The sequence below is a fragment of the Staurois parvus genome, unplaced genomic scaffold, assembly GCF_062004578.1.
Source record: "Staurois parvus isolate SC_StPar_1 unplaced genomic scaffold, SC_StPar_1.0 ptg000687l, whole genome shotgun sequence".
Classification (NCBI taxonomy): Eukaryota; Metazoa; Chordata; class Amphibia; order Anura; family Ranidae; genus Staurois; species Staurois parvus.
Window position 1 is genome coordinate 144,911 of NW_028318483.1, and position 57,773 is coordinate 202,683.

General features: G+C 42.7%; 1 protein-coding gene across 2 annotated transcripts; it reads left to right on the plus strand.

The window, feature by feature from the left end:
* The first annotated feature begins 25,480 nt into the window (after window positions 1-25,480).
* On the plus strand, window positions 25,481-55,655 carry MACIR (macrophage immunometabolism regulator). 2 transcript variants are annotated; one of them, XM_089652600.1, is made up of 2 exons: window positions 25,481-25,640; window positions 52,619-55,655. In XM_089652600.1, exon 2 carries the CDS (start codon window positions 52,639-52,641, stop codon window positions 53,263-53,265), a length of 627 nt encoding a protein of 208 aa, XP_089508726.1. In that variant the 5' UTR covers window positions 25,481-25,640; window positions 52,619-52,638; the 3' UTR covers window positions 53,266-55,655. The 2 variants fall into 2 exon arrangements, with proteins under 2 accessions (XP_089508726.1, XP_089508727.1); XM_089652601.1 differs by lacking the exon at window positions 25,481-25,640 and adding an exon at window positions 25,739-25,824.
* Window positions 55,656-57,773: the final 2,118 nt, after the last annotated feature.

The following is a 57,773-nucleotide window of genomic DNA, read 5'->3' on the forward strand; positions in this document are numbered from 1 at the left end:
ACGTTCCTTTCTTTAATTATTTCTAAATCCAAAAATTGTATTGTATGTTTGCTAATCTCCCAATTTAATTTCATATATTTATTAAGATTCTCTAGGAATTCATATAGTAGTTCCTGTTCTCCTCCTTTTCACAATATGATTAAATCGTCTAATGAATCTCCTGTATAGAGTTAATTCCTTTTTAGTATTATTAAAGACTGTTTCCTCCTCCCATTTAGCAATATAGAGGCTTGCTATGCTGGGTGAAAACTTTGCATCCATAGCTACCCCAGCATGTGCAAATAGTACTCTCCTTGGTACCAGAAATAATTATGCTTTAGGCAGAAAGTCAGACATTTTATAATGAACTTTTTATGTCTAGTTGTAAGTGTTGGATTTTTATCAAATACCCTTTATGCTGTCTCAATAGCTCCTTCATGATCGATATTAGTATAGAGCAGGGTTATGGAACCCTTGGGTTCCTCCAGAGCTTGCTAGGGGTTCCTTGAGCAATGAGCAATGTCTGCCTGTCAGATAAGTTCCTCTTGACACCATTGATCTTTTTAGCTATCTGTAATGGAATAATTCTTCTCAGTGACCACAAGTGTAAGGAACATTTTTCCCAATGACCATCACATGAATGCATCATGAGTTTGTTATAGTAATTTTTAGCAGGGGTTCCCTGAGACTGGAATGTTATTTCAAGGGTTACTCTGTGCTGGAAAGGTTGAGAGAGGCTGGTATAGAGTGATGATACATCAACAGTTACCAAGGTGGTGTCATGTGCAACCTTATTATTTTGTAACAGCTGTATAATGTGCTTGGTGTCTTTGAGGTATGCTCTTGACCCCTGCACCAATGGCTGCAGGAAACAATCCACATACTCTTCCAATCTGGCTATAAGGGAATCTGTCCCATTGATAATGGGTCTCCCGGGTGGATGTTTGTTGTCTTTTGTGAATTTTCAGGACAATATATATTACTGATAGTCTGCATAAAGATGGGACTAAATACTTTTCCTCTGTTTTTATTTAATATACCTTTTTTTCCCTTCCATATATCACAATATTTTTTCTAATTCTATTTTATATGTGAAAGTAGGGTTTTTCTTCAGGATTTGATGGGTATTTCCATCCCCTATTATTTTCTCCATTTCTTGTTTGTACTGGTCCTTGGTATAACAATACACCCCCCCCACCCCCCTATCCGCTGTGTGAATAGCTATATCTTTTCTTTCTTACAGAGCTTTAATACCCTTCTTAATATCCCATGTTTCTTCCTGTATTTTTTTAATAGGTAATTTTTTTCAAATTCTCTATAACTAGTTTTTTGAACATGCCTATAATAACGATTGTCAGTAGCCACTGGGTTAAAAGTTGACTCAGTATAGTATGAAATTCCCCCTCTTGTGCCTCATCCTGCCTATGCATAACCACTGGATTCTGTGCATATTACTTTTTTCATAATAATGTTACGCACCAATTTTTGAATACTCCCATAAGTATCAAATTTATTGAGCCCCTTCTTGGGGGCAAACGTTAATCCTCTGTCCAAAACTTGTATATCTTCCTTTTGAGATTTACCCCCACTAAGGCTGAAGATCCCCTCCTCTAATACTCCCTTCTTTTTTTGTTGTACTCTTCTGCCTGCCTTACATCCTCTTTCTACCACTTCTCTTGAGTCCTCCCTTGTTGGTTGTATACTCCATTCTAAAAAAGGAGCTGTAGATCTGTGCTCCTGTTCTTCATACTGCAGGGGTGTATACCAGAGATTTGAAAAAGGTCTGAATGGAGGTTTTTTGTTTTTAGGTCTTTGTGGTTTGGAATATTGATACCCATACCCTTGATCATAATTTCGTGGGTGTGCATGATCATTGTTGTTTAACATAATGGGGTCTGTGTAGGTTACCTTTTTATATTGATTCCCCTGGGGTCTGTTTTCTCCATACTGTCTTGCATATTGTGGTGTCCTGTGAGGGGACCTCTGATATTCCCCTCCTTATATTTCTGGAAAATATATTTAATTGTTATGTACATTTTAATGTCAATCAAGATATTATTCACGTTTTTTTTTATATGATCTTGGCACAAGTGCCTCGGCCATTTTCTTGCCATATTATTGTTTGGTGCCTAACTATTTAATTGTATTTGGGAAAGAGTGTTAATTGCTTGTGTGAGTGCATGTGGCCTACAATCCCATGAGCTATTAAGGCAGCAAAATGTGCATTGGATGAAAATGCAACACTTACAACTAGACATAAAAAGTTAGTTATAAAATGTCTGACTTTCTGCCTAAAGCATAATTATTTCTGGTACCAAGGAGAGTACTATTTGCAGAAAGGCAGGGTAGCTATGGATGCAAAGTTTGCGCCCAGCATAGCAAACCTCCTATATGGCTAAATGGGAGAAGGAAACTGTCTTTAATACTAAAAAGGAAATCTATACAGGAGATTCATAGACTATATCATATTGTGGAAAGGAGAACAGGAACTACTATATGAATTCCTAGAGAATCTTAATAAAAATATGAAATTAAGTTGGGAGATTAGCAAACATTCAATACACTTTTTTTGGATTTAGAAATCATTAAAGAAAGGAACGTGATTTACACCAGAACATATGTTAAGAGTACAGACAGAAATTCTTACATCCCCATTAACAGCTGTCTTTTCAAACCATGGCTCATAAATATACCCAGAGGGCATCAAACGCAATTGCACTAAATATGAAGATTATGAGATGCAGAGTAAGAAAATTGCTGATGGATTTATACAAAAAGGATATCAGGAAGAATTTATAGAGGACAAAAGAAACAAAGAAAGATAGATTAATAGGAATGTACTCATTTAAGGATAAGCCTAAACATGATGAAAATGGATTACCGGTAGTGCTGGGCTATAATATAAGGTATAAGGTGGTGGAGCGCATTGTGTGCAAACACTGGCAGATATTGAAACAAGATGAACATCTTACCAGAACACAGGAATAGGCTTCCATTTGTGTGTGAGATGTTACAGTTGTAGGAGGGTCTCTAATAACCCGAGGAGGAATTAATCCTTTTGAGAATCCAGTAACAGGGAAGGAATATAAAAAAGGAATTCATATCGTGTTTTAAACTAAAAGGAGTAATCTATGCCCTAAAATGTCCCTGTAATCTGATTTATGTAGGGAGAACCAATTTATGGAGGGAGACTTAAACAAAGACTCTGATTTGACCTGCAATTACTGATCTATATGAGATCTACTAAAACTCACTAATGATCTACTGCTAAAACCAATGGCCACTACTCCGTACTCTTACTACTCGACCTCTCCGCTGCTTTTGATACTGTTGACCATCCCTTTCTCCTCAAAAAACTCCACTCTCTTGGCCTTCGAGACTCTGCTCTCTCCTGGTTCTCCTCCTACCTATCGCAGCGCTCCTTCATTGTTACCTATAACTCTGGCTCCTCCTCTCCACTCCCTCTTTCTGTAGGTGTCCCTCAAGGTTCTGTCCTTGGACCCCTACTCCATCTACACCTCCTTCCTTGGTCACTTGATAAACTCCCATGGCTTTAAGTACCATCTCTATGCTGATGACACACAAATCTATCTTTCTACTCCTCACCTCACCCCTTCAGTCTCTCGCATTACTAATCTACTAAGCAACATAACGGCATGGATGTCACTCCACTTTCTCAAACTCAATCTTTCCAAAACTGAGCTCTTAGTATTCCCTCCATCCCGTGCCTCCTCCCCTGACTTCTCCATCAAGATCAATAATACAGCCATCAGTTCCTCCCCTCATGCCAGGGTGCTAGGTGTAATCCTAGACTCCCATCTGTCTTGTGAGCTCAGCAATATAAAAAAGACAACAGTGGTGGATGATCGCAGGATCCTCTCTGTGGAGAAGAAAAACCCATTCACAACATCCAGACAAATGAAGGACACTCTCCAGGTGGTGGGCGCATCATTGTCAAGGTCTAAAATCAAGAGAAGACTTCACAAGAGCAAATACAGAGCCTGAAGAATAGAAAAACCAGATTAGACTTTGCTAAAAAACATCTAAAAAAGCCAGACCAGTTCTTGAAAAGCATTCTTTGGACAGATGAAACTAAGATTAATCTCTACCAGAATGATGGAAAGAAAAAAGTGTGGAGAAGGCTGGAACAGCTCATGAACCAAAGCACACAACATCATCTGTAAAACATGGTGGAGGCAGTGTGATGGCATGGGCATGCATGGCTTCCAGTGGCACTGGGTCATTGGTGTTTATTGATTATGTGACAGAAGACAGAAGCAGCCAAATGAATTCTGCAGTGTTTAGAGATATACTCTCAGCCCAGATTCAGCCAAATGCAGCAAAGTTGATTGGACAGCACTTCACAGTACAGATGGACAATGATCCAAAACACACTGCAAAAGCGACCCAGGAGCTTTTGAAGGACAAGAAGTGGAATATTCTGCAATGGCCGAGTCAATCACCTGATCTCGATCCAATTGAGCATGCATTTCATCAGAAAAGAGGAAACCCAGTCTTTGGTAATGTACATGGGACTTCAGGCAGTCATTGCCAGTAAAGGATTCTCAACAAAATATTAAAAATGAACTTATTTATGATTATATTAGTTTGTCCAATTGCTTTTGGTCCCTTGAAAAAGGGGGGATGGCTACTCTTAAGAGCTGTAATTCCTAAACCCTTCCTCCAATTTGGATGTACATACCCTGAAATTAAACCTTAGAGTGTGCACTTTCAGCCCATATCCATTATTTAACTATAGCTTGAATAAGTTTTGGTAAATACCTGCATACGTAAAACTAAAATTGTGTCTGTGTCCAAATATATATGGACCTAACTGTGTATATGTGCGTGTGTATATATACAGTTGCAAGAAAAAGTATGTGAACCCCTTGGGATTACGTGGAGTTTTGCATGAATTGGGCATAAAATGTGCTCTGAACGTCATCTAAGTCACAACAATAGAAGAACACAGTCTGCTGAACATAATACTACACAAACATTAGATGTTGCTGTGGTTTAATTGCACATAACATGTAAACATTCACAGTGCAGGGAGGAAAAAGTATGTGAGGCCCTAGCTTAATGACTTCTCCCAGAGCTAATTGGAGTCAGGAGTGAGCCAACCTTGACTCCAATCAGTGTGATGATATTGGATGTGTTGCTGACAGCTGTCCTGCCCTTAAAAAACACACACCTGTTTTGGGTTTACTGGTTTCAAGAAGCACTGTCTGATGTGAACCATGCCTCGCAGAAAAGAGCTCTCAGAAGACCTACGATCAAGAATTGTTGACTTGCATGAAGCTGGAAAGGGTTACAAAAGTATCTCCAAAAGCCTTGATGTTCATGTGTCCACGGTAAGACAGACTGTCTACAAATGGAGAAAGTTTAGCACTGTTGCTACTCTCCCTAGGCACGGTCGTCCTGTAAAAATGACTGCAAGAGCACAGCGCAGAATGCTGCATAAGGTAAAGAAGAATCCCAGAGTGTCAGCTAAAGACCTACAGAAATCTCTGGCACATGCTAACATTTTTGTTGACACATCTACAATAAGGAAAACATTAAACAAGAATGGAGTACATGGGAGGACACCACGGAGGAAGCCATTGCTGTCCGAAAAGAAGATTGCAGCACGTTTGAAGTTTACAAAAGAGCACCTGGATGTTCCACAGCACTACTGGCAAAATATACTGTGGACAGATGAAACCAAGATTGAGTTGTTTGGGAAGAACACACAACACTATGTGTGGAGAAAAAAAGGCACAGCACACCAACATCAAAACCTCATCCCCACTGTAAAACATGGCGCAGGGAGCATCATGGTTTGGGGCTGCTTTGCTGCCTCAGGGCCTGGACGGATTGTTGTCATTGATGGGAAAATGAATTCCAGAGTTTATCAAGACATTTTGCAGGAAAACATACGACTATCTGTCCACCAACTGAAGCTCCACAGAGGATGGGTGATGCAACAGGACAATGACCCAAAGCATACAAATAATTCAACAAAACAATGGCTGCAACAGCACAGAATACGCCTTCTGGAGTGGCCCAGTCAGAGTCCTGACCTCAACCCGATTGAAATGCTGTGGCATGACCTTAAGAGAGCGATTCACACCAGACATCCCAAGAATAGTGCTACGCTGAAACAGTTTTGTGAAGAGGAGTGGTCCAAAATTACTCCAGATCGTTGTGCAGGTCTGATCTGCAACTACAGGAAACGTTTGGTTGAGGTTATTGCTGCCAAAGGAGGGTCAACCAGTTATTAAGTCCAAAGGTTTGCATACTTTTTCCTCCCTGCACTGTGAATGTTTACATGTTATGTGCAATTAAACCACAGCAACATCTAATGTTTGTGTAGTATTATGTTCAGCAGACTGTGTTCTTCTATTGTTGTGACTTAGATGACGTTCAGAGCACATTTTATGCCCAATTCATGCAAAACTCCACGTAATCCCAAGGGGTTCACATACTTTTTCTTGCAACTGTATATATATATATATATATATATATATATATATATACTGTATATATACACAGTGGAGTCCCGAGGCAGGTGCGGGGGGGTTCGATCCGCTGTGACACCAGGGTGTGACACCGGAACCGCTCCACAAAAAGGTAAGTTTTAAAGCAAGCCGACGATTCCCGCAGGGGTGACACAAGTGTAGCGGCAAGATGTGTCTCCCATGTAGATATGTCCCCCCTGAAGCAACTGTGCATGTCCCGGTTTGAGACATAAGAAGCCAATCGCCGATCACTAAGTGACTTAGGCTGCACCGCTGATTATTTGGGAGCATAATGGATTGGAGAGAGGACAGTTACATGGGGGGGGGGGGGTGAGTGACATGGGGAGTACAGGCACATGTGGGGGGGGGGGTGACATCGGGAGGACAGTGACATGTGGGTGGGTCAGTGACATGGGGGGACTGTTGTAGCGGCAAGATGTGTCTCCCATGTAGATATGTCCCCCCTGAAGCAAATTAGCATGGAAGGGGTCACTGCACCAAAGGTACATGGTCGGATACAGTAGTTCTATCATCGATTGATCGTGCCTGAAACCGGGACATGTGCAGTTGCTTCAGGGGGGACATATCTACATGGGAGACACATCTTGCCGTTACACCGGACCTGCTCCAAAAAAAGGTAAGTTGTAAAGAAATCTGACGATCCCCGCAGGATAGATCAGATCTGCGGATTGAGCATAATGGATCGGAATCCTCTAGTGGGCCCTGTGCTCACTGCATGGCACCATAGTGCTCGATTGGTATTTGCCATTGAGCACCAGAATTGGCAGATCCACCACTGGAGCTCTGTGCTTTTTACAGATGAGAGTAGGTTCACCCTGAGCACATGTGGCAGACGTGAAAGGGTCTGGAGGAGCCGTGGAGAACATTTTGCTGCCTGTAACATTGTTCAGCATGACCGTTTTGGTGATGGGTCAGTGATGGTCTGGGGAGGCATATCCATGGAGGGACGCACAGACCTCTACAGGCTAGACAATGACACCCTGACTGCCATTAGGTATTGGGATGAAATCCTTGGACCCATTGTCAGAGCCTATGCTGGTGCAGTGGGTCCTGAGTTCCTCCTGGTGCACGACAATGCCTGGCCTCATGTGGTGAGAGTATGCAGGCAGGTCTTCGAGGATGAAGGAATTGATACCATTGAATAGCCCCCACGCTCGCCTGACCTAAATCCAATTGAACACCTCTGGGATATCATGTTTTGGTCCATCTGACGCCACCAGGTTACACCTCAGACTGTCCAGGAGCTCAGTGATGCCCTGGCCACCATCCATCTTCTCATTAGGAGAATGCCTCAACATTGCCAGACATGCATACAAGCACGTGGAGGCCATACAAACTAATGAGTACCATTTGGAGTTGCTGCAATGAAATGTGTGTGTATTCTCCTGCAAACACAAACAATGAAAAATACTGAGCCACCTGGCTCTTAGGCTCACTCAGCCTCAGTTGCAGTACCTCACTGTATGGGTCCACTCATGGCTTCCATATAGGGTTCTCTCACTTCTCAGGAACACAGTACTCTCTCCAGGCCCCCCTTGCTAGTCCTCAGCTTTCTTGGCCTCTCCAGACCTGCGTAGCTGTCCTGACTTTTCCAGTCCTTTTGGAAAGAAGTCCCCCCAACATGGGGTCTTGTCTCCTGAGAATGTCACCCCTCCTGGCTGGAGTACACTGCTATCCCCAGACTCTGGTGCTCTCTCCAAATGGCAGAAACTGCCATGAGCTATGCTCAGATCTGATTTATTACAATCCTGCACACATGTGCTTGCACACAGGCTGCCAGCAACTAGTAAAGCCCAGACATAGGAAAAAAGGCTTCTAAATTGTAGAACAGCCAAAGCAATTCTTCGCTCCGGCAGCTCTGTATTTTTTTTTTAAAAGTGTACAAAACATACTTAATTAACACTGCAATGTCGGGCAGTGCTGTATGATCTGGGCCCATGTGCTGCGATAAAGTGCAGCATTTCTGCATTTTACCGCAGCACACTGCAGTGCCGCGCTTGGCTGCGTTGCAGTGTGAATGGGATACTTAGGAAACATTAGTTTACTGTGTGTCCTTGCGGTGACAGACTTTTTTGACCATGTGGTAAAATGTCTGTCGCCGCATTCAATGTAAATTTGCTCTCAAGCTCCAGTCTCCAATCCGGAAGTACCAAATCCAGAGAAAACTTAAGACACAATTTTCTCTGCTCACAAAACACATGCTGGAACACTCACAGACTGACTCTGAGAGTCCTGTCATTTCTATCTTCATAACCTAAATTCACAAAGTGGCAGGGCCTCATACTGTCATATTATACACATATACATATATATATATATACATACAGTATAAGAATTTATTTTCTGACCTGCTACAATCTTAATTTTGGACACTGCTGATATTTGTCGTTTATGAAAAAGAAATTAAAGGCTACTCAAATTATGCTTTTAATCAAATTATTTATTTAAAAAAGGCAGAACTAATCCTGGACTCTGAACTATTCCCACATCCAATCAATTTCTAAAGCCTTCTGCCTCAACCTCCTCAACATCTACAAAATACACCCGTTCCTAAATAATACCACCACAAAGCTCCAAGTCCACTCCCTGGTCATTTCCCGCCTTGACTACTGCAACTCCCTCTTCATTGGCTTACCTTTACATAGACTATCCCCCCTTCAGTCCATCATGAATTCTGCTGCCAGACTCATTCACCTTACCAACAGTTCAGTGTCTGCTACACCTCTCTGCAATCCCTCCCACTGGCTTCCGCTTACCCAATAAAATAAATTCAAAATAGTCCCATCAACTTAAAAAACCATCCACAACCCTGCCCTCAGCTACATCACTAGCCTAGTTTCAAAATACCAACCAAATCATTCTTTTTGTTGCTCCGAAGACCTTCTGGTCTTTAGCTCACTTGTCACCTCCTCCAATGCTCGACTCCAGGACTTCTCCCAAGCCTCTTCTATCCTCTTGAACCCCCTACCCCAATCTGCCCAACTATCTCCTACCCTATCTACTTTTCGATGATCTCTGAAAACCCTTCTCTTCAGGAGATACCTACCCTGTCCCAACCTAACAACTGTACTTCTATTTTCTCCATCGGCTCATCTCCCATAGTTATTACTCTTTTGTATCTCTTGACCCTCCCTCTTAGATTGTAAGCTGTAACTAGCAGAGCCCTCTGATTCCTACTGTATTAAATGGTATTGTTGTATTATCTGTCCTTATGTTGTTAAGTGCTGCATAAACTGTTGGTGCTATATAAATCCTGTACAATAATAGTAGTGTAGCCTTCTTTTGGGGGGAGAGGTTATGAGAAATGACCTTCTCTAAACAGGATATTGGAATAAATCCATAGGCAAATAAGAGAAGCAGAACCTTTGTGGAAGAGTGGGTTTGATAATAAAGTTGGCTGTACCTCCACTCAGGACAGGGCCTCTGAACAGAGGGGGCTTACCTTCCTGGGAAATTAACCAGTAATCTAATCAAAGTAATTGGGAGCACAGGGACTACTGTTACCAGCATATAACATTGGCCATAAGTATATAGATGCACACCAGTACGGAAATAATACACACTTTATGTAAGAAGAGATTAATAATCGTTCATACATCCAATGTACAAATGGGTACTATAAGCAAAGTACCCAACAAGAATCATGGTGGATTTGTGCACATATACCCTGGTATATATTGTGATTATTAGAGCTACATCCAGATAAATGTTGCAGCAAAGTTCAGTTTTATATCTTGATGCAGCATTCATCTTTGTGCCAGAGATCTCAAGACAAGATCCGTACTGATGGGGAGTTTCTCCAGCTGTTGTCCAACCAGCATGGAATGCAAATTCTCACCAGCAGAAACCATGGGCACTGGAACTTGGAGTCAGCCTATCTCCTATGTGTCTTAGTCCCTAGTAGCTTTTAATTTTGTCATGCGCCAGGACTTCCAACTACCAGAAGTGGCTGCTGGATGCCTAAGCTATGCTGATTATAGAGCCCTGAGATAAAGCTAGCTATATAATCCCAGACCAGAAGTGACAGGGTTAATTAAAACCAGGAGCTGCATATAAACTGTATTGTATTAAAAAATTAACCTACTAATATACTGGAAGGTGACCACCACACACAGTAGCACAGACGTAGCTATCTGGCACTAATTGTCCAGAGTGAGCACACTTAAAGCTACAGAGCCTGGTGATCTTCTTTCCAAAACACTATCAGAGGCTTAGACTTGTCATGTAGTGAAGAGATGGACCTCCTGATCAAATGGCTTGGAAACAAATCAGCTGAACATGCCAGGCAAATCAGAACAAAAATATAAATTAACCAGACACTGGCTTTAGATTGATTGAAGCAATAGAAAGTGCACTATTCAAAAGACTTGATAGCTTTCCTAAGATACTTAACAAGGCCAATCAGAAACTCATGGAACTAAGTGACTTACTAATGGAACTTCAGGTATCCAGGTGGTCGTATTACTGACTAGGGTCCAACTACACCATATTGTGGGGGCCTACCACGCTCATGCACTGGGGTACCTTTGGCAGAGGTGCCTGCCATCATGTGAACATTCTAACATTAACACAGTCTCCCGACATAGAGATGAGCTGACACTGCATGTAGTAATAATGTGGAGTGTCTATATTAGGTGATGTCCCATAGCTTTAAACATTGTGACTTCTTGTTGCATTTGGGGTGGTGGGTAGAGCCACACCACCTCCACCAGTCAGCATACCTCTGTTACCTCACTCCCAGTAACAGAATGAGATCCCACCAGACACTTAGCACGGATCCCATGCATGTCCAGCATTAACCCTTTTTTGCCCATATCCTACATTTAGGCTGAGGACCTCCGTAACGCCAATCTGTTCCCGGTTACCATGGGAGATGGACTGCTAGGGAAGGAGCTAGATGTCAACCCCCTCGCTACTGGAGTATGCCTCACCTTACCCAGGTATCATGCCTCAACTGGTTGCTTTGTGTCTTGTGTACTCAGTTACCATTAGCAGCGACTTTGCTCTTTCTTGGCATACTGACTCGACACTGTAGTGTGGTAGTCTTCATGCCCCTCTAGTGCTATTACAGGCCCAGGTTCTTTTGTGCACACCAGCCTGATTATGCACCCATTTGAATAACTTCAGACCAGGCTTGAGAAAAAGTTAAGTCTTTCCTTTTCATCGGTAGCTCAAAACATGATAAAAAGTGCAACGGTTTCTTCAATAACCCTAATTAACTAATAGGTGACAGTTCATTGTGAAAAGAGTTCATAGATGGGGCATAGTCAATAGGTGGTATAGAAGGAACATGAGTTGGTCTGTCTTAGTCTTGGACTGTAATGGCAACAGTACAACAAACACACCAGAATGCTTGGGGTCTACAAACCTGGGATTCTCACTCCTGAACCTCAACCTTCCCCTAATTTTATATCACAGGTGGGCCAGCTGAAGCCCCAAAAAGCCAGTGCACCAGGAGAAGTGAGCTTAACTCTTTCCCAACCCAGCCTGGGCCAGTACCTACTGTAACTTTTTAAGCCGGTTACAACCTGCTTATAAGTAAGCAACGTATTGCCTCCCTAAACACCCTCTGGAGACCCATCCACCATGGACCACTCTTCAGAAGGCACCAAAAGTGTAAACAAGCCCTAAGGGTTAGTTTATTATCTGGTTATCCTGACAGTAAGTCTGTTGTTTTTCAGCTTCCTTTAACAACTTGCCCTCCTGAGGATTTACCCCCCTTCCTATACAGGATATTTTTTGCGTTATGGCACTGTGTTACTTTAATTGACAATTGCGTGGTCATGCAACGCTGCACCTAAATTAAATTTACGTCCCCCCCCCATGAATAGAGCTTTCTTTCAGTGGTATTTTATCGCCTGTGTGTTTGTTTATTTTTTGCACTATAAAAAAAAAAAACGACATGTTGACTTTTTTCCGGTAAATATGTCCAGTAAAAAAATCTAATTTCATCATAAAGTTAGGCCAAAATGTATTCTGCTACATGTCTTTGCTAAAAAAAAAATCCCACTGTATATACACCGCCATTTGTAATTTTATTTTTACTAGTAATGGTGGCAATCAGCGACTTATAGCGGCACTTGGGGAGCTGACCTGGTGTCACTGACATCCCCTGTGACACCAATAAAGTGATCAGTGCTAATAAAAAGCACTGACACTGTACTAATGGCACTGGGCAGGAAGGGGTTAACATGTGGGGCGATCAAAGGGTTAACTGTGTGTTTTACTGTGGGGCGGTTTGTTGTGTGCTTCACTGTAAGCACACTGCTTTGCATGGCTGTGCTATGCACAGCCATGCAAAGCAGTGTGCAGGAGCTGGCAGGGGAGAGAACTATTTTGTTTACAGTACTTCTGCTATAGGGTGGAAGGGAAGCGGTTAACAGGCCAACTTGCCAAGCAAAGGTGGGAGTTAGAGGGTCGAGACAAATGCTGGCAGGGTTGCTTACAATGGTTAGCTTTTACGCCTTTATGTAAAACCTTTATCCCAAAAGAAAATGTTTATTTAACTGCGTAAAAAGTATTTGGTGGAGTTAGACTTTCATTTATTAGTCACTTATTCAAAGTCAATCTAATTCTGCTAGTCCATCTAACTCTACCCTCTCAACTGATTGACAATGTTGCTGTCCAAGGGTGGCTGCTCCAAAGATACAGTGCAGGAGTGAATGTAGCCACCCTAATACAGGAAGTGTGTTACAGCCTGATTTCAAGGTGAAAATAAAGAAACAAAAGCTTGAAAAGAAAACTAATGCAGCCACCAGATCCATTGATTGGTAACGAACAATATATTACATTTTTGTTTTTGGGTTCAGTTACCACTGAAATTTATGGGTTTAATTGTGCTTTTAACTGTATTTACTGTTTTTTTTCCTTGCAAAAGCGACCTAGCCCTTTAAAGGTTCATATGCATCTGCACAGATTGGTGCAGGTGCAGGTGCAGATGCAGCTGCCAGACATTCAGGAGGTGATACTGCTGTCTCCTGAATAGGGATTAGCTCAGGTGTGTTCAGATCCTTGTCCAAACTCAATTTAGCTATCCCGCCAGGGAGCTGTCATGAAACAAAGCCCATTATAAATGGCCTAGGCATTTCCCACCCAATAGCCATAAGTATACAAGAGGTGTATATATGTGCAGCTGTGGGGTGCAGAATGCAGCAACACTTCCTTGTAGGGTAGCCTGAAACTAGGATCCAAACATGCCTGAGCTCCTCCCTACTCCTAAATACCTGATTTGTTTTTTGGCAGCTGAGTGGGCTGTTTGAATAGGAATATCACCACAACTGCAAACTTAGCGTTTGGCTTGCAGTTGTAGTACAGCCCCAATTACTTGAATATTCCACATTTGGCAGTGGAACTGCCCTCCGAACGTGACAGGGGAAAAATTTATGTGACACCATGAGGCAAAGCATCATAGCCGTGGCATGTGTACACCCCTTTTTGCAGTCTTTGCAGCTTAAAGAGGAACTCCCATCATTTTTAATAAAAACTAGCAGTTATACAGTGGGGCAAAAAGGTATTTAGTCAGCCACCAATTGTGCAAGTTCTCCCACATAAAAAGATGAGAGAGGCCTGTAATTGGCATCATAGGTAGACCTCAACTATGAGAGACAAAATGAGAAAAAAAATCCAGACAATCACATTGGCTGATTTCGAAAGAATTTATTTGCAAATTATGGTGGAAAATAAGTATTTGGTCAATATGAAAAGTTCATCTCAATACTTTGATATATATATCCTTTGTTGGCAATGACAGAGGTCAAACGTTTCCTGTAAGTCTTCACAAGGTTGGCACACACTGTTGCTGGTATGTTGGCCCATTCCTCCATGCAGATCTCCTCAAGAGCAGTGATGTTTTGGGGCTGTCGCTGGGCAACACGGACTTTCAACTCCCTCCAAAGGTTTTCTATGGGGTTGAGATCTGGAGACTGGCTAGGCCACTCCAGGACCTTGAAATGCTTCTTACGAAGCCACTCCTTCGTTGCCCGGGCGGTATGTTTGGGATCATTGTCATGTTGGAAGACCCAGCCACGTTTCATCTTCAATGTCCTTGCTGATGAAAGGAGGTTTGCACTCCAAATCTCACGATACATGGCCCCATTCATTCTGTCCTGTACATGGATCAGTCGTCCTGGTCCCTTTGCGGAGAAGCAGCCCCATAGCATGATATTGCCACCCCCATGCTTCACAGTAGGTATGGTGTTCTTTGGATGCAACTCAGCATTCTCTCTCCTCCAAACACGACGAGTTGCGTTTCTACCAAAGAGTTCTATTTTGGTTTCATCTGACCATATGACATTCTCCCAGTCCTCTTCTGGATCATCCAAATGCTCTCTAGCAAACTTCAGACGGGCCTGGGCATGTACTGGCTTAAGCAGGGGGACACGTCTGGCACTGCAGGATCTGAGTCCCTGGCGGCGTAGTGTGTTACTGATGGTAGCTTTTGTTACGTTGGTCCCAGCTACCTGCAGGTCATTCACTAGGTCCCCCCGTGTGGTCCTGGGATTTTTGCTCACTGTTCTTGTGATCATTTTGACCCCACGGGGTGAGATCTTGCGTGGAGCCCCAGATCAAGAAAAATTATCAGTGGTCTTGTATGTCTTCCATTTTCTAATTATTGCTCCCACAGTTGATTTGTTCACACCAAGCTGCTTGCCTATTGCAGATTCAGTCTTCCCAGCCTGGTGCAGGTCTACAATTTTGTTTCTGGTGTCCTTCGACAGCTTTGTGGTCTTCACCATAGTGGAGTTTGGAGTGTGACTGTTTGGGGTTGTGGACAGGTGTCTTTTATACTGATAACAAGTTCAAACAGGTGCCATTGATACAGGTAATGAGTGCAGGACAGAGGAGCCTCTTAAAGAAGAAGGTACAGGTCTGTTAGAGTCAGAAATCTTGCTTGTTTGTAGGTGACCAAATACTTATTTTCCACCATAATTTGCAAATAAATTCTTTCCAGATCAGCCAATGTGATTGTCTGGATTTTTTTTCTCATTTTGTCTCCCATAGTTGATGCCAATTACAGGCCTCTCTCATCTTTTTAAGTGGGAGAACTTGCACAATTGGTGGCTGACTAAATACTTTTTTGCCCCACTGTAAATACTGTAGCTGCACTCACCAGCCCAGGAGTGTAGCGCTGTCTTCACCGTGGCCAGTTCACTGGATCCCCAGTGCCGCCATCTTGGATGTAGGAGGTGGCTGTGATTTCCTGCTGTTTTACAGCCAGATCCCCAGTGTTCATGCACTCATTACGCTGTCAGATTGGTCTTGCAGCCTCCTGGAATATATCCAACGAGGTTGTGGGCTGGTGGGCGGTCCAAGCTTACATAATTCTCATCACGGCAAGAATTGTGGAAGTGGTAGCAGATATCTGTCAAAAAAAGGTACTCGTTCCCAGAAATAAAAACAAAATAAGTTGCAGGGTGGATGAGTGGTTCTTTAACTTTAATCTCTGCTGGAGGAAGGGGCAGTAAACTGCTGTGGTTCCAGCATGTATTGTTACCACCCCCCAGTGCAGTGCTAATCGAAGCCTCTGTGAACAAAAAAAATGCACCATGAAATCACAGCACACCAAAAAAGTGCACATAGAGCATGTCACAGTCGTGCATACAAGAGCCAGCCACGGCTCTCACTGTATTAAGAAATCTTCATGTATCCCCTCATTCCCCCTCCCTCAGGAATGCAATCAGCGTATGATGCTGAGCCCCTGCCTAACAATTCTTTGACAAATAAGGCTTGGCTTGTCCGTTGTGGGAAGAGACACCCAGTTGATTTTGTGTAGAAAAGAAGCTGTTATGTTTTGTGGGTAGTCAGAGAAGTGAGGACTTTCGGCGTTTTACCATCTAGCAGACCGAGAGCAAAGGAGAATAGCACTGTACCAACGAAACTGAGTGCGAGACCAGAAATCCCTTTTTAGCTCATCAGACTTGAAACTGCTTAACCCCAGGCATTTATTTGGCAAGTACTTATTTACCTAAACTTCTTTCTGTTATCTGTTTGCTGTGCTGTTGTGCTCTGTATATATATATATATATATATATATATATATTGGTTACATCTTCTTTCTGTAAATATTTTTACTGCACCCTTTCGACCTTTTGGTATTAAATCTTACTTCTAAAAGTGTTGAACTGTTCCTATAGCTCCTGAATGTAACTTACGAATCCCTGCCGCTGAAAAGCGCTACTATGAGTTTTTAACCCTCTGTATAACCGGTCTGTAGAGATAGCAGGATACTGACGGTTAACCAATCATCCTAGTGTATTGCTGAGCTTCCTCTTTCTCTGTTTAAAAAGGAGGTGGTGGCAGTGTGAAGGGTTAATTGCGTAATTAACCGGACCCAGTAACAATCGCATTCAGGCTGCCGGTACGTCGATTGTGGTCCAATTATCTGGAAAATCGGTGTGCAGGGTGCAGCTGGGTGTGGCATATTTACGCACGTGACATAGCGGTTTTAGATTGGCTAGTCCTTCGGTCACGAGTTTGGTGAGAAGGGCTGGGGTCTGACGCCGTGCCCGTCACATATTGGCTGGCAGCGTACGTGGGATGTTGCATTAAGAGCTTCAGTGCAGTGTTAGAAATTAGCTCTGCACTGAAGGATTGTAACCTTTGTGGAAACAGTCCTTAGAAACAAGCGGTGCATATTTTATATTTATATATAGAGAGAGAGACAGACACATATAGCAACAGCTCCTTCCTTTTTCTGCTTTCTATTCTATCTTTGCTTGCAATTATGCTTGGTGCAGCAGAGTATGAGAAAATAAGCAAAGGTGATTTGAGGGCGGAATGTGCCTCACGAGGAATGGACGTCGGTCGCAAAAATCGTGAAGATTTGATTCGGGACCTACTGGAGTATGATATCCGAGCAGTTCAGAACTCGGGGGAACTTGACCATGATGGGGTTCCCGCTACATCCGATCCCAGTGGCTCAGAGACGGCCTCGCAGGATGAGCATACAGAGACTGACACTGGAGGATCACCGAATGTTATCATACCACCGCCTGAGCGGGCCAGCAGCGGAGTGCCTGTAACCAGCAGAGACTCTCCTCAGATGCAGGAAGCCCTGAAACGCATCAAGGAGACAGATCCTGAGGCATACCTGCGGTTCATTGAACGCCAGGCTGACAGAGAGGCTGCGGAACGCCAGGATGACAGAGAGGCTGCGGAACGCCATGCTAACAGAGAGGTGGCAGAACGCCAAGCAGCGGCTGACAGAGAAGCTGCGGAACGCCGGGCTGAGAGAGAGGCAGTGCAGAGGGAAGCTGATCGTCAGCACGAGCTGGAGATGGCGAGGCTCCAGCCACAGCGACAGGTGCAGAACCCCGGGTCCCTAGAGCACAAGGACGCCACTCTGGCCGTGGGCACAGCCGCCAAGTTTCCAGTGATGGAAAAAGATAGTGACATTGACACGTATTTACTGTCATTTGAAAAAACGTGTCGTCAGAACCATGTGCCCCCAACTCAATTGGCTCGGTACCTGACACCAGGGCTATGAGGCAAAGCCCTGGACGCGTTTGTTGAATTGCCAGAGGGGCAGGATGGCGATTATGAAGCTTTAAAAGATGCCATCATCCGGAAGTACCAGATGACCCTGGAAGTGTACCGCAAGCGGTTCAGGCCCATGGCCCAGGGACCTGGGGACTCTTACAGGGATGTGGCAAGTCGCTTAGGCACCACATTCCGACAGTGGACTAAAGGACTGAAAGCTGACTCCTACGAGTCTTTAGAAGATCTTATGATACGAGATCAACTTCTGCATATCTGCCGGCAAATGTCAGGCAGTTTGTCTTAGAAAGAGAACCAGCCTCTGCTAAAGCTGCAGCCGATTTGGCAGATACCTTTGTCCACATGCGGGTGTCTGACCCTCGCAAGGCTCCTCCAAATGGTTGGAAAGGAGGGAAATCGCCCATAGCAAGCCCTCCTACACCGGTGAGTCAAGATTCCCCTCAACCAACACCTGCAGCACCTGGGGCCAAGCCATTCCTCACTGACAACCGCAGATGTTTCACCTGTGGGAAAGCCGGACATCTCAGGATGCCGTGTCCTGAGCAGAACCAGATGACATCATCTGGCCAGCCGGCCAGCAACTCTTCTTCCATGCTGTTTGTCCGCAGGAAGATGCGGATAACCCCCACCAACTTGCAGCCAGTCACTGTGAGCAACCGGTCTGTAACTGGTTTCTGGGACACCGGAGCAGAAGTCACCTTGATCCGGCCAGAGGTGATTAAGCCAAGGAACCTCATCCCAGGAAAGTTCTTTACCCTCACAGGAGTTGGGGGGACCCGTTCACGCATACCCTGTGCAAAGGTATTCATCGACTGGGGTGCGGGAAGGGGGATGAGGGAGGTGGGGGTCTCGGATTAAATTCCCACACCTGTTTTGTTGGGTGCTGATTTGGGTACTCTTGTGTCCTATTACGCCCCTGCCGAGAATACCCGGAAGGCCCCCCTGGAACTCTCTGGACATGCCAAGGTACTGTGTGCAGATGTTGGGGTAATGTCTGGGCAACCTGTGGATGGACAGAGGGAGGGGGCTGGGAATGGAGTGGGGTGGCAAGATTCTTCATTAGCTGGAGAACGAGAAGAAATCCCCTTGCAAGGGGAGATATCGAACTCATGTGTCACTGATATTATAAACGTGACTGTTGATAATGATAATGATGACGATGATGTTGATATTGGTAATGTCAATCACGTTGATGATAATGTTGGTAATGCTAATGATGATGATGGTCATGATGATAAAAATTATGCATTTTCATTGTTGGGGTCACCCACATTGCTGTGAAGGGGGCACAGGTACAATCTCTGGGGGCTGAGCAAAGGGATGGTCTGGATAGGCCTGTTCCTTGCCCAGGCCCCGAGGATTCTCCCTTGATATGCGCTCAGCCATTGTCCGGGCATGGTACTGGACAACTGGCTGGGACTTGTAGTTCCACGTGTAAGGCAGCACTGGAAAGCAATTCACACATGGACCTCAGCAGCCAGATAGCTGTGAGCTTCCCTGCTGAGAAGGGTAAACAAAGGCCTTACAGGGAGACTGAAAGCATGTCATATGATCTGACCTGTCCTGGTGTGTCACCAGGCAGAAAAACATGTGTCCTAGGCAGTGACAGCACACCTGGATTGGAAGTGCGAGGGGCCTCATTGGAGTTGATCAGCGGATCTCCGAGAGGGTGCTGCGGCCTTCAGCTCCAATCACCTCTCCTTTCCATTCAGGTACAGAAGCTGCTGGCAAGGCCTATGAGAGATGGTGTCAGAGTTCAGGAAAACCCGGGGAGAGCTCCCCGTGCTGTTCAAGAGTTGGACGGCAGGGTGTATCTTTCCCCCATGCCTTCAGCCAACCTCATCTCACAGGAGGTGCAGACTGAATGGGCCAAAGAGACAGAGGGAATGGTGCCATCAGGAATCCAGGGGTCAGCTAGAGTCTGGGCATCCCCAGTAGTCTCGGTCCCCAAACAGGATCAGATGACCAGACTTTGTGAGGACCTTGGGAAACTGAGCGCCATCCCTGTGGTTGTGGCCTACCCCATGCCCAGGAGCCATGAGGTAGTGAAGCATCCGGAAGGGGCCCGCTGTCTAACCATCATGGTCCTGAGCAGAGGGTCTGGGCCACCATCTCTAACCCAGGAGGCTCAGGACGAGTCAGCCTTCACCACCCCATGTGGCTTGCCTGATTTCCCTGGAAAGCTAATTGGGGTTGAGAATGCACCAACGACCTCCCAAGGGGTCAGGAATGGCCTACAATGTGGAATGGGACTGGGTTCAGTTGCCCACTTTAGGGGCCTTGCGGTGTTCGGCCCTGTCTGGGAAGAGCAACTCGGGCCCCTGTCACTAGTCAGGAGCGAACTGCCCGTGCCTAGTCTGACAGTTGAGAATGGTAACTGTCAGAGGGGCATGTCAGTGGTTCAGTTTTGGGAACCACCGGTAGGAAGAGACCCCCAGAGGTCTGGGAATGGGGAGACTGAGGCAGTTATGGCCTGGCCTACTCCCCAGGCCAAGAAGCATGTTACGTCAGTCTTGGATGCAGCTGGCTACGGTAAAACACCTGGGTGCAACTATCATAGCTCAGCTGGACCTGTGACTGACCTAGCAGACAGGAAACTGACGGAACTGGTGTCCTGGATGCTAGCAGGTAAAGAGGACTGTTCATCTTGGACGAAGGTACCTGTGGACCCATCCGGGCAGCGATTTCCAGAACTCGCCTGTCCGGTTTCCGGTACACACAGGTGCCACTACCTTCGGGTCAGATGTACTCCTGGTTCAGAGGAAGGAGATGGGAGAGGGAAAGCTCATTCTCTACCTCGACAAAAAGCTACATCTCAATATGTTAGCAGATGACACCCCTGAGCCGAAGTGTTTTGTGAACAGGTGGGCACCCCGGCAGTCGCCACGATATCCGGATAGTCACAGCCGACTGGTGCTCCCCCATGACCACTCACTTGGTCGGCACAACAGAAGGAGCCTGGTTCTTCCGCAGTGCAATGGTACCCTGTCAACCCAAGGTGAACCTCTGGGCAGAGGTTGGTTGCGTCAGGAGGGAAATTGTAGTTCCCTCCCATGCAACCACGGAAGGGCCTCTAACTCTGAACCCTGAGGCACAAGGCTCTTGCCAGGGGCAAAGTACTCAATTTAAATATAGATAAACAGCGCAAAATTAGATTCTTAATCACTCATCACTGGTCTTGATAACGCCCGATGGGAGGGGCGAAACGCGTTGACGCATTTCCGGTCCACACCCTGTACGTCATTTCCGGTGAGTGGAACGCACGCTGAGCGGTGCGTTCCAGCGGCCATCTTGGTTAATTGTGTTGGTCTATGAGGAGTCCTGGCTTTCTTCCACTGTGGATTTGAGATTCCTGGAAGAAAGAGTCTGTATACTTGCTGAATTGAAGCCTACTATATATAATAAACATGCCTTTATCAAGTGATTAACATGTGAGTGGCCTTAATCTCCGTTTTAAAAAGTTACTATTGTGTGACAATATTATACTATGTGAGTTTTTTCTTCTGGTTGAAAGGTGGAGTCTATTCGGATGGTGAAGATTTCCTCTAGTGTGGCACCAAGGAGGGTTTAGGATCCCTAAAATTCCTTAAAGGTTTTTTACTCACCAAGTTCTGGTGAGTGTATTTGATGTTGGTTTGTGCACGGGTGGAAGGTGGAAGTTCCTTTTTTACATCTAAAGAAATTTTGAAGAAAAGAAGTTTACACATTTATATTAATAATTTAATAATTTTTTAGCACATGGACTTTTGGGTGTTTTATTTATGAGTGAGGATAAGCACTATTAATTTATGCACGTATTTTATTAATTTTATGAGTGATTAAGAATCTAATTTTGTGCTGTTTATCTATATTTATATTGTTTGTGTTTTTCACAATTTGCACAGCAGCAGTTTAGATTGATATTTTGAAGGTTTGGCGCAGGAATACTTTTTTTATACCTAAAGTACTGAATTGTCTACCAAGGCCAAAGCTAGGTGGATCCCACTCCTTAGGGGCCAACCTAAGCCAGTCCACCAAGGACTTGGTGAGGTGCTTTCCTGAAGACAGACCCCCAGTTGGGGAGAGGTAAAACACCCATAGGCCACAGAACCTCTGCCCCCAACATTATGGAAGGCCCTGATAACCTGCACCCTCCATCTCTGTGCATATATATTCTTTTTATGAGGAGGTGAGCAAAACCTTGGACAGAGAGTTGGCAGTGGACGTGGTATACTTGGATTTTGCGAAAACGTATGACACAGTTCCCCACACATGGCTAAGGCTTGGAAAAATCTGTATGTAAATGATGGAAAATTGGCTAAAAGATCGTATTCAGAGAGTAGTGGTTAATGATTCATACTCTGGTCTAGGGCTGTCAGTGGTGTACCCCAAGGTTCAGTGTTGGGAGCCTTACTTTTTAATATTATTATAAACAATATAGGGTCTGGGATCAAAAATCCCATTTCATTCTTTGCAGACACCAAGCTGTACAGTGGAATAATGTCCTTTCAGGATGTCTTCCAACTTACAAGCCGACCTCAATGCACTGTTTAATTGGGCAACTATGTGGCAAATGAGGTTTAATGTTGATAAATGTAAAGTTATGCACTTGGGGGCTAAGAATATGCATGCATCATACATACTAGGGAGGGGGGAGTACAACTGGGGAAATCAATGGTGGAGAAGGATCTGAGAGTTCTGGTAGATCACAAGCTTAATAATGGCATGCAATGCCAAGCTGCGGTTTCCAAATCGAGCAAAATCCTCTCTTGTATTAAAAGAGGTATAGACTCCAGAGAGAGATATATCATATTACCCCTGTAAAATCATTAGTAAGACCCCAGCTGGAATATGCAGTTCAATTTTGGGCACCAATTCACAAAAAGAACATTGGGGAACTGGAGAAAGTACAGAGAAGGGCAACCAAACTGATAAGAGGCATGGAGGAGCTCAGCTATAAGGAAAGATTAGAGGAACTGAATCTATTCTCTCTTGAGAAGAGGAGATGAAGGTGGGGGGGGGGGGGGGGGTATGATCAGCATGTATAAATACATCAGTGGTTCATATAGAGAACTTGGTGTAGAGTTATTCACCCTGAGGTCATCACAGAGGACAAGGGAACACTCTTTACATTTTGAGGAAAAGAAATTTAATCTCCAAACACGGAAAGGTTTCTTCACAGTGAGAGCTGTGAAAATGTGGAATAGACTCCCTCAAGAGTTGGTTCTGGCCAGCTCAGTGGATTGCTTTAAAAAAGGCCTGGATTCTTTCCTAGATACACAGAATATAACTGGATACCAACATTTATAGGTAAAGTTAATCCAGGGAATATCGGATTGTCTCTCGGGGGATCAGTAAGGAATGTTTTCCCCTGCAGGAGCAAATTGTACAAATGCTTTGCTGGGTTTTTTTTGCCTTCCTCTGGATCAACTATGGGTATAGGATTATTCTTTTTTATGGCTGAACTGGATGGACTTTTGTCTTTTTTGTTTTCAGCCAAACTATGTAATATAAAGTATAATAACAACAAACACACATGCAGTGCAAAGTGCCCAAGGTACCTAGTAAAAATAAAGAAGTGCCATCTAGTGTACACACAGGTCTTCTCACTGGTATAAAAATTGCCTTAGCTAGCCAAAGGGTCCACTGAAGAGATGCTGTACAATTAAAACAGTGATGTGACCAAGTGCCAGTGAAAATGCTTTGGAGTCCCATACCCATAGTGATTTTTTTTTTCTGCCACTGCTAGGGGACATATCATCGGGAGCTCCTTGTGCCTCCCAGCCCTAAGCCTAAACAAGATGCAGCTCCATCCCTACTAGAAAGGCATTAGTACTTAGGGAGAGCTCTGCCTTCAACACTGGACAAGCTTGGTGAACCAGACCAGATTGTGAGAGCTGGGGGTTACTACTGAGTGGGGGATCAGCAGAGCTGGGGGTTACTATTGAGTGGGGGATCAGCAGAGCTGGGGGTTACTACTGAGTGGGGGATCAGCAGAGCTGGGGGTTACTACTGAGTGGGGGATCAGCAGAGCTGGGGGTTACTATTGAGTGGGGGATCAGCAGAGCTGGGGGTTACTACTGAGTGGGGGATCAGCAGAGCTGGGGGTTACTACTGAGTGGGGGATCAGCAGAGCTGGGGGTTACTATTGAGTGGGGGATCAGCAGAGCTGGGGTTACTACTGAGTGGAGGATCAGCACAGTTGGGGGTTACTATTGAGTGGGGGATTAGCAGAGCTGGGGGCTACTACTGAGTGGGGGATTAGCAGAGCTGGGGGCTACTACTGAGTGGGGGATCAGCAGAGCTGGGGGTTACTACTGAGCTGGGGATCAGCAGAGCTGAGAGGTTATTACTGAGTGGGGGATCAGCAAAGCTGGGGGTACTAAGCAGGGGATCTGCTGAACAAGTGTACTAATCTGGGGATTTGCTAAAATGAGGGTATCGATGCGTTGGGGATCTCCTGAACAGAAGTACTAATGAGCTGGGGATCTGCTGAGTGGGGGTACTACTGAGATGGGGTTCTACTGTGCCCCTATATAATGAATAGAAAATCAGCACACACAGGGCATTTGCCAAGCTTTAAAAAAGTATCACTGAAGCATCAAAAAGCATGTTAAAGTGGTAGGTGCTTTAACCACTTGCCTACTTGTGTCATTGGACACAGCTGATCACGTGGTAAAAAGCTGCTGTGGTTGGCCTCTTATCTAGCCATCTGATGAGCCGTGTCCGTAGAACACGGTGATCACTGACAGTGCCAGGTGTGCACTACTGGGGTCGCATTCTGGGAGAACATCATATGACCCTCCCAGAACTGGACAACTGCGCTGTAGTCATTCGGTTATAGCGTGGTTGTGAAGTGGTTAATGTGTGTTAAAGTCAATGTAAATGAGCCCTTAGAGGCACCTGGGTGGTTTTTCTGCCTCTAAACACCCCTCCATGTTAGCCTGTGTGAACACATACGTGTTTAGAACCGTTTCGTGGCAGAAAAAAGAAGCACTACTAGTGCATCCAGGAGTTGCAGGGTTTTGGCAGAAAAAAACGCTTGATGTGTGTAAACACACATTCATTCTAGGTGCGTCAATTAATTGCAATGGCATGAATAAATGATTACTCTGGGCAATGAGTTCACACCCAAGTGCTTGATGCGCTTAAATGCGTCTAGATGCGTTTACACGTGTCAACCATATTTTTCGGCCAAAATACTGTTGTCATTAAGAGAGAACTATGTGAATGAGGCCTTTGGACCATTTTACTTCGCCATGACTTTATTGTGAGGAAATAGTGATAAAGTGGTCAGCTGGCAGCTTCTGACAGAAATGGTTTTGGCGGGAGTAGTGTCCTGCAAGGTCCTCTCTGCCAGGGCAGGGCCATATAATACCCTCTCCAGTCACAGGAAACCCGACATTATGTCCCGGAATCCAATATCCGGAGGGTGATATTGGTAGGAATGTTGTCACAGGCCGGCAGTGTACGGATACAGAACGTCTCCTGAGTGCGGTGCCCTTCTCTGCCAGTTGATTTGAATGCGGGGAGTGCCTGTGGGCGGCTTCCTCCGGCCGCACTCCTCCTCTTCCCAGTGTGTCAGTGACTGGGAGCTCCTCGTCAAGCCTGCCGCTCCTCTCACCGGCTCCCGGGCAGCAGGAAGTGGAGGCGCCGGGTGAGAAGGTACGGGGACCGGGGGTCTGTCACCGGGGACATCACACAGCCGGCCAGGGCTGCCACCATTCGGGGAGGAGGGGAGCGGCTGCATGGGGGGGTGCATGCATGCTCAATTCTCCATGGATCCCATTGTGTACTGAATGGAGGTCTGGGGTGTATTATTGTACACACGTGTCCCTCTAATATTGAGGTAGGAATGGGGGTTCTATAGAGGGGGAGGGGAGCAAGCTGCCCTTGGGATGGAGGAGGAGGAGGGGGGATAAGGGCATCCCTGTCATTGCATGCATTGTGCACTGGGCCAGCACCACCTTCTCCATCATCATCATCATCATGATGTGGAACCTGTGGGATCAGCAGGGCACAGGATGACAATGTGATCTTCCTCCTCCTGGCTATAAATAGCCCAGTGATTTCATGATGTCTGCAGAGTATCTCCTGAATGGGCGATGCGATGTGATTACCTGGGTGGGGTTCCTCACAGTGGCCATGTCATTTTTACACTCCCTTCTAGCCATGTGCACATAATTTTATGACTCGATTGAATTGGTGACGATGCCCCCCCCCCCCCCATCATCCGATTCCCATCATAATACTGCACGGTGGTGTCATTGCTAGATCACATGCGTACGCTCATTCCAGAGCTCTGATTGCAGGATGCAGTGTTGCCCATGTGGCCGTGCCTTTTATTGTGTTTAGAAGATGCTGCGTTGGGAGATTTGTGTACGACAGGCTTTACAATCAATATCTGAACTTCTATTGCTGGTTCCCCGGATGCTGCCCAGCTCCGTGCACGCCATGATGCTGCAGAAAGTTGGATACATTCTATACCATCTGGTTAGCCATATTAAAGGAGAAGTATGGCCAAAGTGGGCTAAGGTCCGCTGTCAGGCTTTGAAAAGATCCCAGCCGTATGGTCAGGATCTACCCAGAAGCCAGGACCAGAGCTGGCTCAGCCTCTCAGCGATCTGTCAAGATCCTGAGCCAGAACTCCTGTCCCTTCCACAACTTGGCACTCCGGTGAGCACTGGAGGGGAAGAGCAGAGAGCCGAAGAATGACAGTTGCGACTCTCTACTCAGAGCAGAGGGGAGAACTGAGCGATCAGCAGTGTGTGATCACTCGGCTCTCACTGCAGAGCCAGCAGGGGACAGATGCAGGATCCGATCGATGTTGCATCGACCTAGGTGAGTGTAAATGTGTTTTTTTGTTTTTTTTTTTAAGACTAGGGTTACATCTGTGCGGGTGATTCCCACTTTGGGTGTGCACTTGTTACCACAGCTGCAACCACCCACACAGAAAAGCGTGGGATGCATGCAGGTGCCATTAATCCTAATGGCATGCCACACACACTGGAAAACGTACCCTCACTGGGGACCACGCTTCGCTTGCAGTTCCCTTGGGGACTGCAATTGGTAAAATGCTGCAGGGACTTTTTCCCTGCATTTCAGGAGGTACAGCAGCCCATTCAAATGAAAGGGCTTACAGTGCCGCAAGAGTGTGAACCTAGATAAAAGTCCATACTTCTCTTTTAGCCAGTTCCCGACCATGCTATAGCCAAATGATGGCTACAGCGCGGTTGGCTAGTTCTGGATGGGCATCCATGGATGTCCTCCCAGAACCGCATCCCACCTGGGGCGTGCACTGCGATCGCTGTGGCCTTAGGACACCGCTGATCACATGACTAAGGAATGGGCCAATCACAGCCGCTTTTACCATGTGACCAGCTGTGTCCAGTCACAGCTGATCACAGGGTAAATAGAACATGCCGGTTATCAGCAGTCCTCTCACGCTGACAGCACCTGAGGAGAGCCGGTTAGCAGCATTTTGCAGGGGGGCATCTACACTGATCAGGCCACTGATGATCAATATTTTAGTGATCGGTGTACCCCATCAGTGCAGCCAATAGTGCCCAACAGTGCTGCCTCATCAGTGCCCAACAGTGCTGCCTCATCAGTGCCCATCAGTGCAGCCTATCAGTGAAGGAGAAAAATTACTTATTTACAAAACTTTTTTTTGTTTGTTTTTCAAAATTTGTGGTCTTCTTTTAGTTTAGCAAAAAATAAAAACCCCAATGGTGATCAAATACCACCAGAAGAAAGCTCTATTTGTCTAAAAAAAAAAAAAAAAATTAAAAACAAATGATTTAGTTTGTGTACAGTGTTGCATGACTGCGCAATTGTCATTCATTCAAGGTATGAGAGTGCTGAAAGCTGAAAATTGGTCTGGGCAGGAAGGGGGTAAAAGTGCGTGGTAGGCAAGTGGTTAAAAGAGTATGGGAATTTTTTTTTCTTAATTATATGTACCTAGGTGGATGCAACATCTGTCCACCGCCAGCTCTAGGACTGAGAACTGAGTCTGCTCTGCCCTCTCCCTAGTGCTCACTGGAGCGGAGGGTGCGGGAGCAGTTGGCTCAGGCTCTCAGCAGCTAAGAGGCTGGGCTGGGGGATGGTCCAGGCTTCTGGGTGGATCCCAACCATATGGTTGTGATCTTTCCCCAGCTTCACCCGGCTTTGTGACGTCAGCCGACAGCGGATTTTAGCCCGCTATCAGCTGAAAATGGGTGACAGAAGTGCAGAACAAACTGCATCTCTTGTGAACCACGAGAGGTACAGCCACATGAGCTTTGGCTGTGTTTCTCTTTTTTAAATGAAGAGTGTAAAACTGGTAGTATAAGCAGGAGAGAAGTATGAAATGGTATTATTGGATGGGTATCATGTTTTCATGATCTTAGACATGATTCATCCCCTACAACTTGTTTGTGAGAAGTGTAAACTGATGCAGATGTACTAAGAAATATGGTCGTCCAGCAAATCTAGATATAGTGTAATTGATTTTTGTTTCACATGGTTGTGACCTTCGCAATATATGGTCCTTACTCCATAAACTGTAATCAGCTCTGCAGTTATTAGTACTTCCCCTTTTTTTTTTTATTTACACTTTTTATAGCTGGAAGTTGCCGTACAGTTTACATTGAGGTTGTTATGGCCCTTGGAAGTCAGAATTCAATATCGTTCTTCTTAGTAAGCAGAACAGAAGATATATGACCCGAGCCACCGCTGCCCTAGCAACCAGAAAGAGTCATTAGTATGTAAACTATGATATTAGATGTGTAGCCAAATATCTAACTACGCAGTGGTAATACACACAGAATGTCTGACCTGTCTGAAAATGTGTAATTCTGTTTAGGCAGTTTTCTAAACCACAAAGAAATTGTGTTGTATCCGTCATACACCTTACAGCAGGGTTTCTCAACCAGGGATCCATGGAACCCTAGAGTTTCTCCGAAGGTTGCTAGGGCTTCCTTGAACAAAGAGCAATTTCTGCCTCTCATATAAGTTCCCACTGACACCATAGATCTTTTTTAGCTATTTGTAAGGGGTAATTCTTCCCAATATCCACAATAAGGAGTACTCCTCCACTGTCCTTCACACTAAGGCTGGGTTTACACCTATGCTTTGCAGTGCGTTTTCCATTTTGTAGAAACACACTACAGCCCATTTAACATGATTTCCTATGGGTCATGTTCACATCTGTGCGTTTTCAACCAGTGCGTTTTTTGGAAAGGGGACTTTTCTGCCCACAGCAGGTTGCCTTTGTTCCATAGACTTCAGTGGAAGCACATAAAAAATGCAGTGCTTGTGTTTTTTTTTGAGGCATGTTTGCTGGCTTCCCGCACACGACATCAGACTCCTCCCAAAAATGCAAAACACATAAAAAATGCATTAAAACGTGTCAACAAAACCACAAAATGTATAAACTGCAATCTGCATAGGTAAGAACCTAGCTTAATGTAACATGAGTTGCAGCTACAGTCAGTTTCAGCTACAGTCAGTTTCAGCAGGGGTTCCCAAAGACTGGGATATTATTTCAAGAGTTCCTCTGTGTTGAAAAGGTGGAGAAAGGCTGCCATACAGGCTGGCCTAGATTTAATGTAAGATGCCGTAGTGAGCTGGTGAATGGTGCTACTATGCAATGGTATGAAAATAAGGATCGTCATCATCACACCTTGCTATAGTGATAGGCGTGTCCTTTATTTACATATAGTAATAGGCATCTTAAGCCAGGGCTCAACAAATCCCAGGTCGCCATGGCGACTGCAAATTGCATCTTGCACCTGGGCTACAACGTAGCAGTGGTCTGGATTCGGTCTCTCCATGTGGCATGGTGCACAAAGGTACAGCTCTCATTTGAGGGAATCAGCGCCCTCCTCTACTGGGCAGAGCTGTGATGAGCGTGGCGTGCCTCGCACTCTGACTGTGGGCTTCCCCTTGTTCCCACTGCCTGCCTACCTCCGACATCTCCTTCCCAGTTTGACAGCTGGGTGCTGGGACTGCAGTTACGAGTGCCAGATTCTGCCGGTGAGTGGACATGGAGTGTGGGGCAGCTATCGCTTCAGTTCATTTTATACCAAAAACATACACACACACATGCATTTGAGTTGGGTAACAGAACATTATCCGTGCAGCCCCATCAGTGCCCCCTTTCAGTGTCCATCAGGGCCGCCTGACAGTGCCTCCTCATTAGTGCCATCAGAGCACATCAGTGATGGAGAAAAATACTTGTTTGCAAAATTTTGAACTAAAGAAAACTATTTGTTTGGCGTGAGCAATTCCTATTGTCTGATGCCCCGGACATGCAGTTCCCGGCACCAGGCAGCCAATTTAAAAAGCTGGCTTCTAGATTCAAAGCAGATTTGTCAAGCCCTGTCATAAGCTGTTCTTTCAGGGCCTCGCAGGATCCCTTTTTCAAGGCAGAGTGATAAAGATATCCTGCAAACCATTTACTTTTCTCCAGTCAAAGCAATACAGCTAGGCCAAGGCTATGGGCAGCGAGGGAGCAGCTACTAGCAGATGAGGTCATCTCTGTGTTCTCCAGCTCTACATGTCTTCTTCGGTGTTTGGTATCTTCAGCCATCTTTATTGGCAGGCCTGAGATGACGGAGCGTCTGCATGCGTGCACGGGAGTTACTTTGTCCCACCTCCTACGGCATGCCAAATTTGTACATGGAGCTCTGCATGCAGCTCATTGTGCAATCTTTACCAAACTGCTGTCAGGCAAAGAAGGAGATTTTATTACACGAGATATATATACAGAGTCTCATTTGTAATAAAAGCCTACATGTTGGCATTTTTACAAAGCCTTTAGTTCTGCTTTAAGTATTGTTTAAAGTGGAACTGAAGTTAAAAAATGTAAAAATTGTAGGCAGGCTTTTTATTGATGCGTATCTTCTGCAAGAACACAAACTTGCCTGCCTGTTCACAAGCAACATTTGAATGTACACTGAGCTGCATACCTTGGTCCCGGATTGAATAAACTCCTGTGCACATGCATGGAAGTTACATCATTTTCCCAACAGTCAATCAAGACAGCTGAAGGCCTTGCACACAGAAGAAGCCAGGGAAAAGAAGATGGTGCTGACCTTTGCATTTTTTTTTTTTTTAGGTTGTATCACTCTATGGTGAACCCCTATATAAGGGGTAGGAACTCTGGAGAGGTAAAAATGTACCTGAACAACATGGAGTGCAGGAATTGAGAGCACTGCAGAATTCAGGTGTATCTAATACAGATGTTGGTAGTATAGAATGCAGGAGTAAATGCAGGGGTCAGGAGTGACACAGTGCAGTGGTCATACATACTTATTGCAGGAGTAAGTAACACAGAGTGCAGGGGGCAGACATAAGTGATCAGGAGTAAGTAAGGCAGGGGTCAGGAATAAGTAGTACAGGGGTCATGAGATAGTAATGCAGAGTAAAGGTGCCAGGTGTAAGTAATGCAGAGTGCAAGAGTCATTATGGCGTCTCACAGGTACAGTATGTAACCTCCCCCCAAGTACAAATACCCTCTTCCAGTACAAGCATCTCCCCCTAAGCTGAAATCCCCCCCTTACTCCTTTGCTGAAATATAATCAAAGACCTCAGATGCAGTGGTGAGGAAAATCTTTCCAGGCATTCCCCAGCTGTGTCATATGAAACGTCAGCGCTGAGGAGGAGCTTACGACTTCAATTGGCTTTGCAATTGCCGCTATAATCTGAGGTCTGACTCTGCTTCTCTTTGCATGAAAAGAGTTGAGGCATGTTGCACTTGGGCTGGGATAACTGTTATGGTGTTCAGAATGTCTCAACTGCCTTAAATTGTATAAGTATGTTATACCTGAAACCCCATAGGCTAGGAACTGGGGTTGTAATATTGCATAATATACATTTCACAACAAGAACTACATTTTAATACACCAGTTCTTTCTAAAACTAGCATAGTCTAAAAACCTCACAATAGCAAAAAAAGTGTGTGTCTCTTTTTTTAGTAACTCACAATTATGTTCTTTTTCCAGTTTTATAAGATAATCTATTAGAAAACCGTGTTCATGTATTTTGTGATGTATAAAAACTGCCATGCTTGGCTTAACCATGTCAGTAGTTGTTGGTGGGCAGTGAGGTTGTGGACTGTTGGTATGTTATTGGACTAGAAATTAGGCCTGTTGTCAGCCTGGGCCTAGAATATAAGAAGCTTCCCATTCACACAAAAATTGATTTAAACATTTAGGTTGCTACTTGCAGTTATCACAACTTTAGCAGTGTTCCTAACTTTGGGCCATATCTATGGATCAATGTTTGTGAAATCAAAATTTCTTAAGTAGGTAATCATTCACTGGTGATCAAAGAGGTTCTTCAACCTTTTTGAAAAAAAAAAAAAAAAGTCAGCAGCACAAGTACTATAGCTGCACTTTTATTAAAAGGACACTTGCATGTCCAAGGATCCAGCACCATTCTCACCCGTACCAGTGTTTTTTTTTTGCCAGTCTTTGGGTCCCCGACTCCAACATATTTGATGTGGGAAGCCAGCTGTGGCTCCTTGCGGCTTCACAGCCAGCTTCCTACTGCTGTGTTGCACTGTGTGAATGGTCCTGCAGCCTGCTGAGACCTGTGACATGTCCCAGAAAGCTGTGGGGGGAATCAAACTGCTGGTAGAATCACCTAGGTGATCGCACTGGACATGGGAGTGGGCATCTACCAAAACTAGATATTCGCTCCCTCCCAAAAAATAAAAACATCCAAAAGTGTTACAGGGGGGCAGGAGGAAGACATAAAATGGAAACTCCCTTTTTTAGGGTGGAGTTCCACTTTAAGCATTCCCAGTAATTTATAACGCACACCAATGATTAATCTGCATTAAATATAGTGAATTTCACATTTACGGCTTAATAAATAAGCGAGCAGCTCTTTGTCCATGATTTTTTCCTGGTGTAGTGTAGGGCAAACTGAGCAACCATTTCATATTTACAGTACATTTGATACAGGTTGTAACATTTCCTAAGCTCCAGTTATCTACCCGTCTTCTGATTTTCATGGTTATCACATATTGGATATTAGTCCTCTGATTATCATCACAGATTTGATAGGATGTAAATGCGTTTGTATTCAGCTAATCATTTTCATCATTGGCCAACTCTTAAGATTCAGATTTTAATGACATATGTAATGTTTATGGTCCCCTTCACATTGGCAGCAATGACAATAGCTGTGCAAGGAAAACATCCTCACGCACAAAGCTTTGCCTACATTGGACTGCTCACAGACTGTGATTTGTATTGTGTTTGGATGATAGCCAAAGACCAGAACCAGATTCTGAGATACTGTATGTAGTTTCTTCACAGGTAATGTTAGTTTTGAGACTACAGACAGAAGTCATGCATTAACCACTTGCCCTCCAGATGATTCCACCCCCCCCCCCCTCCTGACCAGGCCATAATTTGCGTTATGGTGCTGCGTTACTTTGACAATTGCGTGGTCACGCAATGCTGCACCCAAGTGAGATTTACGTCCTTTGTTTCCCCACAAATAGAGCTTTCTTTTAATGGTATTTGATCATATGTGTGGGGTTTTTTTTTTTTTGCACTATTTAAAAAAAAAAATAAAAAAACGACAATTTTGTGAAAAAAGCAATATTTTGGACTTTTTGCTGCTAAACATGTCTAGTAAAAAAATTTAGCAAATCAAATTTCGTCATATATTTACACCAAAATGTATTCTGCTACATGTCTTTGCTAAAAAAAATCCCAATATGTGTAAATAATCGGTTTCCGTGAAAGTTATAGTGTTTACAAATGACGGTATATATACTGGATTTTTTCTTTTCTTTTCAAGTAATGGGGGCGATCAGCAACTTATAGCGGGACTGCAGCGGGCATTCTGACACTGGGGGGGGGACTGACCTGGTGTCACTGACATCCCCAGTGACACCAATACAGTCATCAGTGTTAATAAAAAGCACTCACACGGTACTAATGGCACTGGGCAGGAAGGGGTTAACATGTGGGGCGATCAAAGGGTCAACTGTGTGCTGTTTTACATACTGAGCTGTGTTTGTGCTTCTCATACAGGGCAACAAATGATACCAACATGATCACATCCTGTGCAGGTAAAAAACACAAAGTGCAAGTAGGAAGGTTTAACTACCTCCCGCCCGCCATATAGTAATATGACGGACGCAAGGTGGTTCTCTCGTTCTGGGAGGACGTCATATGACGTCCTCCCACTCTCACCGCTCAGGGAGCGCGCAGCACGGCGATTGGCGGTGTGCTGTGTCCATTGGACACAGCGGATCACCGATCACAGAAAGAGCCGAAGATGTCGGCTTGGTCATGTGATCAGCTGTGTCCAATCACAGCTGATCACATGTAAATAGGGAAATGCCGGTCATCGGCATTTCTCTCCTCTCGAGCTGTCACGCTGACAGCTCGAGAGGAGAGGAGAGCCGGTAATCGGCTTTCCGCGGAGGGGACATGTACACTGATCATCAGGGCACTGATGATCAGTGTGCCCTGATGATCAGTGTAGCCCCAGCAGCGCCACCTGTCAGTGTCAATCAGTGCCTTGTGGCAGTGCCCATCAGTGCCACATCAATGCCACATATCAGTGCCTACCAGTGCACATCAATGACACGTCAGTGCCCATCTGAGCTGCCTTTCAGTGTCACCCATCTGTGCCAGTCAGTACCACCTATCAATGCCTATCAGTGCTGCCAATTAGTACTAGTCAGTGCCGCCTATCACTGCCATGTATCAGTGCTGCCTTTCAGTGCCCATCAGTGATGCCTGTCAATGCCCATCAGTGCCTCCTATCAGCGCCCATCAGTGCAGCCTCAGCGCACATCAGTGAAGGAGAAAAATCACTTATTTACAAAATTTTATAACAAAAACTAAGAAACATTGTTTTTTTCAAAATTTTCAGTGGTTTTTGGTTTGTTTAAAAAAAAATAAAAAACCCAGAGGTGATTAAATACCACCAAAGGAAAGCTCTATCTTTCACAAAAAAATTATAAAAATTACATATGGGTACAGTGTTGCATGACCGCGCAATTGTCATTCAAAGTGCAACAGTGTTGAAAGCTGGAAATTGGCCTGGGCAGGAAGGGGGTATAAGTGCCCTGTAGGCTAGTGGTTAAAATGCCTTTCAATGGCTATTAAGACATTTCCTTTCCATAGCAGTGGAAACTAAGCAGCTATATACCAGTGGTCTCCAAACTGCAGCCCTTTGCATGCTTTTATCTGGCCCTTGGGGTACTATTTCATATACTGATACCAACAATTGGGTATAATTCCCCCCAGTTACACCGATGAAGGGGGCACAACTCCTTCCAATGACATCAACGATGGGGCACAATTCCTCTTAGTGACACAAATTATGTGGTCCAATGACATCATTGATGGGGCAGAATTTCCCTCACTGACACTAAATAATGGGGCATTATTTATTTCCACTGACTTCAGGACTTTTTCTACTCCCACAGTCCAGCCCTCGTCTGAAGGTCCATAAACTGTCCCTTTGTTTAGAAAGTTTCGGGTTTACCCTGATATACCATATTAGCTTTGGGGGCCTATATTTTTTATTTATATGTAATATAAATATATATATATATATATATATATATATATATATATATATATATATATATATACACACATCACTGTTTAAATTCAACTTGTCTGCTCTCATGCAATCATTAGTCTTCACACATAGGCAGCCTACCTTCCTTGTCCTGGTTGGAGACATGCTATCTATACTTTAGCCCTACTTACATTGGGCCTGTTTGTTGCAATGCACTAATGTAATTACTGAAGATCATAAATTGCTACAAAAGACATATTTTATGACTCCTGGCAGTGAAAACTAGGAATCATCATGTGGCGCAAATACACCTGGTTTTCAGTCCTCATCAGCAGATACAGTGCAGGTGCATACTTCACTTTAAAAGTACTGCTATTTTTAACCACTTTCTGCGTGATGTATGAATATATATACGTCCTTGAAAAGTGGTGGTGATATACGAATCGTTGCAGCCATGATCCAGATATTCTTTTCAGCCAGTGATTCACTTTCTTGTAAAAAAATGATCTGAGCAGCTATACACCCACCCAATCATTTTTACAGGCGGCAGAAGGGGTCCCTATTACACACTTTTTTTTTTTTCTTTTTTTACTCAGGTACATTATCTATATCAGTGACTGTTAACTTGTGATCTGCCTGACACTTTCTGCTCATCAGCTATCCTTATTGTTAGTGTATTTTAAATGTAGCCCAAGATAATTCCTCCTCTTCCAATGTGACCCAGGAAAGTCCAAAAGGTTGGACACCCCTGCTGTAAAGTAAGATTGCTTTCACAAATATAGTTGAATTGTTTATTTTTATCAATTTACAAAGTGAGTGAACAGAAGAAAAATCTAAATCAATATTTGGTGTGACTAGCTTTTAGTTTCAAACCAGAAGTGAACTCCCAAAACCTCCTGGGACCCATCACGAGGTTCAGGGCCATCAGAAAGCACAGCAGGTCTCACACGTGCACAGTGGGGAGTCTGGTGTGAGCCAGCAGGAAGTCACAGCTGGCATCCCACAATCAACATGGTGGCACCAGGGACCCAAAGACTGACAATGAACTGGGCAAGGTCTTTTTTTTTTTTTCTCATGGGATTTGTTTACTTTAACCGGCAATTGATCAGTCATGCAACAATGTACCCAAATTAAATTTATATCATTTTTTTTTCACTCAGAGCTTTCTTTTAGTGGTATTTAATCATCACTGGGTTTTTTTATTCCTTTATTATATAAACGAAAAAAACCCCCAAAAAACAATATTTTCTACTTTGTTATAAAACATATCCAACAAAAATATAAAAAAAATTCAAATGTCTTCATAACTTTAGGCCGAAAATGTATTCTGCAGCATGTTTTTGGTTAACCACTTGCCCTCCAGAGGATTTACCTCCTTCCTGACTAGGCCATTTTTTTGCGATACGGCGCTGAATTATTTTATCTGATAATTGCGCAGTCATGCAACGCTGTACATAAATTACATTTATGTCCTTTTTTTTCCACACAAATAGAGCTTTCTTTTGGTGGTAATTTAAACACTTCTTCATTTATTTTTTGTGCTATAAACACAACTTTTTGCTATAAAACATATTCAGTAAAAAAAAAAGTAACCATCAAATTTTGTCCTAAATGTAGGCCAAAAGGTATTCTGCTACATGTTTTTGCTAAAAAAAAAAAAAAATCCCAATACATGTAAATTAGATGTGTATACTAGTAATTGCGGTGATCAGTGACTCATTGCTGAACTGCGGCGGGCATTCTGACACTGGGTGGGAACTGACTAACTGCCACTGACATCCCAATGACACTGATACAGTGATCAGGGCTAATAAAAAGCACTGACACTGTACTAATGACACTGGGCAGGAAGGGGTTAACATCTAGGGTAATCAAAGGGTTGGGTTACCTGTGCTCCTTTACATAATGTGCTGTGTGTGTGTGTTTTCCTAGGGAAACTGTGCAGAGAAAAACACAGCAGCATGTTCTTGCTGGCAGAAGAGAGACCTGTGTTTACACACAGGTCTGTCCCCTGTCAGTTTTACTCGGTGATCACTGGATGCTGGCAGGAATCTCTGGCCGGGACCCAGTGATTGACATCTGTAGTTGCCAATGGCTGTGCACACTTGCCCCCTACCCGCAAATTGTATGTGTGTGTGTATATATATATATATATATATATATATATATATATAATTTTTTTTTTTTTATTATTATTATAAAGTGTATGTGTGTGTGTGTGTGTGTGTGTGTGTATGTGTATGTGTATATATATATATATATATATATATATATATATATATATATATATATATATTGGATTTTGTGCAGCCCTGCCTCCCTGTAGCTATAGGGCGGTGGGCAAGCGGTTAAAAAAAAAAATCCCAAATAAGTGTATATTAATTGGTTTGTGTGATAGTCAACAAACTATGGTGTGTATATATGCTGGAATTTTTTCAGCCATAGACACTATACTGGTAAAGGGGAAATCTGCGACTTATAGTGGGACTGTGATAGTGTGGTGGGCTATGTGGCTCTAACAGACTCTGGCTGGGAAGGACACTGACACTGATGTCGCTAGTGACACTAATACAGTGATTAGATCTACCGCACACTGTACTAATGACACTGGCTGGGAAGGGGTGAACATCTAGGGGCAATCAAGGGGTTAACTGTGTGCCTGACAATGTGTAAGGAGTGCTGTTCTAGGTGTGGATTTTTTTTTCTTCTTGCTTTTCAGGGAGATGAAACAGCCAGACCTCTCGTTTGTAAACACAACTTTGTGCTGTGATTGGACTCAGCCGATCAGCTGGTTTCAGCCAAAATCATTGGCTGAAACCTGCTGAAAAACCCATGCTATATCCCATCACAGCACAGGTCAGCCTGGCCCAGAAGCCTGCCGGCGACGTATATTTACACCACATAGCCTGCCTGTACCACCCACCCGCAGTATATGTGCAGTGGGCAGGCAGCAAGGGGTTAAAGTATCGTGTTCTCTACGGCTTTGTAATATACAGTAATTTAATGTCATGTTTCCATCTACCCATTATTGGTGTATGCCTAGACTCTTCAAGCTGCCTCAGGCTATTTACATTCTTCATTCTATTTTATGGTGTGCACACAACCAGTTGCAGAGCCACCTTTGTCTCACCTCTGAAAAGTTTGTGTGTAAAACTAATCACTTACACTAGAAGCAGGAAGAACTGGGACACGGGGAACTAAAAATAGAAAGCTGGCATTTCAAATCGGAGAGGTCAATAAAAGCAAAACCTCTGAATGGAAATGAGTCCGTATACAAAGCAAAGCCTATGCCTACCTATTGATCTCTCCAGAGATTTTTTTTCCAATGTTTAACACACACTATAGTGTTCTATTTCATTTAGAAATCACAATAAGTCCATTTAATGATGTATCTAGCCAAAAAAGCTGATCCTAAGAATGGGTGCTTTTGGGGAGACATGGGCAGTCTTAGCTGCCTGGAAATGAAAGATCTTAAAGCGGTATTCAACCCAAAAACAAGAATGAAAAATAATGCAGCGTACCAGTCCTTAGATGTGTTGGCTACATTGTGTTTTTTTTGTTTTTGGTTTTTTTTTAAGGATTGTTTTTTAGATTCACCTAATCTGGCTAGTAACACAGTTCTTGTTTTAGGGTGGCTACACTCTAGATGAAAGATCAACAGAGGCGCCTTTGGACAGCAGCATGGGGAGAGGGGATTGTTAGATGTGCTAGAAGATTTAGGTAGATTTGACTGACAAACTCCACATAGAGTAGCTACATCAACAGTGTTCATTTTTTTTTAAAACTATTTTTTTTAATCTTTTTTGGCTGGTTAAACATAAATGAATAAAAGCTGACCATTGTAAGGACCCCTGTCAGTGTTAAAAGGACCTTGCAACCCTCCAACTGCCACTTTTGCTGGACAGCTAAAGGCAGGTGAAAAATTAGCACGTACTGGCCTGATCACCAGTTGAATTTAAAGGAAAAAAGTCTAAAAAAGAAAATGAATACAGTCGCCACAATATAATAATCTGCAATATAATGTGTTTTTTGGTTTATTATTGCTTTAAATAAAACCTGTTTATCAGTTCTGTGCAGGAAAGAACAATCAAACTGTTGTTGTTGTTGTTGTTAATAATTTTTTTTTAATCTGTTTGACATATTTTTAGGATTCATGAACAAGTCACACATTTATGGTTCCTGGAGGTGATATACAGGCAGTCCCCCGGGTTACAAACATGATCTGTTCTGTAGGTTTGTTCTTAAGTTGAAATTGTATGTAAGTTGGAATGGGTAAATTGTTTTACAGTTTTTAAGAATTAAAAAAAATTACTTTTTTTAGATAGCATAGGGAAGGGTTAACACCCCTGTAACGTTTGCTTTGCTGTCTGTGCCCCTGTAAAGTAGATTTTACCTCCCTTTCTGTCCCTGTGACAATCCGATTTTGAAAATTGTTGTGGAAACAAGGATTGGTGATAAAGCTTCAGTGGAGACACCTTTTTCCCATGATGACTTTTACAGGAGTGACATTCCATTCCTAGTGGTAGATTTCCTCTCACTTGTTGTCTCCCTCCGTTTGTAAGTAGGAGTCATATGTAAGTTTGATGTATGAAACTCGGGGACTGCCTGTAATAATGAGGAGGTTAGGGAAGGAGAACAGGATCCAAGCTGCAGGGCTTCCCACTTACCAGACTTGAATTGCTTTACTGGTGTATTCCACATGAAGTCTCACACTGAAAATGGGTTTTATAGTAATACCTTTTGTATGCATTTCTCTTGTGTCCTCTGTTATAAAAGATCCGAATACATCTCATAACCGAAAATGAATGCATATATATAGGGGGCCACACTTTCCTGCTCAATACCTCTGCCAAACACAGCTGTAGTTTACCAGTTCCCCTAGTTTCCTTTTGTTGGTAATTTGATTAACTGAGAACCCCGACTTGTGATACAGGAGTCAAGGATGTTCAATTCATATCGCCCAACACCTGGGACATGTAGTTTTTGTTTTTTTACCTTTTCGCCCTGCTGCGTGCAAGCAGCAGGGCTCATCTGTCAGGCTGTCACCCGATTGCTTCCTCACAGCCCACTATGGTGCCAGCCTTCACGCCCCTGCCTGCTATGTGTCCGGGGCTCTGCTTGCCCATCTGCGGGCCCGGGACCAGTTCAGTGGGTGCCAGCGGGTATAGGGGAAGGAGGAAAATGGACACATCCGCTCCCCTTCCTTTCTTGTCTTGACTCGGGTGATGTGATGTCACTTCTGGGTCCCCGTTGACAGATTCCTGGCCATCGAGGCCAGGAAAGAATGTAATGCAGTGCTATGTACACTGCATTACGTACAGGGGAGACATCCAGTGTCTTTTAGACCCTGGATGTCTCAATAAAGAGAACTGGCCACCAAAAAATCCCGTAGGGGACATTTTGTCCCCTATGTGATTTAAAAAAAAAAAAAAAAAAAAGGTTAAGTAAAAAATATTTTTTTTGAATTTTTAAACTTACACCCAAGCATATAACCCCCCTACACCTGAAAACAACGATTGCCATACATGTTACATATCGCTGCGCACGCCAGAATGAGGGCAATAATTCTAGCACCAGACCTCCTCTGTAACGCTAAACTGATGACCTACAGTATCTCCCAGAAGTAAGTAATTGCGCGGTCATGTAGCGCTGCACCCAAATTAAATTTCCGTTCTTTTTTTTTTTCCCATGAATTGAGCTTTCTTTCGGTGGTATTTGATTGCCTGTGCGGTTTTTTTTGCGCTATAAAAAAAGACAATTTTGAGAAAAAAAACAATATTTTTGACTTTTTGCTATTAAACATGTCTAGTAAAAGAAATAAAAAAAAAAAATCAACTTTCGTCAATGTATTCTGCTACATGTCTTTGCTTAATAAAAACAAAACAAAAAAAACCCAATACGTGTAAATTAATTGGTTTACGTGAGAATTATAGCGTTTACAAGTGGCAGTATATATTCTGGGATTTTTTTTTTTAATAGTAATGGCGGCGATCAGCGTCTTATAGTGGAACTGCGGCGTGCATTCTGACACTGGATGGAACTGATATGGTGTCCCAATCCTCTTCTTCTGGGGTACACTGCCGGTGCTCCTAGCTCCCCCCCATCTCCGTTAGTACCCCCTCAGCAGGCCACTTGGTGGGGGTAATTATGTAAGCTCACTCCCAAGCCCCACTGCCTGCGTCCGTTTGCCCCGCCCCTCTTTGTCATCATAGTATTTGATTGACAACAACAGAATTTTGCTTGCCTATACACTTACGCAGCTTTACGCGCTATACACGTGTTTACGCAAGGTCTTTATGGAACATTTTTACTCAGGATCTTGCATCCTGAGTATAAACATCAGTAAATTATTACACCCGTGTGCAACTGGCCTAAGGCTTTAGAACAACTTTAAAGCTACCTGCCTAGTTGGACTGTAATTAGTAAAACATGAATCAGAAAGGGAACAAGTCACACAGGCTCCCAGTGACCTTGAGAGGTTCTCTCTAGAATAGATAACTGCAGTAGACTACTGATAACTACAATTAATGGAAATTAACCACTTCAAGTCCAGACACTTTTCCCCCCCTTCCTGTCCAGGCCAATTTTCAGCTTTCAGTGATATCATACTTTGAATAACAACTGCGAGGTCATGCAACACTGTACCCATATGACTGTTTTTTAGTATTTTTTTGAGACCGATAAAACTTTATTTTGGTGGTACTTATTCACCACTGGGATTTTTATTTTTTTGCTATATAAATGAAAAAGTCCAAATATTTTGAAAAAAAAGTGTTTTTCTTATAAAATTTTGCAAATAAATCTTTTTTCATAAATCATGGCCAAAATATATTCAGCTATCTTTTTAGTAAAAAAAAATAAATAACCCAAATTAGTTTATAACCAAAAATTATAATTTTTCAAAAAATTATTTTACATTTTTATTTTTTTTTATATATTTTTGTTTTTTTTACATACTGTCATCCTAGCAGTACAGTGTCACCATAGTGACACTACTTGTGGGGGGTGATGGTTTTTTTTTTTTTTATACACTGATTGCTTTTACACCCATAAAGGCTGTAAAAGCAATCATTTCCCCTCTCTTGCTCCATTCTTGCAGCCATTGAGAAATACTGTGAGAGCTGTGATTGGTCACAGCTTGTCACATGGTACAAGCTGTGACTAGCCTTGTACCATGTGACCTCTGTGATCATTCACAGGTTTTATTAGTAGTAAGCAATGATGTCAGCAAGTGACATCTTGCCTACTACTATTCATGTGATCACTGAGTGGCCAATCAGCGATCACATGATCGGGACCTCACACAGAGGTCCCGTACAGCAATCGGTGCCGTGCGTTCCCAGGGAGCGTGAACAGGCAAGGAATGCAGGGAGGACGTTTATAAACGGCTCCTGCACTGCTCCCATCCAGCCGTTTATGTACATGAGCCGGATGGGAAGTGGAACATGTTCTGTAAGGTCAGTGCTTCTCAATTATTTTCTGTCATGCCCCCCCTAGGAAGAAGAAAACATTTTGCGCCCCCCCCGCGCGACTGTAAATAGTATCATTTGTCTATAAAATTGTTATAAGTAGGAATAGTGCCCCATCATTGGTGTCAGTGGGAGGAATAGTGCCCCATCATTGGTGTCAGTGGGAGGAATAGTGCCCCATCATTGGTGTCAGTGGGAGGAATAGTGCCCCATCATTGGTGTTAGTGGGAGGAATAGTGCCGTGTCAGTGGGAGGAATAGTGCCCCATCATTGGTGTCACTGGGAGGAATAGTGCCCCATCATTGGTGTCACTGGGAGGAATAGTGCCCCATCGCCGGTGTCACTGGGAGGAATAGTGCCCCATCGCCGGTGTCACTGGGAGGAATAGTGCCCCATCGTCGGTGTCACTGGGAGGAATAGTGCCCCATCGTCGGTGTCACTGGGAGGAATAGTGCCCCATCGTCGGTGTCAGTGGGAGGAATAGTGCCCCATCGTCCGTGTCAGTGGGAGGAATAGTGCCCCATCGTCGGTGTCAGTGGGAGGAATAGTGCCCCATCGTCGTTGTCAGTGGGAGGAATAGTGCCCCATCGTCGGTGTCAGTGACACCAATGATGCGGCACTATTCCTCCCACTGACACCAATGACACTTGCTGACCCCTGGTGCAGTATGGTGCTGCTGCAGCCAGCATATGTGGTTGGAGCAGCACCTGTGCACTGCACACTTACCGGCTTTTCCCTCACTCGATTTCTGCGGGTCCGCTCGGCTCCGCCTCCTCGTCCGTGATTGGCCGCCTGTGTACCTTTCCTGAGCTACAGTTCTGGCGGCCAATCACCGGTGAGGAGGCGGAGCCGAGCGGCAGGAGTGAGGGAGTGGCTGGAGTGACGGAAGGAGCAGCGCTTCCTGGATGGGAGCCAGGTAAGAGACAGCAGCCCTCTGCCCACCCCTGTACGCGCCCCCCTTGACGGAGCCTCGCGCCCCACTATTTGAGAAGCACTGTGTAAGGTGAACGTATCCTTTAATCATCTGTGTTGGGTAACATTTAATGTTTCTGCTCTTGCAGCTCCTAACCCCCCGCTCTTTGGTTGTCACAATTTGAAAAGAGCAAGGTTGTAGGGGGCTCCGCCCCCACGGTCACATCATTCTTCACAAGCAGTTCTGCAGGTGTAGTAGTTGGAGAGCTGAGACAAACCATTCAATACCGAATGGGGTGCTTACAATGATCCGTTTTTATGTAAAACCTTTATAAGAATTTACAGCAACCGTCTTGTCCCTTTTGAGATAAAGTGTTAGACTAGGTTCACACCGATGAGTTTTGCAGTGTGTTTTTTCGATTTGCATTTACCATGATTTCCTATGGGTCACGTTAACATCTGTGTGTTTTCAACCAGTGTTTTTTTTTTTTTTTTAATATAAACGGTCGGACTTTTTTTGCTCATAACAGATTGTGTTTTTTGGTTCCATAGACTTCAATGGAAACACATGTACAGGCATTTTTGGTGTGTTCTTGGTGTTTGTCTTGCATGACAACAGATTCCTCCCCCTAGCAACATTACCACATCCCAAAAACGTGAAAACTGCAAACCGCATTGCAAAATGCACCAGAAAATGCATCAACCGCAACCTGAATAGGTGTGAACCTAGCCTTAGCTAGAATTTTCAGCTTCAATTTGTTAGTGTATCTAAATCTGCTAGTACATCTTACACCTCCCCAGGGGAGGACTGACCATTTGGAAACTCAGGCACTGGCCGACGGCCCGGGGTCAGTAGGGGGCCCCATGAGATGCACATGGTATCTTTTTCATAGGCTTTTTTTTAGTTTGGGCAAGGACACAGGGGCCCCATGTTTCCTATTGCCCAGGGGCCCCATGAGTTGTCAGTCCGCCCCTGCACCTTCCTCAACCCAGACTGACAATACTAGGGGCAGTGTAAAACGGGATGTGTTTCACCAGATCACCAGGTAAAAACAGAGGGGAAATGGCCTGAAAAAGAAAACTGATGCAACCACATCTAATGAGTGGTAAACTGCAATATATTAAATTTTTTGCTTTTGGGTTCAATACAGCTTTTAAGTGAATATCTTGATTTACTATAGCTTCATCGTTTGCTGGATAACATTAGTAACTTACTAATTTCTCGTAACTTATCCTGGATTTACCCTTTTACTTGGTTTATTGTGGTTAATAATCCAGTTTAGAGTCCAGTTTTATATTTGAACCTTTACAATAATACCACTTCCAAAATAAAACACTAACAAATCACCCTACAGCACAATCTCCACCTTCACCCCTGAAGGCGCAAACAATAATATCAATGAATATGCCAAAGTATAACAATAAATAAATATTCACACCAATCAAAATAAAAATAAAAAGTGAACAATAAAGTCTAAAATAAAGTTCAAATTCAAAATAAAGAAAAATCCGCACAAATGCCTCTCCTGTGTAATAAAGTGATTCAAAATATCCAAATAAACTGAGCCTCCAAGCAGCTTCCAAGACGAGTGTTACCTCAAAATAAAAATAAATAATACATAGTGCATTATCCTTTTATATAATCTTATCAACCATATGTGAATTCACTCTAGTGTATAACACACAAGTGATCCTATTCAGTGAAAAATAAGTGAAAAAACGTCCAGGCTCCTACAGATGCACCTTTCCACTTTCCAAAATGGCCACTGCTTCACTTCCGGTTCCCATGTGCATCTGACATCACTTCCAACTGACGCATTTCATCATCGGACTGTCATAAGTTATTATGACTAAGTCCGATGACGAAACGCGTCAGAGAAGTAATGTCAGACGCACACGGGAACCGGAAGTGAAGCAGCGGCCATTTTGGAAAGTGGAAAGGAGCATCTGTAGAAGCCTGGGCGTTTCCTGGATGGCAGAAAGGTTTGAATTAACCTATATAAGGCGGTTTTAAAGGCTATGTCAATGTGAGTGTCAAGATCCGCCTGACGGTGTCTCTATTGGACCACAGTACGGAGTTCCTCCGGGCGTGGGGTCTAAGTCCCAATCTGCTTATTCACCAGGGCCCCTGATGGTGGGGATGGACTTGGAGCAGACTGAGACCGGGTCGCGACCCCTGAGTACATCCGACAATGGTAGAGCGCACCGTCAGAGGAGTGCGTGGTAAGGAGTCTGATGAGAAGAGGCTGGGAGACCTGGTAACCAGGAACGATCCCTGCGGGATGGATGGATGGATCGTCTGGGTGGCTGGAAGCGTAGTCGGGGAGGCCAGGTCAGCAACGTGCGGGCAGCGAGGTACCGGAGGAGAAGGCAGAGAATGGTCGGGGTCACAAGCCGGGTTCAGTAACTAGCGGACAGCGCGGTACAGAGGGTCAGGAAGAAAGATGGTCAGGCAAGCCAAGGGTTAAGCAGGATACAATCAGCAGGGTCAGGTACAATGCAGAGGTCGGCAATGGACTAACACAGGATCAGGTATCAGGAACAGAGCACAAAAGACCAAACGGCAATTTGACATACCTCTAGTCCCGTTTAAATAGCCCGCCCTGCGCTGTCATTGGTGCCAGGCGCGCGAGTGCTCATGCGCGGCCATCACGATCGCCCAGGTCCCGCTGCTCGCTGGTTAGGACGCATTGGTGTCCTGCGCATGCACCGCCCGGCACATCGCGGCAGGGACACCGATCCCTGACAGTGAACATTTTAAATTAAAGCTTTTTTTATGGTGTTTTTGGCGGTATTACACTATTTATTCCTCATATATGGGCATTTTGATGGGGTATTGTGTAAGGAGGCACATGGAATACTATTACTATACTATTACTAATACTATTACTGATGGACCCAGATATCCTCGTGGGAGTGTGGTAATCCTTGTGGATCTCTCCAGGAGGGCTATGTTTTCATCGTTGTGCATCTGGATGACAATAAGGTGAAATAGTTATTGATTATTGGTAAGGGTATTCACTCCTTTCTTGAACTAGAAGTGCACACTATTTGGATTGAACTTTTGGCACTGAAGAGTGATTCACTTACATGTTTTGTTTCACTTACTTTTTTTCACTTATTTTTCACTGAATAGGATCACTTGTGTGTTATACACTAGAGTGAATTCACATATGGTTGATAAGATTATATAAAGGATAATGCACTATGTATTATTTCTTTTTCTTTTGAGATAACACTTGTGGAAGCCGCTAGGAGGCTCAATTTATTTGGATATTTTGAATCACTTTATTACACAGGAGAGACATTTGTGTGGATTTTTCTTTATTTTGAATTTGGACTTTATTCACTTTTTTTATTTTGATTGGTGGGAATATTTATTTATTGTTATACTTTGGCATATTCATTGATATTATTATTTTTGAACCTGGTTTATTTTTTCACATATGCATGTATTTGGTCATTTGTATCACACAGATGATTGTTAGTCTATCTTAACGTGTATATATATTTTTTTTATTATCTTTGTTGGTCTTTATGCATACTTTTATTAAAAAAAGAAAAATAAATAGCCATTGTAGTATACTTGTTACCAAATTCAACTGACACAAAGAAAACACTAAATTTTCAAGTATATACATCAATATTATTGCAATAAACCAGTTTTTTTTTCATTTAGGTAAGAAAGGAGTAGGATGTTGTTAGTATGTGTGGAAATATGTTTTCAGGATCTTATGTTGCCATCTCACAGACTTAGCATGTTGCAGCCATAGAAACAGCACCCACGGTTACCACCTCCACATTATTCTGCTACACAAGTGCTTTCTAAATCAGATATGTTTTGTTATAATTGTTCCTTTTTGAAATGGGCAGTTATTTTGACTCTTTTTTTTTTTTTTTTTTTTGTTATCTAGATATTTTGTTATACTTAAATCCTAATATAATTACTATTTAGAACTAATAAAGTATCACTTCACTGATGCCAGTTTTTAGACACAGAAAACTGAAATCTGTACCACTGTTCCCAAAATATGATGTGTGTGCTTTATGGGGCAGTGTTGTTTAAGGTTCCCATTCACACTTGAGCATTCACCAGGAACATGCTGTGCTCAGGTGTGAATAAATGCTAAAAGGTTACTAGTTAGGTATGATTAAAGCCTAAGTTTTTAGCCCAAAAAAAACAAAAATCAGCACAAGGAATATTATACTTCTCAATTGGTCCCTTGTGCTGCTTGCTCTTGCTTTATTCAAAATCTTTCTCCTCCATTTCTCCTCCCACGCTACTGCATTATACAGCTATTTTACAGCTTCTGTGAATGGAGAAGGGGGACAAGCGTGTCTTCCATTAGGTTGCATGGCAACTGAAATATCATCTTTTGTTTGTCATCCTTTCTAAAGGAAAGCTTTACTTGTGTTAAATTGATATAACATATAAAATTGCTACATCAGATCAGTTTGCAGAGGCTGTGATTTTATAAAATTACCGAAGAATTAAAATGTCGATTCCTTGCGTTATGGCAGCAGGGAGGCAATTTTGTACACTGTTGCTACCTCTCACAGAAATCAAATTTCCTGCTTGTGTTTTGGCTCAGTTTTTCCGAGAAGTTACAATGAGATGCAAGTCAAATGCCCATCAGTTATCCACATATTATTTTGAGAACGAACACCAGGTAATGTCCAGGCTATGCACACTATGTAGACTATGCACACTTATATATTCTGAACATACAGAATTATTCCTCATTGATCTCTGTAGCTAGAGATATTGTGAAGAAATGTGTCTTCAAAATGGCAACAGAGGAACAAAAAAAATAAAAAGATAAAATATATAATGTAATTTTTTAATTACTTTCTATTGCACTAAAATCTTGGCAGACTGCCAGCTCTATAATGTAAACACAGGTCTGATGTTTCTAAGCTGCTAGAAACCGAAACCTGACTTTGGAGTCTTTGTTGTGATCTTTGAGGATCTTTAAGGATAAATTACTTCACATTACCAGGAGCTAGAGAGGTCAGGGTTAGTTTGTAGTAAGAAGAATATGTAAATATTTAGATTGGACCGTTCTCCCTTTTAATAAAATTCACATCAGAAGGCATTATTGCATGCTGATGTGAAATGTAACACTGGGAAAAAACGATTTTATTTACTAGCGTTTTATGCATCTACTTCCTGGTTCCCTAGAAGGCACTAGTGATGTAGACCTGGCAGGGCAGATGCCTCCTGGGAAGGCAATGCCACTAGTTCCTTTAGTGAGATCCCATACGTAATACCATACAGTATTATCATGCTGCGCATGTGTGAGATAACGTACATGACATCATGCATATCATCTCATACATATGTCGTATGGCAATAAACTAAATTTTGTTTTTTAAAAACTATGAACATATTATAGCACGAGGAAAGGTAATTGCCTGTTATGTGCATAACAGGGAACAAGAAGCCCGCTTTTGTATTTATGCTGAAAATTACAAAACTACTGAGCATATGATTGGTTGTTATGCAGGAAAAACCCCTCTTCATTCCTTAAAGCCTACCTAAACTTCAAGAACAAAAATGAAATATATTGCAGCATACCAGACTTATGGTCGCTATACTTTTTTGTTTTGTTTTAGGTTTAGATCTGTTTTAGGGCCCTATCACCCGGGCATTCAGTCTGGATCCGTCTAACAGTTTTTCAGACAGATCCAGACTGAACCACAATGTATGTCTATGGGCTGGAGGGTGTAAATGAATGATCATTTGTTCACGTACACTTAAATCCATATCTGTTCCTTTTTCCTTTTGTCCAGATCCAGACTGAACCACAATGTATATCTATGGGCGGGAGGGTGTAAATGCATGATCAATTGTTCACATCCACTTAAGTCCATGTCTGTTCCTTTTGTCTGTTCCAGTGACTAACTTAGAACAAGGATGAGGTTCTCTGAAGTCATGAACAGGGAGGCATCTTGGGGAGGAGGAAGGACATCAGTAATAGAAGCGGCCATGTTTCCCTTTAATAAAGGTTTAATTTACAGCAGTGGTTCTTAGCTAGGGTATGTAAAAAACCTGGGTTCACTTTGAGATGTACAAAGGGGTAGCTTCGAAGTTTTAGTAAAATGGTAAGCAATTGATCGTTTAACCCATTGCCTACCGGGCACTTTTACCCCCTTTGTGCTCATGTCAATTTTCAGCTTTCAGTGCTGTTGCACTTTGAATGACAATTGCGAGGTCATGCAACACTGTACCCATATGACATTTTTTTTTTATCATTTTTTTTTTCACAAAAATGGAGCTTTTTTTTTTGGTGATATTTGATCACCTCTGGTTTTTTTTTTTTTTTCTTTCTGTGCTATAAACAAAAAAACGACAATTTTGAAAAAAATATTTTTTACTTTTTGCTATAAAAACATATCCAGTAATAAAATCTAATTTAGGCCAAAATGTATTCTGCTACATGTCTTTGCTAAAAAAAAAAAAAAAAAAAAATCCCAATCTGTGTAAATGAATTTTTTTATGTGAAAGTTATAGCGTCTACAAATGGCGGTATATGTATACTGGAATTTATTTTTTTTTAATACTAATATTGGTGGCAATCAGCGACTTATAGCGGGACTGAGCAGGCATTCTGACATTTGGGGGATACTGTCACTGACATCTCCAGTGACACTAATACAGTGATTAGTGCTAATAAAAAGCACTGATACTGTACTAATGACACTGGGCAGGAAGGGGTTAACATCTGGGGCGATCAAAGGGTTAACTGAATGCTTTACTAGGGAGGCATGCTGTTTTATATTGCTTTGCTTGCTGCAGAGCAATACAAAGCAGCATGCTGGAGCTGATAGGGGACAGATCTATATTGTTTACATACAGACCTCTCTGCTGTCAGTGATAGTCGGCGATAAAGAAAAGATCGCTATACGTACCTATTCTGAAGCCGCTCTGGTCTGGTCTCTAGCGGCGGCTTCTGTGTAGAGAGAGCTGGCAAAAGTTTGGAAATGCCTTGGAGTTTACATCACCCATATTTCTAAAAATGCTCTCTGCCATATTCTAACTTCCCGCCTAGCCTACAGCAAATTGACGGCCGGGCGGAACACTTCTCGTTGTAGCAAGGCGTTGTATGATGTCATGTCAAAAGGAGCTGGTCATGCGACTGCGGGGCCGCACAGTGACGCGATCTGTCACCGGCTGTGTCTGGCCGATGACCTAACATGTGACCACTGTCACCAATCACAGCAGATCACATGTCAATTGTATACAATGGATGGCTTTCTTTATGTTAGCTGTGACTGGTCAAAGCAGTCACATAATACAGACAGGGCCAATCACAGCCCATCTGTATCATGTGATGAGCTTTGCCCAATCACAGATAATCACAATAAAAAACTGAATCCGTTTCATTCAGGAACAATGATTGCAAATATCAATGAAAGACATTGGTATTCGCAATCCTAATGTAATGTGTTAAAACAAAAAAAAAAAAAATACTGATCACTCGCCCATAGTAGTTCAATGTTACTATGGTAACAGTGTATTGCTTTGGTCACAGTGTGTGGAAAAAAAATAGTAAAAAGAAAAAATAATGTAATAAAAAAAATAACAAATTAAAAAAAAATTAATTTATTTTTTTTTTACATACTGTCACCAGTCAGCTTCTCTGATCACCGCCGCACCAGTTATATAATAAGGCATATTGGTGACAATATGTTTTTATTTCTACATTTTCCAACAAATTACAACCTCTAAAAAACTCACTATGCCTCTAAATACCGTGAACTGTTTATTTTCCAAAAATGGGGTGATTTGGGGGGTATTTGTACTATCCTGTCATTTTCGGGCCTCAAGAAATTAGATGGGCCGTCAGTACATCAGAATTGATCAATTGTCAGATACCTTGGTTTGTAGACTCTATAACTTTCCTACAAACTAAATAATATAAATTCATTTGGGGTATTTTCACCAAAGAAATTGAGCAGAATACATTTGACCTAAATTTATAAAGAAATGTTATTTGCAAAATTTTATAACGGAAACGCAGAAACATTTTTTTTTCTTCAAATTTTTTTCTTTTTTTTTTAGCAAAAAATTAAAAACTCAGTGGTGATTAAATACCACCAAAATAAAGCTCTATTTGTACAATAAAAATATCATATGGGTATAGTTTTGCATGACTGCACAATTGTCATTCAAATGCGACAGCGCTGAAAGCTGAAAATTGGCCTGGACAGGAAGGGGATAAAAGTATCCGGTATTGAAGTGGTTAAGGCATTTGGTGCACAAAAAGTAGATTTATATCCTTTGCTGCTGATACCATATATTATACGAGTTTTCGTGCCTGGAGTTCAGCTTTGAGTAATATGAATAATTTATTTTGCAATTGTTTTATGCAGAAATTTTATAGTGAGGAGTTTGTGTTTCAGATCACTTGAGTTTCAATATATTTTGGATTGCCCTGTTTGCTTGTATTGATAGCATTTATTCAAAAGAGTTTTTACAGAAAATGCTTTGAACCGACCTAAACAAAATAGGAAATATCAGTCAATGTGGTTTTCATTTATTGGCAGCAATCCGTTTTTTTTTCACTTAGAATGTCGTCCAGCTAATTTGTTTATTGACCTTCCTTTAAATCATCTGTAGAATTAACCTGTGTATGTACAGTATGAGTGTGAACATGTATAGCCAGGCTTGCAATGCAATCATTTTTGATTTTGAATTCATCATTTTTACTATTATAGGAATCCAAGGATCTTCCAATATGGAAGTGGATGTTAAAGGAGAGAACAGGACTAGCATTTCTGCTGTGCCCCTGTCCAGTACAGTAGAGCGAAATTCTCCATTAAAAGTAGAATCTGAAAAACCTCGTTGCTCTAGCACGCCATGTTCACCAATTCGTAGAACTGTTTCAGGTTATCAGATTCTTCACATGGATTCCAATTACTTGGTTGGCTTTACAACAGGAGAAGAGCTTCTAAAACTAGCTCACAAATGTGCAACTACAGAAGAGAATTCTGGGGAAACTCTACCAACATTTCGTGCCAAGCAACATGACTCGGGACTCTCTCGCTCATCTCGGATATATAAAGCTAAAGGACGACACTATCAGCCATATGAAATTCCTTCAATCAATGGAAGAAGACGTAGACGAATGCCAAGTTCAGGAGATAAGTGCAATAAAGTTATTCCATATGAGTCTTACAAGGCGGCACATGGCCCTTTGCCACTTTGCCTTCTTAAGGGTAAGAGAATGCATTCAAAGTCCTTGGACTACCTCAACCTAGATAAGATGAACATCAAGGAGTCAGCAGATACTGAAGTTTTGCAGTACCAACTTCAGCATCTTACACTTAGAGGTGACCGTGTCTTTGCGAGGAATAACACATGAATCAGAAGTCTACTTTTGTTTGGCACCTGTCTTGTTGCATAGGAAAATGACTTCAGTGCTGCACGTGTAAGGCCTGGTCTCCAATAGTGGCACCTGGGAATGACTTCTCAGTTCAAATCACTTGATCCTAAGCAGCAGAAGATACACCACTTGGTTTGAAAGGCTAGTTCATGTGAATCTGATTTCTAGCCATTTCTAACTCGAAGGAAGAAGACTTTCATCCTAGAACTACTATGGATTACAATTAAATAATAATTTAATTTGTGAATGATTTACATTTATAAGGACTTTATCACTTATAGCTAAAAATGAGTTTCTTGACTATTCCTTTAGATTAAACATGTTGTGTTTGATGAATTTTAGATTAATCAATGGCTGACTCTGGTTTGTAAATAAGTCAGGATTTAGATACTGAACACAGTTGTAAGTAATTGTTTTGTTGCTCATTTTCAGAATGTCTTCAAATGTATATATTAGTTATTAATATATAGTCAGTAATTTGACATTTGATCTCTGGAATCAAATTCAATTTGAATTTGATGGCTTTCTGCTTTATACCCATTTCCCTTTTAAGCCCAGAGCAAGTTACATGTTTACCTTAGTTTTAATATTTAATTTAAATTACAACTGATAATTGAAGAAATTAAGCAATATTTATATTTTTATTTAGTTTGGCAGTGCTTGAACATACTAGCAAAATGTTAAATGCAGTATGTCTCCAATAGCTTTTATGTCAGAAAGTTCCAGTATGGAGTGAATTTATTTAAGGAAAATACAGTTAACACTAAGAAAATTGGCTATATTTCTGTATTCTCTTCTCTCTCCCAGCTGTGGCCTTTACTAGGGCATTGCGCAGATTGTAGTAACCTAATCAGATGATGCCAAAACCATTCAAGCAGAACTAAAATCTGATTGGCTCTGATAGATAACTGTATTTCTGTTGCCCTTTTTACAGTGATGCTTACTGTATTTATAAAAAGTATTCTAGCAAGAATTTTTTATTGCAGTCAACTAAAATGAGCCTAGTCTGTATTTAAACCCCAAATCTGTTTTCAGTAGGTTTAGCATCATGCCTCACTGTAAACCGTTTTATTAAGCAAATCATTTTTTGTAAAGGGGTCGCAAAGTTTTTTACCTGAGGATATTGTCAGTAACAGCACTTCCTGCTGCGAGCTGACAATGCTAAGGCGCTGCCTGGCAATTAGGATCGGCATTGTCACTCTGCCTTGCTGAGTTTTCACTTGGCTATTGGACTGTATATTTGACTGCAAATAGCTATAGTAGTCAGTCAGTATTCGTCAGGTTCAGCAGGGACCAGCCGAGATTCGATCCATCTATGGACAGGCTGATTGTACCCAAGTTGATCCATCAATCGATTTGAGTACAACATTTGATTACTGTCGACTGCTATAGCTGCTAGCAGTAATCATTGTGTTCTGCTGGCCAGGAAGGCTCCCTGCACTCCCATGCCAGCAGAAACAATAGCGCTGTGGGAGGCATTCCCCCATCAACACTGACTATTGATAGGGGAATCAAGGAATTTTCTTATCTTCCACCTATGGTGGAAGGAAAGAAAATCAAGTCATCTCTGGGTTTGTCAGCTTGCACCAGGAAATGCTGGTACTGGCAGATTCTCCAGGTAAGGAACATTGCAACAAATTCACCAAAAATAATTTGCTTAAGAAATCTGTATACAGTGAGACATGATGCCAAACATACCGAAAAATGAATTAAGGGTTTACATACACTGAAAACGGTCACTTCTTCATACGTCCATTGTTTGAAAGTGAAGCAAGGATTCAAATTGGGTCTTATGGGCAACTATTCATTTTCTTGTTCGCACCTTTTTATGTATAAAATCCAATGTTTTTAATTAAAGGTGCATTTATTATGAGGTTGATATTCCAGGCTGGACTAAACGTAGTGTGATGCTAACACTTTGCAATGTGCTATATGGCTACCCAATGCATTGAGCCTGTGAGGATATTAAAGAGTATGTGTGAACTATAGTAATCTATGCCAGCCAATAAGATTTCACCTCTATTGGGTTAGGAAAATGAAAGATGATTTGTTAATTTGTTGTTGTGGGCTACAGCACAAAGTATGCTGTTCTTTGCCTTATTAACCTCATCAAAAAGCAAACAAGCTTGTGCAGCTATACTTTTTATCAGGAAAATGTTGGAACGTGTAGATCTCTGACAACTGTCTTACAAAACGGAAATGAAATGAGTATAGTAACAATTCAGATATTGACAATTCAGTGCCAGATTGGTTGCATCACATTGTGACACATTTGTATGATTTGCTGTACTGAGAGTACAAGTGCATTTGGATGAACCAAATGAAGATGTTGAACAGGCACTGATCAATAAACCAATTATCACAGAAAATATTAGGCTATGTCCCATCTTTTATACTCTGTTTTGTTTTGCCTTTTGAAACCAGTCATTGAATTTTTACAAACTGAAAATGTGGGTTGTCATGAATTGACTATAGGTAGCCAAGGACTTTAAAGTGGATGTAAACCATTACATGTACCCAATGAAGTGACAGGCCTCAGGTGATAGACAGAGCTTAAGCAAATCCTCCTATATATGCTATACCTGTTTATCTGCAGCTCTCTTTCCTCCACAGCTGTTCACAATGCACAGTTGGCACAGCAGTTCTGAGCTCTGAGGCAAGGGGAGAGTATCTGATGTCACAAAGTGCACCGAATAGAGCAAGGTTTTTAGTGTAATCTGAGACCTGAGGGAGGAATGGACCCGCCCTCTACACTGTCTCATAGGAAAACATGCACAGCTAAGGCTGTCAATCACCTGCTGTGTGCTGGAGGGCCATCTCCCAGGGTTTTGTGATGTTTGCATAGACTGTTCGAATTATTATACAGGACTTGACTTGTGCAAATAATAAAAGAGTGACAGACCGTCCAGAAACCACACTGCTTCAGATTGAGACAGGGACACGCTATAGAAGGACATGCTTTGTTTTTGTTTTCATTTCAGAGGTTTATAACCACTTGAAGGTTGACTAAGAATGGTCATCCTTGCTTCACCTTTTAAAGGGTCACTGACCTGAAATAAACATGCAGCTAGTAAACTTGGAATTCCCAGCCTGCATACGTGTTCCATCCCAAGGGGCTTGATAGGCAGTGATAATAGTACTGCAGATTGTATGTTACTGCACATTGTAGTAATGTTTGTTTCACTGCACCTCACTACAACACATAGGTGTGAAGACAGGCTTACACATGTACGTGTGTGTTTGTATATTAATATTTTTGGTAGTTTTATGATAAACTTGCTCTAAATAAATCAAACATGCTTAGACAAGGTTAGGCAAAGTAACAATTTACTTTAATGCCTCCTCAACTCCGCACAAACTCACATTTCCTGCAGACCCCTGCTGCTCCATTCAGTTGATAGAAACAAAGAAAATACTGGTTATGAAGGAGTATGGGACTCCCCTTCCTGTCATCTGATAGCACTGGTTCTTTGTGATTGGCAATTGGCCTAGCATTGTTACATATTGTAAGTCCTCAGCCCTGTGTAAGTTCTGATTTGAGCTACTTGGATCTTACATAGAGCTACTTTTTCTAGCTGCTGGCAGCTGAAGAATGCCTTATGATCTATTTGACCAGTGTTCATAGGAAATCTTTTCATACACATTAATTATGAGCTGGGCTTACCACCGCTGTTAGATCCTTTTCAGTAACAATTTAGCATTTTCAGTGTGTACAGTATATAGAAACAACGGGTATTTCATCCATTTGGAAATATAACTCCAATCAGTGTTTTGCTATTTATTTTACATTGCAGACAAGCATCTCTTTGGGAGATGAGCATTACTCTCTTTATGTTGCTATAGAGGATTCACCTTTGAAATATTACCAGTTGCCCACTAGCATCCCCTCTTTGGTTGAAGTGCTTTATTGACCAGCAACAAGGTTGGGGGGGCTTATGTCCAAAATTGAAAAATCAAAACTTCCATAGCAAAGTGTAATCAGCCTTGGGACACAGAGGGAGCTTTTCTAGATGAGGTAGTTATAAAGCACATTGTACTACCTGTTTTAGGTAGAAATTTTAATTTTAGATAGAGTGAATAACAGGTTCACTAGAAAGGAAAAAAAAAAGTCTAACATTTTCCTATATTACTCACACATCAAAAGTCTTTGTCTGATCTATCGAGCATGAATATCACAGCTGCCAAGTGTTAGCTAGAGATGATGCTATGTGAAATGGCAGGTTAAAAGCTAGTCATTGCTTAATGTTTTATGACACAATACCCTTATCCAAGTTTCCTCTGATCTCAGTGATGTGCACTGAATGGCTGATGTGCTATCATGTCATACTCATAAATACTGCTGCTTGGCACAGTGCTATGAAGACATATAACAGAGGCGTAACTACAACTACAGGGCCCTAATATCTCATAAAACTGCCTTGAATGATATTGTTCAGATGTTTAATAAAATGGGGTATAATTTGTTCTGTTCTGTAATTCAGCTAGAC

What these genes read in the sequence shown, in the direction of transcription:
- MACIR (XM_089652600.1), top strand. Translation starts at nt 52,639, where the DNA reads ATGGAAGTGGATGTTAAAGGAGAGAACAGGACTAGCATTTCTGCTGTG.